The sequence below is a fragment of the Peromyscus leucopus genome, chromosome 22 (assembly GCF_004664715.2).
Source record: "Peromyscus leucopus breed LL Stock chromosome 22, UCI_PerLeu_2.1, whole genome shotgun sequence".
NCBI classification, from domain to species: Eukaryota; Metazoa; Chordata; class Mammalia; order Rodentia; family Cricetidae; genus Peromyscus; species Peromyscus leucopus.
Genome location: NC_051081.1, coordinates 7,946,906 through 8,018,994, shown reverse-complemented (window position 1 = coordinate 8,018,994; position 72,089 = coordinate 7,946,906). Strand labels below are relative to the sequence as shown.

At 44.1% G+C, this 72,089-nt stretch overlaps 1 protein-coding gene across 1 annotated transcript; it reads left to right on the top strand.

Moving 5' to 3' along the window:
- Positions 1–43,054: 43,054 nt before the first annotated feature.
- On the top strand, positions 43,055–44,005 carry LOC114680875 (olfactory receptor 10H2-like). Its single transcript, XM_028854049.2, has one exon. The coding sequence runs from the start codon at positions 43,055–43,057 to the stop codon at positions 44,003–44,005; it is 951 nt and encodes a 316-aa protein (XP_028709882.1).
- The last annotated feature ends 28,084 nt before the right edge of the window (positions 44,006–72,089 follow it).

Genomic DNA, 72,089 nt, shown 5'->3' with positions numbered 1-72,089 from the left:
AGCCACTAAACTAGATATAGAGGGCAGGCAGCAGTGGCAGACACCTTTAATCCTACCACTTAGGAGGCAGAGATCTGTCTGGATCTCTGTGAGTTCAAGGCCATACTGGGCTACATGAGAGAAACAGAACCAGGCAATGGTGACACATACCTTTAATCCCAGGAAGTAATATGGCAGGACACAGAAAGGTATATAAGGCATGAGGAAACAGGAACTTACTCTCTGGAGACTAAGGATTTCCTAGGGGTAAGAACTTGTGGTTGGTTTGCTCTACTTTTCTGATCTTTCAGCTTTCACCCCAAAATCTTGCTCTGGTTTTTTATTAAAAGATCATCTAAGATTTGAATAAGTTACCATTCTCCAGTTTTCAAATTTCTTTTTAATAACAAATACAAGAGAGTTCCAAGGGCTGGTTGGTTCTTCAATATGCTGAGCATTTAGCTGCTCTTGTACCAGCTGTTCTAAGGCCTGTAATTTTTTTGTTGTTAAAGGCCATTGCTCAACTCATACAGGTTTGTCCATTAACCATTTTAAAGGTAGGGCCACTGGTGCCTTTGAAAGATCAGCAGCTGTTGTGCCTTGTTTTTGTACAACCTGAATGATCAGCGTTTGTTCTTTATAATATCTTCTAATATTTTTCCAGAAACATATGTTAATTTATGGTTTGATTCTGAGATTGAAGAAATGTTAATCTGAGTATTCCATTGCTGTAACAAATCACATCCCCATAAATTCATTGCTATGTTAGCCACATTTGGCTTTAATTTTCCTCCCTGTCCTTCTGGCCTTATACATTTGACCCATCTCATGTTCTGTTTTACCTGAGATAACATTCCAGTCCCTAAAAACTGAACATTTACCTCCTGAAGAGACCAATTTGGATGCCAAGATTCTGGTGCAATTATTGTTATAGCCTACCTGTGTCTGCAACAGCAATGTCATTTCTTTATATTTTTAACTTTGGTCTTTGATCATTTATAGAAGTTTGTAAAATATTTGCTTTATGGTTTCTCCTGAAATTTGTGTTTTATCTTCTAAAATTGTTCTATCACCCAGAGAAGTAAGGTTTTTTGTTTCTTGTTTGTTTTTTGTTTTAATAGGCATTAAGTTCTTTAATTGCTCTGGGAAGGAGTTTCCTCTACAATATCAGGAAACTACTGAACTGAATTTGACATAGGGGCCTTTGAGAGGCCCCCTCAAGGTGTTTCCTGATGGCAAAACATTACTGTGACTGACCCTTATTGATCTACATTCTTTAGTCCAATGTCTTTTACATACTCCAGACAGGAAGGGCATTCTGTTTGGATTATTCTTAGAAAACATTGTTTCTAGAAATTCCCTGTTTATAATTCCTTTTTAGGTGACCTTGTTTACTGCAATTGAAACACCTGAAATTTCCACTTTTCTTCAAACCTCTGGAAATCACCTCTCCTATCTAAGCACCATTATGGTTATGACATTCAATGTTGACTGTATTTGAGATCCATTTCTCTAAGGGTGCTGATCTTGCCTTTAGTGGCTTAATTACACTTTTTGCATCAAGCACTAGCATTTTCTAGCACCAGAGATTCAATTATTATTTGTCTAGCTTCTGAATTTAGTATTCTTTTATTTACTGCTGAAGTCAATCTTTGTAAAAAATCAGTGGTCTCTTTTGGGTCCTGTATAACTTTTGTAAATGACTCAATTTTCTTTCCTACTTCTTCACTCTGTCCCAAGCATTCAAGGCTGAAATGCAGCATAAAGCCAGGATATGGTAATCATATAAAGATTGTCTTTGTATATCAGCATAATCGCCTTCTCCAAGAAGTTGATCGTGGGAAATTTCTACACCTCTAGCTCTACTTCATTGTCCAATGGTCTTAGCCTCATCCTTCCATTGTAATTGGGCACTATCCTCTAAGATTGCTGTAACCAAATCTCACCAGTCTTGAGGAATAATTCTATAACAAGTTGACCACAATTTTAACATCTGCTTCATGAAAGATGAGTTTATTCTATATGAGACTATTATTTCTTTGAATCTCCTCAAATCTAACATTTGCACAGAAGTCCAGTCAGCTCTTATATAGCCTTGAGGATATCTATCACTGGGTAGTTCCTGTAAGGTTCCTGGATAGATTAAGGTTGGCTACTTGAAAGCCTTAGGCTGTTTCTCTGTAACCTTATAATGAAATGTTGAGATTGGTTCTCCTTTAAATTCTTCTCTCTGGGTCTGATTATCTCTATGATCTGTTTTTGCCCCACCTGCAGGGCTTCAACGGGTTCTCGACCACCCTAAGGAAGGAATGTAGGGACAGGAGATACAAAGGAAAGACACCAAGTCTAGATTCTGATCAAGGTGCAACTTTATTTCTCTTCCACAAAGGTTTATATAGTTCCACAGGGTGGGGGGAGCAAGAAACTGTCATCTGCATAAGGTGGGGCAAGCTAACAGGATATTTGCATAGGATGTTTACAGGGTGAGAGAGTCAAGGGCTCTGACTCAATGTCCTGTTGCTAGGCAACCTGACTGTAAGATGATCTAGTTCCCCGTCTTTTGGGGGGTCTGTATTTTTCCACTAACTAGAGATTCTGTCCTTGTCCCTGACATGTTTTAACAAGTTTTTCTAAAACTTTATCTTGGCACTCATATTAACCAACCTTTTCAATGATAAAATAAAAATGATAAATAAATAATATATATAATTAGCTTTACATCTATCCCATCAACATTAATTATCCTCTCATTTAATTGTTCCATTTTCAAACCATCCTATGTATTATCTATCATACAGAGACCGAACTCCCTCCATTGTAGTAATGTTTCCCATTTTTTTTAATGCTGGGGGGATGTTCTCTGTGTCTTTTTAAAAAATTAATCCCCCCCTTTAAGAAATCCCAATTAACTCACCAAATCTGCTGACCATAAATGACGGTAAAGTGTGAGGCTGACTGCTCCTGTGTAGAACAGTAGAAGCTTGAGTGGGTGTCAGGGCAGCTACCTAGTTTGGCAGCAGCCCAAGGAGGGGGTCCAGGAAAATCCACAATCCATTTGGAGAGGGAACCCGCTGTGTGAAAAGTGCACATAGAGGATCATGGGGAAGAAACAGATGCGGCAGGAACTGCCTAAAAGCAGAGCTGGCTGGTGGGGAAGGCTAACTCCTGCAGCATATTGAGCCCACACACCTATGGAGTTTGTTGCAGGGAGGCTACAACAGAAAAAAAAAATCCCAAACTCACACAGGGGCTTGAGGAAAAGAAAGAAAAACCTTAGCTGGCGGGGTAGTGACTCCAGCTACATGCAGCTCTGGCCTGTGCTGGTGGCTGCAAAGCCACAGGCAAGTGGCTTTTCATGAATTTGTGCCTCAAAGTTGGACACCAGATGTAGTGCAAATTCTAATTGGTCTTAATAACAAAACCCAGAGTCAGATATCTGGGTAAACGCTGAAAGGTCAGAGAAGTAAAGGAGCTGCCACAATCACCAAAAAAAAAAGGGCTGAGCTCCTCTCTCCACCCTCCCTTATCACTTACTCTCTCAGCTTGGTCAGCCTACCAGGTACACACCCTTAAAGAAAAACTGACTCTCCCCGCAGCTATTAGTTGCCAATAGCTCCTCAGCTATGGGCAGCACTTTATGCTGACCTTGCCTCTCCATGCTGGGATTTTTGTCTGGTTGCTTGAGAATGGGCAGGTCTTGTGCATACCGTCCCAACTGCCATGAGTTCATGTATTCCACTGCTCCATTGTGAGTGGAAACACTGTTTCCTTGTAATTATCCTCTGCTTCTGGCTCTTACACTCTTTCCACCCCCTCTTCCACAATGATCTTTTTTGTCTTAATGGAAGTTTTATCAGTGAGAAACTACAGAGAGTGGGAAGGAAAGTAGAAACAGGAGACTCAGCTGCAGATGTGAGGTACTTGCTGTTTTCTAGGTAGTGTTTTGGTTTTGGTATGCACAGAGTTTGGGGGTCAACCTGTATATTAGTTAGTTTTCTGTTGCTGTGATAAAACACCATGACCAAAAGTGATTTATGGAAGGAGTTTAGTTTGGCTTACAGTGCCAGAATGATAAGAGTCTGTCATGGTGGGGAGACATGGTAGCAAGTGGCAGCCATGGAGGCCAGAGTATGAAGCTGATATGTTCACATGAAAGCTTGAAGGCAGAGAGAAAAATAGAAGATGCTTGAGTCTTTAAACTCTCAAAGCTACCTCCAGTGGCTTCTAACAAGGCTGCATCACCTAAACTTCCCCCAAACAGCACCACCAACTAGATACCAAATGTTCAAAATCTGAACCTATGGTGGGGGGCATTCTCTCAAACCACAACAGCCTGTAACTTCTCTACATGAGAGAAAGTCTGTGAAAGTCAGGCTTAGAGAAAGACTCAGGTGAGAATGTCCCTTTAGTAAATATGAAGGTTGGGAAGGCATTTTCACCTCTGGGGTTGGGGGCAGCAGGGAATTACAGGTTCCTTGAGTTCTAGCCAATGTACCCTTGACTATTCAATGGTGGTCCATATGGGAGCTCCATTTTAGCTTGACCCTTGAGCTTGGTAGTGTATGTGACCTTATGAGTGTGGGTTTTCCTTGTGATCCTGTATGCTGATTAGTTTTGATGTGTTGTTTGTTTCTGTATTTATTTTGTCAACTCAACACAAACTAGAGTTATCTGAGACAAGGGAACCCCAGTTGATGAAATGCCACCATCAGATTGACTACAGACAATTCTGTGGGGGCACTTTCTTGATTAATGATTATGTGAGAGGGCCCAAACCACTGAGAGTGGTACCTGCCCTGCCCCCCAACCCCAGGCAGACAGCTAAACCTGAAGAAAAGCAGCTAATGTTAAGCTGGAGTAAGCAGCATTCCTCCATGGTCTCTCCTTCAGTTTTTGCCTCCAGGCCTCTGTCATGAGCTCCTGCCTCAGTTTCCCAGATGAAAGACTATAACCTATAAGCTGACATATAAATAAATCCTTTCCTCAAGTTGCTTTTGATCAATATTTTATCATAGCAACAAAGAAGTGAACCAGGACACCTTGCATTTTTGCAGCTTGTTTATCTGAGTGAGTTTCAATTCCTTTCCTCTCAATTCATTTTTGGAATGCTGGTGATTTATGAGATCACCAGCGGTAGACGACGCTGAAAGGTGGTGACACACAGGCTGAAAATGAATTTTGCCGAAAAGACAAAGGTATTAAATTTATTAGATACACCGTGGTGCAGTCGCAGTGACTCCTGAGAAGGGTCAAAGGACCGGAATTGGCGCAGGACACCCCAAGACCAAGTTCTCAGCACCAAGGAGATTCATTTGCCCCAGAGGGACAAAGGACAGGGAATAAAGAGACAAAGACAGGAGACAGAGGATGAAGGAGAAGGGGACAAGGGAGTGGGGGAGGGATATTTGTCTTGAAGGAACGAAGGACTGCCTCTGGATAGAAAGGAGACAGATGTGGCCCATAGGCAAATGTCAGTTTACAAAGAAAACCCAGAGTTGGGACCAGGTGTTTAATTTTAATTGGGCATGTTAATTAGGGCAGCCAAAGGGGGCTTTTAGTTGCTGGACCTTGGTGGTCAGCCTCAGGTGGAGGAAGTGGCCAAATAAGGAAGTAGACTTTGGCAGCTAGCTCTAGGGTTTAATCTAACAGTTTAGCAAGGGAGAGTAAATGGGAGAGAAGGGCAAGGCCTACCAGAGCCGCATTTGCCATGCTCAGGCCTACTAGAGGCCTTCAAAGGGACCCTATTGAATTGCTGAGAGTTAGTAAATGTCTTTCTCAGCTGTTGAAGTTATTTAGTTTTATCTCATGGACCGTTGCTGTTGGTTCTGTATTTGAGGGGCAGAAGCTAGATTTCAAAACATTTACTGTCTCTCTTGAGAGTAACATGGAGATCAGGGGCCATGTGTCATTTGGAAGGTAGGTTGTAAATCTTTGCATATTGTTAGCATTCAGGCATTATGCTGGCCTGCCCCCAGGGTCCTCAGCTGCAGCCACTAAGAGCACTTCCTGTGCACATGCGCTTGGCCGGCTCAGGCATCTACATGGCCAGCTCAGGGTCCTGACAGAGTATGTCATCAGCAGTGGCTGCTATGTCGCTATGTAGTCCCTGTGTGCATGTGCTACACCCCCTTTTAAAGCAAGCTCCGCCCATTTCTTTTTCCCTTCTCTACACTACTCTTCCCCTTCTCTCTCCTCCCCTTCAATAAACCTCCTACGCGAGTTTTGTTGTATGGTGTTGCTTCTTCCTGCTGCTAAACTACAACACTGGTGCCATGTGATTCAGCAGGCTTTCCTGGTGGTTCTCCTGCCCACTGGCAGTCTGAGGCACACCAGGACCCTGGAACCTGTGACAGCCTGACCTTTCCAGTTAGCTGACTGCTGGGCCCCTCCATCCAACACTAGCACAATCTGTGAATTCACCTTCTCCCGGTCAGCTTAAATGTTTCCCTGGGCCTGTGAGAGTGACCGTTGAGCATCTGGCACCCTTCTTGTGTACTTGGAGGTGGGGAACCCCCAACCACAGCCTTCAATGTCATGGTTGATACCCTTTGCCAACAATCAGCGCTGGCCCTTTCTGACAAGTGGCCATTTCTCTCAGCAGTGGTTTCTCACCTCTCGGTCCCACCAGCAAGACCTGGTACCAGGCAACTCCTTGTCTCTCTGGGTTCAGAACCCCCAGCCCCTGCTCCTGTATGAGGGTACACAGGGCAGTTTGCAAATGAAATACATCAGACTAACACAGCACACCTGGCTGGGGCTGAGGTCCCCAACCAGGACCCCTGATGGGACTATAATACCCCAGGAGGCATTCTAGCTAGGGATCAGTTTACAACCTACCTCCTGACTGGTCTCTGTAAGGCTGCCCTTAAACTGATTAACTATGCAAAACTCTACAAAATCATCCAGGACAAACAGGAAAACCCATTTCAGTTCCTAGAATGCCCCACAAAGGCCCTCTTACAGTAGACTAATCTAAACCCTCAAAAACCCAGAGGGCAGACAACTCCTTATGACCTTTCTTTTGCCAGAGCTTCCCCAACACTAGGGCCAAACTTAAGCATCTGGAGAGAGGGCCTCTAACTCCACAGGCAGAAGTCTTAGCTCTAGCCTTTAGGGTGTCCATGGGAGAGATAAAAAACCTGTAAACAGAAATACCACACATTGACCAAGGCCATCCGACCGACCAGCTTCAGCAATTGCCTGGGCTCCCTCTGTTGGTTTTAATGTGGGGGAGCTGTATTATTCATTAAGTGGCGCTGTTACCATGTGAGAAAGGCCACGAGGCACGACAAAACCCAGTACCAGAGCTTTATTAGGAGAGGGGAGGGACAGAAGAGAGCGGGCCAGGCCTGTGGAAGACATGTGCACAGAGAGAGGGGGGAGGAGAAGAGAGGGAGTGGAGGAGTCTGTGACCCGATTCTTATGAATTCCAATGCACATGTGCATATCGACTTATGGAGCTATGCCACACGTGCACATAGATTGTGTGATCACGCCGCATGCAAATTACATGACCACACAGCGTGGATTACATAGGACATAAAGCCCCATACTTGGCTATTGAACTGTGCATGTGCAACCATATAGTTGGGAGAGTGGCCAGGAATTCCAATGTTTGCCCCTGTTGCTCAAGGACCAGCCACTGGATCCCTGCTTCAAATGTGATCAGGAGAGTCACTGGGTCCAGGCTTGCCCTAATCCCCACAGGCTACCTGGCCATGTCCAAGGTGCCACCAAGAGGGACACTGAGCTCTTTGACTGCCCCTGTGCTCCTTGTGGCATGGGTACATCAGATGCAGAGCACCTTCCTGCCAACATTTTAGGCTTTGACCATGGATGACTGAAGTGACCTGGGCTTCCTTGACCCAACCATTGCCATCTCTGATGGGGAGCCCCAGGCCGTCATCACAGTATCAGAGCAGTCCATCTCCTTCCTCCTGGATTCTGGGGCCACTTACTCAGTCCTGACAGAGTTTTGGGGACCCACCTCTCCTTCTTGTTCCCCTATTCAGGGTAAGGGGACAGCCTTACCTACCTCACCAGACCCCTTCCCTCTCAATTGCATTTTCAGGGGTATTCCTCTCACTTATTCCTTCCTAATGGTGCCAACATGTCCTGTACCCTTACTGGGAGGGACCTTTTAGCCAAAGTGGGAGCCTCTATTTCTTTTGCTCCCCCCCCATTCACCTGACCCTAGACTCACCAGCAGCCCCTCTCCTCCTCCTCCTAGCCACCCACCCTACTGGTTCCAACACATCATTTTCTCTGCCAGCCTCCCAGGTGGACACCCAAGTCTAGGACACCCAAAACCCCTCTGTGCTAGACACCATTCCCCCATCATCATCCAATTACAGGACCATACCTGGTACATTACCCAAGCCCAGTACCCACTCTCACTCCGGAGCATCAGGGGATTTACACCTATCATCTCTGACCTCCTATGCAAAAAACTACTTCATCCCACATCTTTTCCTTTTAACATCCCTATACTTGCAGTTAAGAAGCCCAATGGGACCTACCCCCTGGTTCATGACCTCTGGTTCATTAACTCTGCAGTGATCCCACTCTGCTCTGTGGTGTCTAACCCTTGCACACTCCTTTCCACCATGCCCTCAGGGACCTCCCATTTCTCAGTTCTGGATCTCAAGGATGCTTTCTTTTGCTGGGGATGTCTTTCTGTATGCTCTGAATGTGTTGCTCTGATTGGTTAATAAAGTGCTGATTGGCCAGTAGCCAGGCAGGAAGTATAGGCAGGACAAAGAGAGAGGAGAATTCTGGGAACAGGAAGGCTGAGTTAGGAGTTGCCAGCCAGACACAGAGGAAGTGAGATGTAAAAGTACTGGTAAGCCACAAGCCATGTGGCAACTTACAGATTAATAGAAATGGGTTAATTTAAGATATAAGAACTAGATAACAAGAAGCCTGCCACAGAGAAAAGGGGAAGTGCTGTGGGATGTTCTGTACGGCAAATGTGTTGCTCTGATTGGTTAGTAAATAAAACACTGATTGGCCAGTCGTCAGGAAGGAGGAAGTATAGGCGGGACAAGGAGGAGAAGAATTCTGGGAAGTGGAAGGCTGAGTCAGAGACACTGCCAGCCACCACCATGACAAGCCTCATGTGAAGATGCCGGTAAGCCACGAGCCATGTGGCAAGGTATAGATTTATAGAAATGGGTTAATTTAAGATATAAGAATAGTTAGCAAGAAGTCTGCCACGGCCATACAGTTTGCAAGCAATATAAGTCTCTGTGTTTACTTGGTTGGGTCTGAGCGGCTGTGGGACTGGCGGGTGAGAGAGATTTGTCCTGACTGTGGGCCAGGCAGGAAAACTCTAGCTACACCACAGCCATACAATTTACAATGTAAGTCTCTGTGTGTTTACTTGGGTCCAAGCAGCTGCAGGACTGGCAGGTGAGAGAGATTTGTCCTGAACTCAGGCCCGAGCGGGACTGGAGAAAACTCCAGCTACATTCTTTCCTATTCCTCTTAGTACTCAGGCTCAAAACATCTTTGCTTTCACCTGGACTGACCCTGACACCTACCTCTCCATCCTACCCCAGGGGTTTCAGGACAGTCCACACCTGTTTGGCCAGGCCCTGGCTTCTGATCTACTCTCTTAGTCTCTCCTCATACAGTATATCGATGACCTTCTCTGCAGTCCACCCATACAAATTAGTCAAACTAACACCTCTATTCTTCTGAATTTCTTGTCCAGCCAGGGCTATAGAGTCTCATCTTCCAAGATCCAACTGTCCACTCCTCAGGTTACCGACTTGGTAACTAACCATTACCCCACCCCACAAAACCATTACTTTGGATATAAAACACCTAATCCAATCTCTCACAGTCCCCTCTACTAGCTGGCTTCTTATGTTCCCGAATCTCCTCTTTTTCCCTCCTTGCCTGACCCTCACATGAACTCTTCCTCACTGCCATTACTAAGACCTTTCAGAAGCTCCAGCAGGCCCTCCTTCAGGCCCTAGCACTTCATCTCCCAGACCTAGCCTGTCCCTTCTCCCTTCCCTCTATGTAACAGAAAAAGAGGGATATGCCCTTGGGGTCCTAGGCCACCAGCTGGGACCTTCCTTTGTACCTACAGCATACCTGTCAAAACCACTAGGCCTTACCACCCAGGGATGGGCACCCTGCATACGTAGTTTAGCAGCTGCTGAACTCCTCTTTTGTGAATCAAAAAAAAACTAACCTTTGGGTCACCCACCACCATTTTCTCCTCTACAACCTGACCTGTCTCTTAACTTATGAAGGTTTACAAACTCTACCTCCTTCCGGGTGGCACTGGTAGAAGATGCCACACTTACTTTCCAATCTTGCCCACCCCTCAATGTCTCAAATCTTCTTCCTCAACCAAACACTGACTACTCTCTATCTCATTCTTGCACTGAAACCCTTCACACACACAGCATGGCACATTGCCTCAGGCCATCTATACCCATACACAGACGGCAGCTCTTTTGCACACAAGGGGACCCAAAAAGCAGGCTATGCCATAGTGTCAGATACTGAGTGAGGAACCCAGGCCCTGCCCTGACTATTCTGCAGCCATGACAGGCTGTGGAAAACACCCAACAGAATGTAGGCCCCTGGCACAGCACGATGTGCCCGTGAGTCCCCAACCTTGGGCCTAGTTCTAGTTACAGGAAAACATGAGCAGATGTCCTCATACAGTAAAAGAAGTCAATTAAAAGTTACAGCTATCAGGGTCATGATAAAGAAAAAAAATGTAGCCAAAACAACTTCTGAAAAAGATAATAGTTTTCTTGCAGCTGCAAACTAACCAAGGACAGCACCTCTGGATGGGAGGTCCATCAATCCTGAGTCTGCTTCTATGTAGTCTGTAGACCCCAAAGTCTCCCTTGCTTCACCCCCATGCTTTGCTCCCTATAATACCCTGCCCCCTTGCTACTCAGGGTCTCTCGTGCTCTGTTGTTGTGTCAGATGGACAGAAAGTCCCGAGTTAACTCACAAAAATATAAAGACTCTTTGTTTTTGCATTGGATTTGGTCTCTTGGTGGTCTTTGGGGGACTCTGGGTACAACATTGAGGTGATTTGGGCATAGGCCTTCCCTTCCCACACCTCTAACCCACAGGCTGAACTAATAGCTCCCATCTGTGCCTTCCAATTGGCACAAGGACAATCCCTCAACATTTACACAGACTCTAAATATGCTTTTCATATCCTACTATCCCATGCTGCCATCTGGAAGGAGTGTGGACTACTTATAACAAAAAGGGGATCCATAACTAACTCAGGTCCGATGATGGCCACACTAAAAGCCTCTCATTTCCCCATGGCTTTAGGGATTATTCACTGCCAGTCTCACCAGACTGACAACTCCATCATCTCTAAGGGAAATAACTGAGCTGATGAGGCAGCTGGAGCTTCAGTCTTCCTAGGCCCAGACTCACCTCACCCACCACAGGGAATCCTTGTACTACAACCCACACCCCCACTGTCATCCCCTGACACTTGACAAAGTCTGTCCTATCTACCAGCTCTTTCATCCCAAGAGCCAAGCTCTGTCTCACTTTGTCAAGGTCCACCTGCAGCCCACTATGGTGACATTTTATTTGTGCTGAAATGTGATTTTATTTGTATATTAATAAATAAAGTTGCCTGCGGGTCAGAGCTGATAGCAAGCCATCGCAGAAGTCTGGCAGGGGTAGCACATGCCTTTAATCCCAATCACATGACAGGAAAATCTCTGTGTATTCAAGGACACAGCCAGCATGGAGACACATGCCTTTAATCTCAATACCAACCATAGAAGACCTGGAGGCAATGATGAGGAGGTCATGTGGTTAGGTTTAAACCAATGAGAAAGCAGAACAAAAAGTCTATAAAAAGACAGATACACAGGAAGTAGCATGCTTGCTGAGGGGAAGGACAGCAGCGACAGCGAAGGGTAAGCTCAGCTCTCAGCTACTACTCTGACCTCTTGGGCTTTTAACTCTGCAATTGGCTCTGTGTTTCTTATTTAATAAGACTGTTCATCTACAGCCTACCCCTGAGGACTTGCATTTCTTAAGAACTATTGCTACCTCTTGTAAAAATCTGTCAAATGTCAGACCCCAACTCCCAAAGATGACCAACACCCCTAGTTCAACAGAAAGCAGTCTCGAGAACTTGGTGTCCACATTCTCACCTCCCCTGCTACTCCTTTCTAACTCCTCCTGAATGTTAGCATTCAGGCATTACACTGGCCTGCTCAGGGTCCTGACAGAATATGTCAGCAGTGATGGCTGCTACATACACCCCCTTTAGAAGCAAGCTCTGCCCATTTCTCCTTCCTTTCTCTCCACTGCTTCTCTCCCCTCCTCTACAATAAACCTCCTACATGAGTTTTGTTGTATGGTGTTCCTTTCTGCCACTGCAAAACTACAATGCATATGACCCCACAAGTCATTGAGCCAAGTAGTCAGTATCTAATTGTTAAAGTGAAGGCATTTTTGTTTTAACTTTTGTCTCTACAAGTTCCACTATCTCCATGCTTGGAGTAACTGTATTTGTTTGTTTGTGTTTGTATTTTATTGGTTGAAATGGAGAGATTGAGAAATTATGTGTAAGAAAGCCTTGGGCATCTGCCTCATTTCAAGTTCCTGGAGAGTGAAGCTATCAGTGTTACAGGCACAGACTTGAGTCTGGAGGACAGCCATTGACTTTCCAGATGTTCAAGGCCCTTTTTAATGAGCTGTACAAGAAAAGAGACTGCTTATTTAAGGAGACATTGTGAAACCAAAACAGAAGCCAAGTTGTTGTTAAAGAGCAGCATTATTCATTGTTATTGTCTCCATACTTTACAAAAGTTTGTTTCTTAAGCCTAATGTATACCACAATCTATGATTTTCATGTGGGTGCTGGAAATTGAACCAGGGTCCTCTGAAAGAGCAGCCAGTGCTCTTAACCACTAAGCCACATCCCCAGTCCTGGATATATGATCCATCTCTCCCTAATTCCTACTGTTAGGTTTCAAACCTGGGACAAGTGGCTGAGGAGCCTATTTAACATATCAAAATGGACCTGGCCAGCAGGTTCTCCCTGCATCCCTCAGTCCCTACCTGTTACAGGGCCCTCCTGGCTGGCATACCCTGCCCCCTACCCTGAACATTCCAGCTCATGGGGTTGGACTGCCCTTCCCTATATAATTCAACCATTTTGGTTGCCTGCTCTCTTTGTACCTTTGGGCCTCCTGGCTGCTGCACCTGGTTTCTTTCTCTCTCAGGAAGTTCCCTATTCTCCAGCATCAACCAGCCCTCCCTTCTGTTCCAGTGTGGCCTCACCTGTCCTAGGTGGTCCTTCCTCTCCAATGTCACATTCTATCTCCATGGACACTTGAGTCTGGAATTCCCTGAGCACACCTGTGACACTTCCTGGCAGAAGCGGAAGCAGAAATTGCCCCCTGAGCAAGTGTCAGGTCTGGAAGGCTAGGACCACTTTTGCTTTTGAACTTTTCATCTAGGTAGGGTCAGTGTGGCTCTCGAAGAGGAAGCTGGGTTAGCAGGGAAGTTTGGTAGGGGGTGCATCTCTAGCCACTCAGCTTTTAGGAGGAGGGTCCTTGGATTATTGACCAATAAGGTTTGTTGGAATGTCCAATGAGGAATCCAGGCTTTGGGAAAAGGAAGGTGCACAGCACATGGTGTCTTTGCATCTGTGTCTGCACAAAGGAGAGCCCATGCTTTTCCCACTTGATACCTCACCCCTGCTCCTCCGACTGCAGAGTCACCAAAGGACATCCGGACACTCAGTAACTAGAAACAGGGCATGTGGCTGTGTTTTGGAAGGAGATCTGCTGGAAGCAGAGACAATGGTCTTGTTGTTTGGAACTGGATTAGAACCACTGTCCTGTCACTTGCTGAGCACTCCTCAGGGTCTTCAAGGGCAGCTGGGTGCTGGCCACACTGTGCCTCCACAGCCTGGACAGTAACAGCTAGGGTCATGGCAGGGATTCCAGACTTAGGTTGGAGTTTATGTGCCAGAGGAGCTGTAGAGTGTGGTGCCTGAGGGACTTGAGCCTGTGTTCAGGAACAAATTGGAAAAGAGTGTTCTTGGTGTCACACAAAAGACACACAAGCAAGGCAACTCAGCAAAGCGATTTCTTTTTGTAAAAGAGATGCATCCTGATTTAAATCAGAGTGCAAGCATGGGCAAGGGTGGTGTGGGCAGGAAGTTCACTTCATATTTTATTCTAAAGCAGATGTTGAGTGTGTCTCACTCCATTGGGAGGAGCTCTATCTCACAATCTGCTGAAAGGGGAAACTGTGATGGTCAAGTCTCAGGAGTGGCCAGAGGTGGGGCAAAGAGGCCCAAGAGTTTCACAAGATGACACACACCTGCACTCCCTGCACTGGGGAAGCTAATGCAGGAGAAACAACCTGAAGAGCTCAAGGGAGGGGAGTGAATGAGGACAAAGCATCATGACACATGTATGAAAATGCCATAAAACCATTCCTGGGGGCTGGGCAAATGGCTCAGTGGGTAAGAGAGCTTATTCTGTAGGCATGAGGACTTGAGTTTGAATCCCCATGACCCATGTAAAGGTAGGCATGGCTGCATATGCCCACCGTTTATCCAATACTCCTCATACTGTACTGTACTCTGATTCCATCACTCAAGCTGACAGCTACGTGTTATTGTAGCTGTGTTATCTCCACAGACTGTGAATCTGCGGCTCTCAGGTACTCGTGATCTGAGCACATAAACTTTAGCAGTGGTTCCGGTGGGTGTCAACTCTGACATTAAAAATAGTGTACCCAATTCTCCCATGAGACAATGTGTCCTTTGCCCCTGATGTCAAGAGTATATTAACTCTTTTATGGAGTCACTTTAATTTCTAGTTTTATCTATGGTTATTCATATTTCATGACTTAAACCATTTTCTTCCCACACAGATTTTCCTCTCCCTCAGTATAATTAATTCAAGTTACTGGGTTAGCTTGAGGAGACAGTACTCAAATGACAAAGATGTATGGCAAGATGGTTCAGCTCCCACTTTCATGTGAGTGTCTCTTGGAGAATTCAGAACCCTTCAGTTCCAGTGAGTTCCCCCTGTAGAACTTGGAAAGGTTCTGTAATTAATAGTGTTGCAAATTAGGCTGATGTCATTACCAGCTGCTGCCAGATAGAGCACATTTTCACTGTCGCTATGAGTTGCATAGCGTGTATATAGACACACTTACCCTTTAAAAGGTCCCTCTGGACATCATGGCACTCCCTCCCCCCCCATCTCCCCACTCTGAGATGTCCTTTCACTCTTCTTCGCCCTCTCCCAATAAACCTCCTGTATTAGATCTGTTTGTGAGGATTCTGTGTGAGACCAAAATGAGCCATCTTAGAAATAAGACCAAAATGCTTTCACCCTAAAATTAAGGCCTAAGATTTCTCCTTTTGGGAAGAGGCCATTAGTTACTGAAACCAGTCAGTTCAGATTCCAGAAACCAGGAAGTGTAAAAGTACAGAGTCACAAGATAGTCATGAGGTAATGCCTGCCAGACTATGGAATGTCCTCTCCCTGGTTTCCAGGGTAACTGACCACAGAAATGCCCCCACCTGAGGGCAGCCAATGAGAAATGGTGTCGGGCAACCACTCCTTTAGAAGTAATTTCTAGAAGTCCCTAGAAGTGAGCCAATCAGAATTGTACCCATACTAGCACCCCTAAATGATGTAACCTTGTGATTTTTCCTTTAAAAGCTGAGCTTGCAGATAGGTGGGCACTTCCTCCAGCCTCCACTTCGTTGGATGTATTGGACGAAGTCCCTGCCTAGGCTTATATATCCAGAATTAAACCTTGCTTTTGCATTCTGGCATGCTCGTCTTTGGTGGTCTCTCTGGGGGTCACGATCTGGGCACAACATTCTGTATATGTGCAGCTTGGGGGTCTTGTCTGGCGACTGCATCCCAGCCTAAAAGCCAGACATGCACCACCATGCTCTCTCTCTGCCTCTCTCTCTCTCCCTCTCTCTTTCTCTCTCCTAATAAAGCTCTAAAAGGTACCACTGAGTTCTGACCTTTCCTCGCAGTAACCAGCGCCAACCACCAGCGCCATATACCTTTTCACTGTTGGCCTGGCATGATATCTTATGGGCACACCTTGGCCCCAACTGGCTAAAGGAACCTTTCACCGCCTTGTTCTAGCAAAGAGTTTCTCAACTATCTCAAAAATCTAATGTTCACATAAACAAAACCATTTGTCACTTCTCAACTTCAGATTGAACAAATATGTGCATGTGACTATATATACTATGTGTTTGTTATGGATTAAACAACATTGAGTGGAAGTTTTCTTGTGTATATGTGTGTGTGTGTATATATATATATATATATACATATATATATACATATATATGTATATATATACACATATGTGTGTGTGTGAGAATGTGTATGTATTGTGGCAAGCCACAAGAATATATTATAGAGATTCAGCTGTATATTAAAGCTATACTTTGGCCAAGGGTTTGTCAAAGGGCAAGCCATTATTATGAATATTTGGTGCTCTCCAGCTTTTAATATTTCAGCTGTCTTCTGCTATGAAATTCTTGCATGCCCAAATATTTACAGACCATTTGGCTAACAATTCAGCTCCTCAGACCTGCTGAACTTCTTTTTTTTTTTTAAAAAAGATTTATTTATTCATTATGTATACAGTGATCTGCCTGCATGTATGTCTGCAGGCCAGAAGAAGGCACCAGATCTCATTACAGATGGTTGTGAGCCACCATGTGGTTGCTGGGAATTGAACTCAGGACCTCTGGAAGAACAGCCAGTGCTCTTAACCTGTGAGCCATTTCTCCAGCCCCTGGACTTCTAAGTAACTAATCCCCCAGCCTTGGAGACAAGCTGGCAGGAGATGCACAGCTTTGTTTCTTGTGCTAATGAAGCTCAGACCATCCCCCTGCCTTGAGGCTTAGCGGCTCTCCAAAGCAGTTGACTGAGTTACATATCAAAGTGGAAGGTAGAACAACATTCTTGAGGAAACAGAGAACCGCATAGCCAGGGAAAGAACAGACAGGCATTTTCTGTAGAGCAGACAGAACAGCATGACCAGTGAGAAGAGAAGAACACAGAGGTAATGTAGATGGTAAGGCAAAACTCTTAAGCCAGGAGTAGAGAGTAGTAGAGATGGAGAATGAAGAAACAGAAGACAAAAATGAGGCTGGAAGCATAAGAGCTTAGTTGTTAGCAGAATTATAAGAGGAAAACAGATGGAATTGAAGCTATGTAGACAGGATTTCATCCCAGAGAAAAAGTAGATGGATAAGGAGCTTGGTGCATCTAGAGTTATCCCTGCCTTGAATGCCTGACAGAGCTATAGCTGTATTGACAGAATGTTGTCCTAGAAGAATAAAGTTAACAGACATAAGAGCATAGTATATGTTGATTTTTTCCCTCATATATCCCACGCCAGATGTAGCAAAATCCCCAGGACCCCTGGGTATTCAACAGTGTGTGTGTGTGTGTGTGTGTGTGTGTGTATTTCTAGGATAGAACCAAGGACAATATAAATGGCCATCACAAAGGTTGAACCACTGAGTTATATCCAGAATAGTACATTTTTTTTATTAAAAGAAGGCACACTTGGGCTAAAGTGATGTCTTAGCTGTTAAGAGCACTTGTTACATTTGCAGAGGACCTGTGTTCAGTTCCTAGCACCCACAGTGCAGCTAACAACCATCTGTAATTCCAGGTCCAAATTATTTGATGCCCTCTTTTGGCCACTGTAGGACTGCTCATGCATGGTAAACAATATGTAGGCAAAACACCCTTACACATAAAACAAAAATAAATAAATCTAAAAAAGTCTGGGTGGTGGTTGAAAGTTTTTTTGCACCCTGATAAGCCTCTCTGCTGACACAGCAATTCAAATAAAAGCAAATTAGAAAAAGCCCTAGTTTAATGAGCAAAGTGTTCCTGGGTGATTCTCCAGTCCCCCAGAGAGGAGATGGGGATGAAAGACCAGAAAACCACGTGTCTGGTTTGTGGGATGCAGCTTAAATACCCTGTGGGAGTGGTCTTGAGCCTCTCGGGGGGAGGAGCTATGTTTGGCAGGCTTTGAAGGGGTGGGTTTGGGAAAGAGATGGGGGAGGGGAGTTGAGGTGGATCTTCCACCAGAACATTCCAGACTCTTTGGGTATATGGATGCCAGGGTGCCAGGGGCTGAGGTGGAGCTTCACCAGAACAATCCAGACTCTTTGTGTATAGGGGTACCAGTACAAGTCTGGCTACTTCCTGCGAGCATGGGGTGATGTGGGGAAGTGGGGGCCAGAAGTTGGTGGGCTCACATTCAGCAGGAGGTGTGAGTGGAGGAGCATCCAGTTAATTGTCATCCTGGAGACCTCAGGTATCTGTTTCTTGAGGAAGCAGAGAAGGCAAGTTTCTAGGAAAAAATAGATTATTAACATCTACCCTAGCTGTACTGCAAATATGAATGCATACAGCAGAGGAGAAGATAGGCTCTTCATTGGGACATCTTGGAAAGCCAGAGGGTGGAGGGTCCCAGCTGCTGGACAGACCATGTATCCTGAATAGGTGCCCACTTGAGCCTGGAGAGATGGTACTAGTGTTGATGTCCCAGGAATTTGACAGCTGAGGGGGTGGTGAGTATCACAGTATAAGGGCCTGTCCATTGGGGCTCAAGAGATTTAGGAGCTAGCTGTTTGAGGAATACTCTGTCACTTAGGGAGAGTGGAGCAGGCTCAGGAGCAGTTGGGTCCATTGGTGCTGGAGCAGGGAGATAGCTGTTAGTATGTGAATGGAAAAGGGACCTTAGAAGGGAGAGGTAGGGGAGGTACCCACCCAGTGGGGGAGTTTGGGCTAGGAGGTGGTGATTGAGGAGGAAGAGCCTTCTGTAATGGAGCTCAAAAGGGCTCAAGCCTATAGGAGAGAATGTGGTGGCCTGGAGCAGGTAAGGGCAACGGGGGAAAAGGGAGGGTCAAGATAACTTGAGTTCAATGGAGAGCTTGGTGAGCTGTTGTTTAATGAGTTCATTGGCCTTCTCAATTATTCCTGAGCATTGTGAGTGATAGGGAATGTGGAGCTTTCAGGAGATGTTGAGAGCTTCCAATAGGAGCTCCATGACATTGATAATCCTCACCAGGTTGGTGTCCTCAAAGCTGGTGCAGAAGCTGACATATCTGGAGGGCCCCTGTGAATGGACTTGTAAAATACTCAGGAGAGACTGTGGTGGCCAAGGTGAGTGTGGCTCCAAAGTGGCTGAGAATATCATGACCAAGCAGAGGTGCAGGGCAAGCAGGTATGACCAGAAAAGAGCATGGGAAAAAAACTCCATTCAAAAATGCAGGCAAGCGTCAGGGGCTTAAGTGGGAAGGAAGGGATCCCATCCACCCCTATGATGATATTTTATTTGTACAAAAATGTGATTTGTATGTTAATAAATAAAGTTGCCTGGGGGTCAGAGCTAATAGTAAGCCTTAGCAGAAGCTGGGTGATGGTGGTGCACGTCTTTAATCCCAGCTCTTGGGAGGCAGAGCTAAGCAGATCTCTGTGTGTTCAAGGATACAGCCAGCATGGAGACACATGCCTTTAATCTCAATACCAACCATAGAAGACCTGGAGGTCTGTATAGACAGGCAGTGACTAGGAGGTCATATGGTTGGGTTTACAACCAATGAGAAGGCAGAACAGAAAGTCTTTATAAAGACAAACATACAGGAAGTAGCTCTCTTTTCGGAGAGGTAGGACCACCGGGACAGTGAAGGGTAAGGTTTTTAGCTCTTAGCTATTGCTCTGATCTCTTGGCTTTCATCTCTGTATTGGCTCTGTGTTTCTTATTTAATAAGATGGTTGGTTACTTCTACACACCCCCATGACAGAAATTGGCAAAGGAACTGTAGACCCTCAATGAGATGTCAAAGCAGAATAGGTAGCTCCTGTGTCCAAAAGAAAGTCAATGGACTTACCCACTACCTGCAGCATCACCCTAGGCTCAGAGAGGGAAATGGGAGTCACAAGTCTAGGTCACGTCAGTCCTCTGCCAGGCTGAGGAGTTCAAAGGCTGGAAAAATCTCAGTTGCCGATGTTGGTGAGGCTGGACCTCTGCGGCGTGACATAGAGGCTGAGCCTGCATAGGGGCATTCAAATCTCCAGTGTCCAGGCTATCAGCAGACAGGGCATGGCCTCCTAAGTAGCTAGGGGCCAGGGCAATACCATGACCAGTGGTGCTGCTTGCTACATTTGAAGCAGGCTTCTGGTGGAGTAGACAGGCTGAGCTCTGGTGGGATAGAGCCTCATGGTCAACTTCCCCTGCCCCCCTTGTGGGGGCCCTGGTATCCTCAGGGCATCTGCTAAGGACTGGGCTTGGAACATAGCCTTCCGATGTAGCCTTGTCTGTCATGTTGACTTGGCTATTTCTTTTCAAGCATTAAAAACTTCAAAAGCCATTCACCAACTCCTGTAGGGGAGTTTGGGAACCCTCCTCAGCCTTTTTTAAAATTTTTCTAGTATCTGGTGCTGGCTGAGAAGTGAAATGGGTGGCCAGGACCATGGCTCCCACTGGGGAGGCTGTGTCAAGGCAAGTATACTGATCCATGTGCTCTTGTGACCAGTTTAGAAAAATAGCAGGGTTTTCATCAACTAGCTCTGTAATCTCTTAGGGCTTATAACAACTTTGTCAGAGACCATTTCCATACCTTAGAGGAGTCCACAAACCATGAGATCTCTTCTCTGGCAGCCATTTTGACCTGGTTGGTAATCTCAGTAGGGCTCTGTAGATGGCGCCGCCATGCCACCCACAAGGAATGTATTGTTCACTAGGTGTGTTTGGTCTGCATGCTGCCTAGCTGCTGCCTGAACTCGAGTTCATTCCTCAGGACTGAGAGTGGAGGCCTAGGTCACATAAAGGTCATGCTCTTGTACCCATTTTGTGAAGCACCCAGAGACCACGAAGGAGCCAGATTCTGATGCAAGCACATAAGGGGTCCTTTTATTCAGGTTCAACCTGGGCCTCCACCACATTTCCTTCCATCTGCCGTGCGGCAACCCAGGTTGAACCTGAATAAAAGGACCCTTATGTGCTTGCATCAGAATCCGGCTCCTTGGTGGTCTCTGGGGGTTTCACGAAACGGGTACAACATATGGTGCATTGGCCGAGAACCCCCATGCCCCCATGGAACTCCAGACCAGAAGGTTCTTCACTGGCTGGTAAGCATGTCTCTAAGTGTCCATCTGTGTTCAGTTTTGTCTCTGCAGTATGCCTAGGTCAGTGATTGTGATCAGGAACAATAAATGGGTGGATGAACCACAGACTGTGATCACAAGGAGCTAAAAGATGTTTCAGACCCTGTTAGACCCTGCTAGTGGGTTTAGTGGGGGCAGAGAACCCCACATCTCTAGTAGAACCCCACATCTGTAGTGCAGAGGTCATGGGTCGCTCCCATGGACCAGCATGAAGCTGGAGTCTTTTTTTTTTTTTTTTTTTTTTTTTTTTGGTTTTTCGAGACAGGGTTTCTCTGTGTAGCTTTGCGCCTTTCCTGGAACTCACTTGGTAGCCCAGGCTGGCCTCGAACTCACAGAGATCCGCCTGGCTCTGCCTCCCGAGTGCTGGGATTAAAGGCGTGCGCCACCACCGCCCGGCTGAAGCTGGAGTCTTTTTGATTTTTGTCTCCAGGTGCAGGAGAGCTGTTTAGTTGTGTTGTCTCACGTTGTAAAAAGTTTTGTTTGCATTTCTGTTGGAATGTCCTACCTATATGAATGTGTAAGTGTGTGAGAAATGTGTGTGAGAAATGTGGCCACATGTAAGTGTGTTTTGTGCTGTTTGATACCTGAGCTTGTGTGTGCATTGTGACTTGTGGGCCAGATGGCCAGCAGAAGGGACTGAGGTCCCTTTGGTTGAACTGGGTCTGACTAACAGAACTGCCCCATTGCTGCCTTGCTTTTTGACCAGAGCACAGGCAATGGGCAGGGAAAGATGCTGCAAGGAGTCCAGTGGGCAGTGGCTGTATAGCCCAGGGGCTACTGCAGGGACCCCTGGGTGCTGCTGAGTGGGCTAGGTGGGCAGTGAGCACCATCGGGTCCAGACCAGAGCTCACATCCATGGGGCCATCTATAAAGAGAGAGGGCTACTAACTGCTGAGGGAAAGACTATCAAAAATAAAGAGGAAATTCAGAATTGCCTTAAGGCCTTATGGGGGTCCCTGAAACTGGCCATGATTTACTGTCCAGGGCATCAAAAGGACAGTGGGCCAATATCAAGAGGTAACAATTTGGCTGACCAAGCTGCCCAGGAAGTGGCCATGGCATCCACCCTAGCACTAGTCCTGCTAGATCTAGGCCCACCTGTGCTGCCAGAAACCCCTGATTATACCAAGGAAGACATGGCCTGGATTAGGACTCTTCCCATGACTCAGTACCTCAAGGGGTGATGGAGGGCTGCTGACAATAAGGTAATTTTGCCAAAGCAGTTAGGGCTTAACCTCCTATATCAAATACATCATGCCTCTCACATGGGCATCTGATGGATGCAGGACTTAATAAGACATTCAGAAGTGAAAATACAAAGTGGGAATCAAGTCATAGAGGATCTGGTCAACAGTTGTAAGGCTTGTCTACTAACCAATGCTACTACCCACTCCAGAAACCCTGGGACACAACTAAGGGGTAAGAAGCCAGGTACATACTGGGAGGTTGATTTCACAGAGACCAAGCCCAGTAAGTTCAGCTACAGGTGCCTCCTAGTGTTCATTGACACATTCTCAGAATGGACTGAAACATACCCCACCAAACATGAGATGGCCCAAGCTGTGGCAAAGAGGTTATTAGAAGACATCTTGCCAAGGTATGGGTTCTAGTAATGACAGGGTCAGATAATGGACCAGCATTCATGTCCCAGGTGAGTCGGAGCCTAGCCACCATCCTGGGGATTGATTGGAAGTTACATTATGTTTACAGACCCCAGAGTTCAGGACGGGTAGAAAGAATAAGCCAAACCCTAAAAGAGACCTTAGCAAAATTAGCCTTAGAGTCAGACACAGAATAGATTACTCTCCTTCCCTTTGCCCTCTATTGTGTAAGAAATTCTCCTTACCAGATGGGTCTGACCCCTTTTGAGATCATGTTTGGTATGCCTCCCCTATTATCCCTAACCTCCAATCTGAACTCATAGCTGAGATGGACGATTGAGATGTGCTTGATTCTCTCGAGTGACTCCAACATGCATACAAACATGTCTGGACTAAACTTAGGGCCCTCTATGAATCTGGCAACCCCCCTTTGCTCCACAGGTTCCAGCCCAGAGACTGAGTCTTCATCTGCCATTATTAACAGGGGACCCTCAAGTCACGATGAAAGGGAACCTTTGTCATCTTGATGACTACATCAACAGCCCTAAAGGTGGATAGAGTCACCTCACCATCTGGGTGCTCTACAGTCATGCACAGCCCACCAACCCATTCGCCCAGAAGGAAGACGACCCAGGAGAAGAATAGGAGGCAGTCAAGCACCTGACCAACTCGCTCAAGGTCAGACTCCAATGATGAGGCCCAACTCAACTCGAGACCACATCCTGATGACCCTGATGATGATCCTTCTCCTGCCCATGGTTTCTGAAAACCCACATACACCCCAGAGACAAACTTGGGTGGTCACTTCTAAGAATGGTGACCAAATCCAAGTGACCTCAGCAGAGGCACCTCAAGACACTTGGTGGCCGGATCTTAGAGTAGACTTGTGTGACCTGGCAGCCAGCTCTTAGGATGTACTAGACCAAGACCTGGGGAAGGGCCTTCCTGAATGTGAGGGTCAGGAGCAATGTAGTCCCATACCCTACCCCTCCTCGGGAATAGGAAAGACAGAGGAATTAGGCAGAAATTGGAAATAGTCACCCATCACTCCGGCGATACTGAGAGACATCCCTATCTATATATGTCCTGGAGGTGGGTGGGACAGGTTAGAGGCCAACAGATGTAGGGGACTGGCTGACTTCCTCCATAAAGAATGGAGATATGAAATATTGGGCAATGCCTATTGGGGACCCAGCTCCTCTTGGGACCTCATAAAGGTAACCAGAAATCACTCTGGGCTGGGGCTCACGCAAAATTATTGTAGAAGCTACTCAGCAGTCTACATGGGAGTTAGCTCAAACCCCACTGGGCAATGGATAGGGTGGGGAGAATGTATTAAATATCAGGTTTGTAATCATCAGGATTACAAAAAAGGGACATGAATTCACACATTGGCTGAGGGGAAGGACATGGGGATTAAGACTTTATAAGGCTGGTTATAATCATGGGCTGACTTTTCACCTCAAACTAAAGATCAAGCCTGTCCACCAACAGCCCTTGGGCCCTAACACCATCCTAGCCCCTTCCCATATGCCTAAGCCAACCTCGGACCCTCAGATGTCTGTCATAATCAACACACCGATGCAGCCAAACACCCATGCACAACAATCTTGGATGATTACCACCCTATATAACCCTATGGCAAGCTGCCCCACAACACCTGTTGCCCACTGGTCAGATAACCTGCTCCTGGGCATCATAGCTCAGTTGTTTTCAGTCCTTAATGATTCAAAGCCCGATTTGACCATGGCTTGGTGGCTTTGCTATGACACAGCCCCTACTTACTATGAGAGTGTTGCCACAGTGGGAACATTTAGTCAAACCTTAGACTCCACTCAGTGTTGATGCAGGTCTACTGCACAGTAAACTCTCCAACAAATCGCTGGAGCTGGGATCTGTATCAGAGATGCCCTATTAACTGACATTCCTTATGTAATTCCTCCCATACCATTCCTACAGGGGCCTTTTACCTAATTCCCTACAATGATACCAGGTGAGCATGTTCCACTGGCCTTACCCGCTGTTTCCACACTATGACTCTCAATACTGAGGGATTCTGTGTGCTGATATGCCTGGTCCCTAGACTCATTTATCATGTGGAAGATGAGTTCCTTGACAAAATCAGGAATCTGCATGTCAGAACCAAAAGAGAACCCATGACTGCTTTAACTCTTAGTGTCTTATTGGCAGCCAGCCTTGTTGGGATGGGGACTGGGACAGCCTCCCTGACTACCCAGAATCAGCACTATTCCAACCTCTGAGCAGTCATTGATCAGATATAGAGAGATTAGAAACCTCCATCTCTCATTTAGCAGAAGTAGTCATGCAAAACAGGAGAGGTTTAGACCTCATCTTTTTACGACAAGGGGGACTCTGTGCAGCCCTGGGAGAGGAATGCTGTTTTTATGTAGATCACTCTGGGCTGGTTAAGGACTCTATGGCCAAATTAAGAGAAGACCTCAATAAACAGAAAAGGGACAGGGAAGCTGGCCAGGGAGGGTTTGAATCTTGGTATAACAGTTCCCCTGGCTGACAACTCTAATCTCCACCTTCTTGGGACCCCTACTGCTACTAGTCCTCATACTAACCTTTGAGTCTTGCCTCTTAAACAAGCTCATGCAATTCATCAGAGAGAGAGAGAGAGAGATTGGGAACCATCCAGTTAATGGCGCAAAGGACTCAAACTCAATATGAGATCCTCAACCAAGATATAGAAGAGGGCCATCTGGCTCAGAGTAGGCACTCAGCCTATCAAATCAGGCATCGACAACCCATGATTGGGTGTCCTCAAGTCACTAGGAGAGGAGGGGATGAAGAAAAAAATCAGTAGCCCTCTTGAGCATTGGCCCCCATCTCAAGGCATCTGTTGACCAGTGACTGAACTCAGAGCTGACCTGAGACTGAACTCAGAGTTGACCAGAGACTGAACTCATACGGAAATAGGGCTGGAACAATAAATCTAAATGTATACCCTGGACCCAGTAAAACAGGATATAGGGAGTAAAAAATTTATGTCTCTATAGATGCCCTGCATCCTTTCAGCCATTAGTAATTTCACGCTTATAGTTCAGACAATAACTTCAAAGAACTACCTCACTCCTAGCTCCCTCATCCAATCCTAAGACACTAAGATACGTAACCCACTGCTTCTGAACTTTTTCTTATATAAACCCCTTGTAATAAGTGCTCTGGGCTTCCTCCTTCACTCACTGTATCTGAGTGCCGAATGAAGTCCCTGCCCAGGCTTGAATAAAGAAACCTTTTGTCTTTGCATCGGAAGTTGGCTCCTTGGTGGTCTTCTTGGGGGACTCATGATGCAGGTATAACATGCCTGTTTCACAAGTTTGTGTCCCAGACCTGAAGCCTAGCTCAGCGCATCCACTGTGGTAGGCCTTGGGTCAAAAATGAGGGGTAAGGTGGGAAATTCCCTTCAACAGAATGTCTTCAGGAGAAGGGGTCCCACAGAACAAAAGCAGCCCCTTGTTCCAGAATGGGCTGGGGCCTGGCATGGCCATGTCTTTGGCAGGACACGCTGAAAATCGAAGGAGGCCCTATGCAAGGACTTGGAAAGGGCAACTCACCCAGCCGAAAGCCGATCTTAGTCTGGTGGAGAGCAGGTGTAGGGGCAAGGGGTGTTTTCCCACCACACAGCCCGGCCAGTGGTGGAAAATCCCCTCAGTGGGATCTCCAGATGAAAAGTTTTTTGCACCCCAATAAGCCTCTCTGCTGACACAGCAAACCAAATCAGACCGAATTAGAAAAAGCCCCAGTTTAATGGGTAAAGTGTTCCCGGGTGATTCTTCGGCCCCCCAGAGAGGAGACGGGGATGAGAGACTGGAAACCCATGTGTCTGGTTTGTGGGATGCAGCTTAAATACCCTGTGGGAGTGGTCTTGAGCCTCTCTGGGGGAGGAGCTGTGATTGGTGGGCTTTGAAGGGGTGGGCTTGGGGAAAGAGATGGGAGAGGGGAGGTGGATCTTCCACCAGAACATTCCAGACTCTTTGGGTATAGGAATGCCAGGGTGCCAGGGCTGAGGTAGAGCTTCACTAGACCAGTGGTGGCACACACCTTTAATCAGCACTTGGGAGGCAAAGGCAGTCGGATCTCTGAGTTTGAGGCCAATCTGGTCTGTAGAGTAAGTTCCAGGACAACCAGGGCTACACAGAGAAATCCTGCCTTGAAAAACCAAAATAAATAAGTAAGTGTAAAAAGAGAGAGTGTATAGTGCTTCTAAGGTATTAATAAGTAATGGGAAACTTCAGGGACAAAATTGGCAATGTGTCTTGGCTAAACTTAGTGAGGACAAGAGACATCTGTACATATCATTTAGAGTCTAGCCTCCCTCAGAGCACACTGGCAGAAATACTACTACAGGACCCCCAGCCTAACTCCTCAGGGTGGGACTCAGTCACACAACACTGGTGGCTTTTGTCATCTTTAAATTTTTACTGTTTTACACTTCCTTCAGTGGAACATCATCCACCCTCTTTGACCACGGTGGGTTATATTGATGCAGGAGAGATTTGGGGGTCCTTTCTTGGGGTTCTTAGATTTATTAATAAAAATTTGAGAATAGACTTAAATGGAAGCTCAAGGACAATTCTGTTAGAATCTAAAAAAGAAAATCCCTCAGGGAAGAGAAGCTATAAATTTCATCAGTTGCCTGAAAGAAAATAAAGGAGAGGAGAAACACCATATCATTTTGAAAGGGAAAAATCGGTAGCCATCTTGAGAGACACTCTCCCACCTCCTCTAAAGGTAATTGCTGACCAGCAGTTTTAGAACTGACCAGAGGTTGAACTCATGGGAAGATAAGGCTGAAACAATAAATCAATATATCCTGGACTTGGTAAAACAGGATATGGGGAGTAATGGACTCAACTGATCAGAAGTTGACCTCAGAGGAGAGTAGGACTGGAACAATAATCTGAATGTATATATCCTGGGTTCAGCAAGAGCAGGACATAGGGAGTAAAAAATTTATGTCTCCAAGATACCCTGAATCCTATTAGCCATCAGTAACCTCATGCTTATAGTTCAGCCAGTAACTTCAAAGAACTGCCTTACCCCTATCCCCCTCATCCAGTCCCAACTGAAAACCTTTCCGATATAAACCCCTTACGTGAGTGCAGCAGCCATCCTCCTCCACCAGCTGTGTCGAGTGTTTGGAATAGAGACCCTGGGGCTTGCTTTGTTATTAAAAAACCTCTGTGTGCTTGCTTTGGATATTGGCTCTGTGGTGGTCTTGCTTGGGGGTCTTGCGACAATTTAAGATAGCATGGAGATTAGACACACAGTGAGCAAGCAGCCACATGGTGAAAAGGGGAGCTTTCAGAGAAATTGTAAGAAAGCCCAAAATGTAGGGGAACCCGAAGTGTTAAGCAAAGTATGCTTATAAAAGAAATAAAATTAATACAATGTTCTTTTGCCCACTTTTTTTTTTTTTAAATGCTGTTCACCTCAGCTGAAGGGACAGAGAACACAAGAGTTTTTTTGATGTGGACATTTCAGTATGGTATATGGCATGGATGTTTTTTTCCTTATGCCAAAGAGTAGTGGGCGATACTCATCTGGGGCCCTCATTTTCAGGAGGACAATTCTGAAGGGCTTGGCTTCTTATCCTGCTACCTCATTGCAGGAATTGATGGTAGGCCTGTACATGTTTTCATAGTAACTGGTAGGGTTGACACACATATCCCTGTGACTCTGTGTGCATGATGACATATGGCCAGTGCTTCACGACAACGGTGCTGACCTGTATTTGGGTCAGAACTTGTCTGTGTGTAAAGCCACAGACTGCGCTTCCTGTCCTCTCTCTGTCCCAGGCAGAGTCTGTTTGCTGTGCGGTCCCACTCTCAGGTCTCCACTGGACTCATTTTCAGGAAGCTCTACAGGCCAGAACTCCATGTGTCTTTGTCCTTTCTGGACTCTGCTCCACAGAGAAGAATGTGAAATGGGACTGGGGACGGGGTGGACAATGAACTTCTATTAAATAAAGGGTTTAATATAGGAGAATACATAACCCAGTTTAAATAAATGGCAAAGATGGTGAGTGTGGATCCATAGTAATGGTGCTTGCTAAGCACACTCAGGATCCTAGGTCCTATCACACATGGGGGCAGGGGCATGAGGAGAAACACTTCTCAACTAAATGTCTGTTTAAAGAAGAAATCCCTAAGAGAATCCAGCTGAAGTGATGCCATGGCATCCATGTGCCAGGCAGTTACCATGTTTTGTAAGAACCTGCCTTCTCCACCTCTGCTTGGAAACTTTCCATGCCCATCAGTCAAAGCCCCTGGGCTTCTGCCCTGGAGGACACATCAGAAATGAACAAAGTTCAATTGTTTTAACTGGCTTTAAACAGCCAAATGGGACATCTTCTTGCAAACTGCCAAACTTCCCTGCCATAACAGTCCCCAGGAAACCAATTCCAAGTTTTGCCAAAGCTCACTGCAGGGGGATTTTCAGTGACACCTGGGGCCTCATTAAAAGTTGACAGGCAATTCCAGTCTCCACCTGATTTGCACAAATTGCAGAGCCTCTGAGGACCAGCCACAGAGATGCAGGCATCTGAGGCTGATGCATACACAGCCCCAGGCTAAGATGGAGAAGCCACCCTGGAGCAATGATGGTCCCAAGGTGGTTTTTCTGCTTAGTTCAAGCCTAAACTTGAGTGTCTGGTTAGCAAGCAAGACCTAGAGTTAAGAACTGGCGGTGGCCCTCTGTTTCCCCAGGACACAAAAGTCCCAGAGACCCAAGCAGCCAGCTGCTCCAGAAAGCACTGTGACACTCTGCAGAGCATGACCTCCATGAGCAACCAACCCATGCTCCTGGCACACAGGGATGTCCTGCAGGGCTCTGACACCTCTTCCTCCACTGTGGTGCTCAACACCTTATCATGTACATGACTCATTCAGTAATATCCTTCTTACCCCATTAAACCCGCAGTCCTAAGGGGACAGGAACACACTGGGCTTCTTCAAAGATGTGCTCTCTCTGCCTCCATAGATACCGTGCTCAGTAACTATTTGGGGGCAAATAAGCAAAAGGCTGGAGACACAGCCCACTAGGAGAGTTCCTCTCTAGCAGGTACAAGGCTCTGGGTTTAATCCCAGGCATGGTAAAACAGCATATAACAAAGCAAAACAAAAACCCCACCAAGTGGCCGGCCAGAAGACAAAGGAGGTAAAGGCATTTGCTGCCTAATGACATGGGTTCTGTGACCTGAGTTCAATCCCAGGTAACCACCTGGTGGAAGGAGAGACCCAAACCCTGTAAGTTGCCCTCTGACCTTCACACACATTGGCATAGCCACCCACACACACATACACATGTGCATGCACATACTTACAAAATAAGTAAGACAGTAAGTAAGTAAATGTACTACCATTAAAAAAACCAAACACATAAACACACAATAACAAAAAACAGCTAACAGGGCCTGGAAGATGGCTCAGTGACTAAGAGCATATATTGATCTATGTGGGTTCCCAGAACAGGGTTGAATGACAGCAATTTGTTTGCTTTTTTTTAAACAAGAACTTGTTTTTATTTTAAATTATGCGTATGTGCATGTGTCTGTGTTGGGGAGGATGTGTGTGCCTGTGGCACCACCTGTGGAGGTCAGGGGTTTGGGGGTCACCTGAAGCTGGAGTTACAAGCAGTTCTGAGAACCCTGTTCTGGGAACCCACATAGATCAATATATGCTCTTAGTCACTGAGCCATCTTCCAGGCCGTTAATTTTCCTGAGGTGCATTTCTCAGGTGTGAGCCTTCCTATCCTGTGCATCATCAAATCATCATCCTCAGTATCCTGCAGATAGATGATTATGGGCTGGACCTGCTGGGATGATGGGAAAAGTCCTTCCTATGTGGAGACTTGTCTGTCTTCTTAAGCATCTTAAGCCATTGTATATCTTGCTGCCTAAAATGCCTGTCCTAATGACCTTTTCTCTTTCCTTGGATGAGAAATTACTTCTGATCTGAGGTCTTTGTATGTGCGGGTCCCTCTGGTTAGTGAACCCTTTGCTCTCTCCATGTCTATATTAATTATTTTCCTCATTACTGGGACAGAATACCCAAACAAAGCCACTTGAGGGAGGAAGGGATGATTTTGGATCACATTTTGAAGGGAATTCTCTCCCAGTTGGGAAGGCATGATGGCTGGAACTTGAGGCGGCTGGTCACATTGCATTCAAGGTCAGGAATCACAGAACTGTGATTGCCTGTGCTCAGCTTTCTTTCTCATTTGTGTGCAGTCTAGGACCCCAGCCACCCACATTTAGAATGGACCTTCCCACTTCAGTTAACTGAATCAAGATAATCCCTAACTGACAGGCCCAGAGATTTATAATCTTGGTGATTCTAAGTCCTGTCAAGATGATAAGGTTAGCCATCACACCACCACAGGAACAGAATACCTCAAACCACTTCATCCATAACGTCCTTGCTGATCACTCTGCCCTGGTCTCTGAGGATGATGTGTTCCTGCTCTTATAACCATCAAACTCCCTTCCTCACATTCCTTCACTGTTGTCTAAAATTCAAACACTTATCACCTCTCTTTTCTCTGCATCGGTCCACACGAGCAGGTGACCTGTCTGCTCTGCCCACTGCACATTCCCCAGCTCCCAGATCAGCAATGGACTCAGATATTCAGGACCTGTCTGTTAACTCTGGGGTGGCTGGAGCTGAGTGTCCTCTCAGTGATTGTCTAGCTCGTAGCCTTCAGATGCCAGTCTGGTTGTCTTTATCACACGAGACAGCTCCTTCAGCTGTCCCCATTTCTCTCCCCTTTATCAAGAAGCAGGTCACACATGAGGTTTCCCGCCTCTGCTTGTAGTCAGGCAGCTGCTTATCTGAGGAAGAAGATACCCGCAAAGCAAGACATTGACCAAGGACTCTTCAACAACCTGGTGCAACCACCTTCTTGCTTTAGCTGAAGGCTGCTTTCTTGAGTTTCTTTTTTCAACATTTATTAATTATTTGTGTATGGGTCTGCATGTCTGTGAACATGCATCTCCTTTATTGGTTTATGTGATAGTAGGGATTGAACCTACGGCCTTGTGCATGTTAGCAAACCATTCTACCAACTGAGCTAACAGCCCAGCACCTATATGTATTTTTTTTAGACAGCATCTCATTGTGTAGCCCAGACTGCCCTGGAACTCAAGATCCTACTGTCTCAGCCTCCTGAGTGCTAGGATCACAGGAATGAACAACCAGGCCCCATCATCTTTTACTCGTGAAATACCTGCTACATGTTAGTGATAAAAGACATTTGGAACGCATAGCTACCTTTAAAAATCTCCAAACAAGGGAGAGCAATGTCATTCAGATATTTCAAGATAAATGCAATAAGGACTTGAGGGTCTGGGTTGATTGTAACCATTTTTTTCTTCTCTAAAACTTCACCAGGTAAAAAAAGACACATGTGTTTGGAATCAGATTGAAGGGACAAGGGAAACTGTCACACAGTCCCTAACGCAAGGCCGGGGAAATGGGCTGTGACCCACATCTGTTTACAGCACTGAGCACAGGCTCTTTGTACAGCAGGGGCTGAGGAATGTCTGAGAGAAGATGGCTAGGACTTCTATTAACTGGGCATCCTCTGGGTCAGACCAATGGGCAAAAGCAGAATGAAGCCATAGACGGTTGTGCAAAGTGACTTTGCTTTTTTCCTGTTGTTTTTTGCAGTGAAGACACACCGATTGACATACTGTGGTCCTTAGCGTATCTGTAGCCTGAAAGTCAGGACAGATTCCACAGCTCAAGGAAAGTTTGACATCTGGATGGAGAGAGGAGCTCTTTCCAAGAAACCACATGCACTGTGCCAGATTCCTCACACCAATGTGTTTCGTTAAAATTTTCTGGGCCAAGAATTTTCTGGCTCCATTGGTAAAGGTACTTGCCACCAGCCCTGACAGCTCGGGTTGGATCCCAGGAACCCACATGGAAAAGAGAGACATGACTCCTGCAAGTTGTCATCTCATACACAAATGGGGGTGGGGTGGGAGAGAACATGTAAATATACATAATTTTAAAAATTAAAAAAGAAAACCAGGCAGTAGGGGCACATGCCTTTAATCCCAGGACTTGGAAGGCAGAGGCAGGTTGAGTTCAAGGCCAGCCTGGTCTAGAAAGTGAGTTCCAGGACAGTCAAGGCTACACAGAGAAACCCTGTCTTGAAAAACAAAACAAAATTAAAAAGAATAATTTAGGCTTATCTACCAAAGAGAAAATGAAGCTCAGACACACCAGCTCACAGTGCCCCCACCAGGCAGGGTTGCAAAATGCACCTTTACCATGGTCTTGATTCCTCCACTTTATGCATTTGCTCACCACTCCCAGTGACTCCAGACCCTTGCTGGAGTATTTCTGGGCAACCGGAAGCAACCTTAGAGTCCCTTTCTCTAAGTCATGGCTCCATTTCTTGGCCAGTTGTCTCTCTCTTCCCAGTTTGGGCTGGAGTTATGTCAAACAAGTGTTTCATGAGAGAGTATATGGGTGCCCAGACCAATTCCTCCGAATTCTGAGTCTCCTACTCAACCAGGAGGCTGGAGCTTAGAAGAAAATGCTGGCCGGACTCCGGAACCAGGCTGGCACTGACCCAGACTCTTCCTGTCCTCTACCTCCAATGGACCATCCCCCCTCGCCACCAGTCCCAGAGCAATGGTTCTAAGGCATCTCCCAATCCTTCCCAATCTGGCTTAGGCTAATTTTCCAGGCTCCCCTGTCTTAGTTAGGGTTTCTATTGCTGTGAAGAAATGCCATGGCTATGAAAACTCTTACAAAGGAAAACATTTAATTGGGTGGCTTACAGTTGCAGAGGTTTAGTCCATTATTATCATGGTGGGGCACAGTAGCATGCAGGCAGACATGGTGCTGAAGAAGGAGCTGAGAGCTCTATATCTTGATCCACAGGCAACAGGAAGGGTACTAGCTTGAGCATAAGTGACCTCAAAGCCTGCCCCCACAGTGACACTTCAACAAAGTCACACTTCCTAATAGTGCCACTCTTATGGGCTTATTGAAGCCTATTAATTCAAACTATCAAATCCTCCAACCTCAATCAGAACTGCAGATGTCTTTGCTGGGTCCTCTGCCTGGGATACCCTCCCTGGCCTTGTGTGCTCAATATGTCTTGCTTACTCTTCAAGCACCAAATCCATCCTGCCATTCATCCTCCTGACTGACGGGTGGGGCTCAAGGCCAACATTACCTATTCATTATTTTCTTTAATGTGATCTGTATTTATTATGTGCAGAGACCATTGAAGTATTGGGAATACAGCAAGAGACCTCTCAGGAGGCCACAGTTTAGTGGGAGATAGTCTCATGACCAGGTATGATAGCACAATTTGTCAGTAGACTCCATGGGATACTAAGAATTAGGGAGGCCCCTGACCACCAAGAGTGCTAAAATCACGAATGAAAGGCTTCTTGCAACAGTGGCATGCAACCTGAAGGGGTGGATGGGAGTGAGGCATGAGGATGCACAGGAACCTGGGAGCACAAAGAACTGAAATGTTCCAGTCTCATTTTAGTCTAGAGACTATGAAGAGAGCCGAGAGCAGCAATCAAAGAAGCCAACAAGGGCCAGGCTTCACAGAGCCTTGTAGAGAGCAGTGAGGTGTCTGGGTATAAAGGAGCCACAGTTGATTCTAAGCAGAGATGCCATCTGGTTCTTTGTTTAGCCACATGTCTCTGGCATTGTATGTGGGGTGGACTGTAGGAATGAGGAATGGACCAGAAATCCCTAAAAGGGGCTCCAGAGGGTCACATAGGGACCTCTAGAATTTCAGACCCATGTGTAACCTCAGAAGATGACCCCACTTGTAAATACAGGTGTTAGAGTTGTGATTAGTTAAGATATTGAGATGAAACTTCTTCTAGGTTCAGAGTGGGGCCCTGAATGGAAAAGACACACAGACACAGAGCACAATATGACTTGAAAAGAGAGGCAGATACTGGAGTGAGGTGTCACAAACTAAGGAACAGCCCCAAAACAGTTGGAGCCAAATAAACCAGACAAGAATTGTGGGACACATTCTTCCTCAGAAGCCTCCAGAGGCAAGGCAGCACCCCCCTCCATTTTGAACTTTTGGACTTTGAAACACCGAGAATAAATTTCAATTGTTTTAAAAACATCCAATAAATTTCAATTGTTTTAAAAACATGCCTAGGTTGTGTCAATTGTATTATTTTTGTTGTTGGTTTTTTGTTTTGTTTTGTTTTTGAGGCAAGGCTTCTTTGTGTAACAGCCTTGGCTGTCCTGAAACTTACTTTGTAGACCAGGCTGTCCTTGAACTCACAGAGATCCGCCTGCGTCTGCCTCCTGAGTGCTGGGATTAAAGGTGTGCACCACCGTGCCTGGCTTGTTGTATGGACTGTGAAACAGTAACGCAAGTCCAAGGGCTGATGCAGTCTTCTAGGTGGGGTGCTTTCTGCACCAGGCTGGGGGCCTTGGGGTGAAGACACAGAGAACAAGCAAGAGGAGCTGTTCCCTGAGTCCCATCCTGGTCTAAGAACCAGGAAACCCAGGAGCACCTGGAAAGCCCACCCCAAGCCTTAGCGTCAGAAGGGCTGAGGTGGCCTGTTTCTTCCATTTCCCAGTCCTTCCTCCCTGGCTGCCCAGTTCGGTTTGTGAACAGTCTCAGCACCGCCACTGAGATTGTGTCCCCACTTCACCCCTCCGCTCCCGACAGGGCCAGGTATCGGCCAACTCTGACTCCTTACCTGTAGACTACCTAGAGCAGAACACTGGACATTATGACAATGAGACCCACACCTGACTCCAGATCGGAAACTGTCCAAATCTAGAAGAAGCCATTTGGAGGATGTGAGTAGCATGTGTTACATATATGCATGAGGGGAACCCTGGCTGGCCAGGGTATCCCACCCATGCAGGGAAACATGCTGGCATGCTGGGCAGATGCAGCAGTAGGCGGCAGGTGAGACACACCATGCATGCATGGTGGCAGCTGCGGCGGTGGTGGTAGACATTCATTCACAAGCCAGGCACTGCATCACGTGGAAATAGTTTATTATAATAGGGAGATAAAGAGACAGAAAGACAGAAAGAAGAGAGAGGGAGAGAAGTGGAGAGAAGAGAAGAGAAGTGGAGAGAAAAGAAGAGAAGAGAAGAGAAGAGAAGAGAAGAGAAGAGAAGAGAAGAGAAGAGAAGAGAAGAGAAGAGAAGAGAAGAGAAGAGAGGAAAAGCAGAGGTGTGCACACCTCATGGCAGGAAGCGGAAGAGAGAGAGGAAGGGGAGGGGTTTTTCCTTAAAATGAGGCTTATACATCAGGATGCAATAGAGGAATCAGATAGACTTCTCCAGAAGCAGAATTGTTCCTTTAATCAGGGCCACTAAAGGACCACAGTCTCTCCCAGGGAGTAGAGACTGTGATCACGTAATACAGGGGGTTGAGGTTTTATAGACCAGAAAAGGAGATTTTGGGGGTGAAAGTTACTTCTCCTGCAGTCTCAAAGTGGTAGGTGCCTCTCAAAAGAGGTATGTGGATTTTTTTTTTTTATCAGAAGAGTCTGGAATCCTAAAACAGCCCACAGGTGTCATCAGACAATTTTCTGTCCACCTAAGGCTGTGAGGTCGTAAACCCTCCACTAATCCCTTTCAGGAGGTCAAGGAGCCCAGTGTTGGAGGGGAAGGGGAAGAAGGAGCTAGTCTTTTTAATTATTTATTTCTTCTAATTTTTAAATTTACATTTCATGGTGTGTGTGTGTGTGTGTGTGTGTGTGTGTGTGTGTGTGTGTTGTTCGAATCTTAGATGGTTTTTTAATGAAAAAAAAAAAACTCAGAGCTAGATATCAGCGTGAAAGCTGAAAGATCAGAGAATCAGAACAGCCAGCCATTAGTTCTTATCTCTACGAAATCCTCAGCCTAAAGACAGTGGGTTCCTGTTTCCTCACACCTTTTATACCTTTCTCTGCCCTGCCATATCACTTCCTGGGATTAAAGGCATGTGTGCTTCCCAAGGAAAGGCATGATATATCAAGTGCTGGGATTAAAGGTGTGTGCTGCCACTGCCTGACCTCTATGACTAATCTAGTGGCTGGTTCTGTCCTCTGATCCTCAGGCAAATTTATTAGGGTACACAATATATCACCACATTTCTCCTTTTTTTGTCTAAAATAATAAAAGAAGGTTATAACTAATATAAGAAAAACTATATACAATAAGTACAATAAGTATATACAATATATATAGTCAAGAATTACATTAACAATATCCAGTCCATTAACATTTGACAAATTCAGAGAAAATACTTCATTATTTATCCTATTTTGGTGATTCAAAAATGTTGAACCTAATTCACTTTCTATCCTAATTTGTATTACCAACCGAAAACTATCATTTGATGTCTTTCAAACTTATACATGTTACACATCTTCAGTGAGTTTCTTTTCTGAATTTGTTAACAAGGAAAACTATAACTATCTAATCTTCAACTCCTTCAGAGACCAGAGAAGGAAATAATATTACCTAAGTAAGCAGTAAGTGCAAACAAGCAACTTCCAAAAAATGTGAGAAATGACAGAAACAGCTGGCTGCCTGGACAGTCACCCAAAATTTCTCTGCAACTTTGGGACATCCATCTTCAGCCTACAGGCCTAGCATATCTGACAGACTCATCTGTGAAGCAGGATTTTCTAAAGGGCTGTCCTACCTTGTCTTGGCAAGGTGCAGCAGTCCTTTCTTTTGTGTCCTGCTTGTCCAATTTGAACAGTATACTGTCAGAGTCAAGGCAAGGGCATTTTCTTGCCCAGTGGCTAGCTTGTCACCAAGAAAGTAAACTCCACCTGGAGTTTCTTTGATGCCCATCACCTTCTCTGAAGTATATTGGTGCTGCCAGGAGCAGACGAATCTCATTGTCATTAAAAAAAAAAAAAGAATCGAAATACTAACTTGCATTTCTTTATATCCTAATTAGTTGGTAATAATAGCTTTCAAGGATTATCAAATTGCATTACATTGTTAAATGAACTATATAGGTACAATACCTTGAACAAGATTAGAAATATATGTACAGTATTTTCTAACAAAGTCAACCTTAAATTTGTATCAATATATATAATTTGTATACAATATACAAAAATTTCCAATCCAATGTAAAATATTTAAAACTTTCTACCTTTTTATCTTGTCATATGTATATCCTCCCCTTTTTTCTTTTCTTTTCTTCTTTTTTTTTAAACAAGAACCCTGAATCTAATTTCCTTTGTTTAGCCTTTTCCCTGACTGCTAAGCTAACAATTAACAACTTGTAACCAACCATTCTAAATAATGACAATTATCCATAACCCACTGAATGACTAAAAACCACCCACCCCATCTCTTGGTAATGTGGGCATCGTGTTCTTACAATTACTTCCTGCTGTCTGAAGGTGAAGGCATCTTTAAGGGATCCTAAAAAGAAAAAATTTGGGTTAATTGTCAAGTCCTGGGAGAGGTAGCTGTATCTTTTGTTGTCCAGTCTCTGCATAATGGGAAGGTACAGGGCTTGTCTCAAGTCCTGGCTAGAGTAGTCTGTGAGGCTAGATCATTTCAGCTAGCAATCTTGAAATTGTCCTGAGCAGTTTGTAGTCTATAGCCAATCTTTGGGTGATGTTTGTCAGCTTAGTGGTATTACCATCATCCTGATGGAATCATTGTTGTGGGACCCCATCATCTTTTTGGAGACTTCAAAGTCACTGTTAGGTGTGGTCATGGCTCACTGTAGAAAGCTGATAGAGACTCAGACCCAAAATCATGTACAGGAAGCTAGACAAAGCTTTTTTTCCTAGAATTAGTTATTACTGTGTGCGCGCGTGTGTATGTGTGTGTGTGTGTTGTTGTTGTTGTTGTTGTTGTTGTTCATCTTCTTGTTGTTGTCATTGTGCATGTGTGTGTGTGTGTGTGTGTGTGTGTGTGTGTGTGTGTGTGTGTCTACACATAGGTAAGTGAAAGAATGCTATAACAGGCTGCTCAATCTTCTCTCAGGGATCAGGCCTCAATTTCAGTTTCCTGAGACTGAGCAAGCAGTCTCTGGGAGGGCCGTGAACAAAAGACAATCACTGATGTCCCTGCCGGCAGGGACAGAGAAACAAGACGTACCAAGCCTGGGCCACTGAGCCAACCCCCACAGTCAGTACATGCTAGGCCAGCCAGTCTCCACAGCAGCTCAAGGACAAAGCCTGGGACTTGTCCAGGCCTGCCCAAAAATGGATAACTGTAACCCCAACTAACCCAACCCAATTAAAAGTTACTAACATGATTGCCACTCACATAAACCAACCCTGAGTCTGTTCCTATGAAGTCTGTAGACCCCAAGACCCCTTGCTTTACTCCCTATAAAAACCCTGCCCTGTTACTACTCAGGGTCTCTTGTGCTCTGCTACTGCATCAGATGGACAGAAAGGCCCAGGGTTCACAACGGTTAAAAAGACTCTTTGCTTTTGTATCAGATTTGGTTTCTTGGTGGTCTTTGGGGGGGCTCTGGGTACAACAGTAGGTACCATGGCACATCTGTGATGTCAGAGGACGTCTTTGCTAAGTCAATAATCCCCTTCCAGCTTGTGGGTCCTAGGGACCAAACTCAAGACTTCAGGATTGGCCCAAATCACCTGCTGTGGTCTCTCTCTCTCTCTCTCTCTCTCTCTCTCTCTCTCTCTCTCTCTCTCTCCCCTCCCTCCCTCCTTTTCACTCCCCCTCTCTCACACAGCACTTTATCACCAATTAACATTAGTTTAGGACTTAGTACTTTGAACTAGGCCTCAATTTAGGAACTGCATTTTCTTTTAAAACAATTTTGAAATGTATTCTTTAACAACTTCACACACTTGTAATGTATCCTCTTTGTCCACAATCCTTCTTTCTCCTGTTCTCTTCCAACTCACTCAGAACTCTTTCTTCCAAATCCATCCCCCTCCTATTTTCAAGTCTTTTATGGTTTTAAAATAACCGACTGAGTGTAATTTAGGCCTCTTGCATGTGAATGGGTGTAGGGTTACTTACTGCAGTGAAAGCTGACTTCCCTTTCCAAGGCCCCCTCCCATTTCTGTTTCTTCTGTGGTCCAGACCACCCACCAGCATCATCGCTCTGTCCCCAAGGTAACCTGTCATCTTTGTGGGGTCTGACCTGGCACCAAGGGCCTTCAGGTGTGGTTCCAGGGCCGTTTGTGTTGCTGTGATCTGATCCTAGCAAAGCCTGGCACCAAGAAGGCTCCAGAGACCTCTGATCACCTCCAGAGTACCCAGGAAGGCCCAGAGGGCCTTCTGCCCCGGGATCTCCAGAGAGTGTTTTGTGAGAAATTTCTGGAGAGTACAAAGATAAAGCCAGGACTCCGCCTTCGATCGGCTGGGGTAGCATCTCCTCTGCTACCCCTCAATGCTGCTCCTGCTATCGCCAGCAGAGGTCAGTGTGTGATTTCCAGGCTGCCTTCCTGCAAGAGCCGAAGCAAGAAGGGTGCGGGTTGGGGAGACAGGGACTGTTGGGTGTAAGCCTTGGACCCAGTAGGAAGCTGAGGTCCGTCCAAAGGTGTGGTTCCTCATTCCAGGATCCTGCACCCTGGATAGCGTTGAGCTTCTCGTCGCGAGTGGCAGCGTAACCCTTGCACGAGAGGACTTTAAGCTACCATCCGCTGTGTTGCACCCAGAGTGCGCGTGCCTATGTGCAGCGCCAAGTGCGTGAGGGGGCCTGGCACTGTGCAGGTGTGCGTGTATCTCGGCGGGCGAGATCTTGCCCTTTGTGTAAGAGCTCGGGTTTGAACGTAGCTCCTGTGCACGCGAGCCCTGTGAGCGTACTCAGTTTACTAACATAGTCTACAGCCCCAGTCTGGGTGCCGGTGTGTGGGGGAGAGAGCCTTGCTCCTGAGGCTGCACAACTCTGAAAAGTGCTTCCTGAGAGTCCTCCCACCGCGACCACCCACCGAGACTGGGTCCAGGGTCTCCGCTCTTTTTCTCTCCTCTTCTCTGTTTAATCCTCCCCCTTCATTCTCTCTCCATCTCTCTTACTCTGTTTCTCTCCTATTTTTGCCTCCATGTCTTTCATTCTCCCTATTCTCTCGCTCATTTTTTCTATCTCTAGCTCTCTTATCCTCTCTATCTCTCTGGTTCTCTCCCATTTCTCTCCTTAAAAGCTGCCTACTCCCCCACCTTTCCAAACTATGTAGTCTAGGAAGGACTTGAATTTCCTATCCTCCTGCCTCCACCCTCCCAAGCTGAGTGCTGAAATTTCAGGTATAAAAGCCAGATTCCCACTTTGCTTTTGTAAAAAGTGAAGTAAAAGTCACACAATGTACAGTTCACCTTTCTAAACGCAACCGCCCCGAGGTATGTACTGGACTCACCGTGTTTGGTGACCATCATCTCCATCTGGTTTTAAAACCTTTGCATCACCCCTGAGGTGCCAGCAGGAGTCTCTTCCCCTTCCTCTGTCCCTGCAGCCATGGGATCTGCTTTCCATCTCTGCACTGCCCATGAAGGACATGTCCAAGGGACAGAGCCAGAACTCACGCGGCCTCTTTTCTGTCACTTAACATCAGATTTTCCAGCTTGGTCACGTTGTACCGTGTATTCTAGTCTTGGATTCATTATTCCATAAGTCATTCACTTAGTATACAATGAAGCATTTGATATGAATGAAATAATTAAGCATTTAATTGGCATTCGCAATGATATCTAACTATGAAATTTACTATTCCCAAGATTGTTTTTTGCTAATACAAAAGAAAATGTCATATTCAAAACAAAAAGAGCCATAAAACAACAGAAATTTTAAAGATTCAATTCTGACAGTCTAAACCCATGAACAATCACTCCTCATTCTACTTTACCCCTATTTCCTGGCACTAATCTGTCTTCTGTCCCTGTGGACTTACCTAGTGAGAATACTCCAAACAAATAGAGCACACACTATGTGCCCCCGCCCCGTCTGGCTTCTCTCACTCAGTCACCATTTTCTAGGGTCCTCACGTTGCTGCAGGGTCTGTACTGTATTCCGTTATTGGACTACCCTGTTCAGATGGGCCACCGTTTCTAGCCCGTTCACCTGCTGCTTCGTTTTGCAATTTAAAACAACTGTGCTTTGTGTCAGGACTGTTAGCAGCATGGAGAGCCAGCCTGGGGAGCACCACAGCAGAGACCTAGGATCCTGTTAGGACACAGAGAAAGAGAGCCCCACCTCCACCCCCTGAAAACTGCGGCAGATGTGACCAGCTGCCACTCGGGGACAGAGAAGAGAGAACCTCTGCTGCCAGCATCCTCCTCTTCTGCACCAAGCAGGTTGGTGATGGGGGGATCCTGGTAGGGATCAGGGAGAAGGGGGAGAAGCAGAGACTAGCTTGGCTGTAGGGTGGTGATGGACATCTGTGAGAGCGATCAGGAGTTTCGAGTCTGCGTGGGCTAGATGCCAAATTCCATGTATGGTGAGACTCCGTCCCTGAAAGCATGAGGAAACAGAAGCCACAGACAGAGGGAACAGCACTGACAAGAAGCCAGAGGCTGAGCTCGTGTCAGAGGATACAGCTCCATGGTGCTGCTGTCACTGAGTGTCCTGAGTGTCACGCCACACCACAGTCCAGTACTTAGTGCTCGTCACCTCCATCACACACCCCACAACACCTGGCACACAGGTTATTGCTCATTGCTATGCGCCTCAGAGATGGGAGCAGTCAGCCCTGCGACACAGAGCTGGGGAAGTGGTGCAACCACGCAGAGGCTGCACCCCCTTTCCATGTCTCAGTGAAGGGTGACTTCCCAGCAAAGCTGCCAGTCAGAAGGAGCTGGCCCTTAGGCCTTGAAGGATTTGAATGTGTGAAAATGGGGAGAAGAATGGAGAGCCTGATATGAGTGAAGGCAGAAAAGCCTGGAGGGGATGGAGCGGTGTGGGACTGATAATAGTAACACCAGAAGTAGTGTAAAATAATAATTATTCACATTGTTTATTTAAATTCTCAGTGTGCCAGGATCTATCTGCCCTGATCATTTAAACTGTGTGATGTTATTTAAATCAGAAGACATTAATTATTTATTTTATATTCCAGGGTCTTGTTACGCAGCTTAGGCTACCGTTGAACTTATGAGTTTACAGCCTCCACCTCCCAAGTTCTGAGAGTATAGACATGTACATGCAGCAACCCATCCTTTTAACTGATCACTTGGACAGGTATGTCACTTTCTCCAGGAAACCTGCCCAGACAGCGCTTGGGAATGACATGCTCCTAAACATCTGGCTCAATTCCTCCTCTATCAGGTGCAGCCAAGATGCTAAGACCAAACTACACCTCGGTGTCTGAATTCATCTTCATTGGCTTCTCCAACTTCCCACAGCAGCTCATGCCCATCTTCTTTGTGGTGATCCTGCTCATGTACCTCTTCACACTGCTGGGCAATCTGCTCATCATGGCCACAATCTGGAGTGAACGGAGCCTCCACACACCGATGTACCTCTTCCTGTGTGCTCTCTCCATCTCTGAGATCCTCTATACCTTGTCCTTCATCCCACGCATGTTGGCTGACCTGCTCTCCACCCATCGTTCCATTGCCTTCCTGGCCTGTGCCAACCAGATGTTCTTCTCCTTCATGTTTGGCTTCACCCACTCCTTGCTGCTCACCATCATGGGCTACGACCGCTATGTGGCTATCTGTCACCCACTACACTACAATGTGCTCATGAGCCCCCGGGGCTGTGCCTTCTTGGTGGCTGGGTCCTGGGCTGGAGGCTCAGCTGTTGGGCTGGTAGTGACAACCTCCATTTTCCACCTCCCTTTCTGTGGACCCAATCAGATCCAACATTTCTTATGTCATGTGCCCCCTATGTTGAAGCTGGCCTGTGGAAGTAATGTGCCAGCTGTGGCCCTGGGTGTAGGGATGGTGTGCATCACAGCCCTCCTGGGATGCTTTCTCCTCATCCTCCTCTCCTATGCCTTCATTGTGGCTGCCATCTTGAAGATACCATCAGCTGAGGGTCGGCACAAAGCCTTCTCTACCTGTGCCTCTCATCTTATCGTGGTGATTGTGCACTATGGCTTTGCATCTGTCATTTACCTCAAGCCCAAGGGCCCCCACCTTGAGGAAGGTGATACTCTCATGGCCACCACCTACACGGTCCTCACCCCTTTCCTCAGCCCCATCATTTTCAGTCTCAGGAACAAGGAGCTGAAGAATGCCATAAATAAGGCCTTCTTCAGGAAATTCTGTTCTTCAAACACCTAAGTGGTCAGTATAGAATGATTGGCAGGTGTGGAACATCACTTTATAGATTCCCAGTAAATGTATAGAACTTCTCTTTGATTTATGGGTTCTCATTAAGTGTTTACTGGGAGGTAAGATGTTCATTGGGATATAGTTCATATACTGTGTAGTTTACCCATCACTGTTTTAGTATGCTTGGAACTAGGCAACCATCAATACAATTAATTTGAGGAAAATGTTCATCACTTAAAAAGAAAATTGGGATGGAGAGATGGCCCAGTGGTTAGGAGCACTTGCTGCCCTTCCAGAGTAACCTGAGCTGTGTTCCCACTGTCAAATGGTCCACAACTGTTGGTACTCCAGACTCTTCTGGCCTCCTTAGGCACTGGTATATATTCATATAGACACACATGCATACATACAACTATAAATAAAAATAAAAAATAAATATTTTTAAAAGAAAGATAATTATATGGTTAACAGTTGTTTCTCAGTTCTTTTTCTATGTGTATATGTTCATTTGTTTTATGTGTGCACATATTTGTATGTGGATATACATGCAGTTATATAAGTATCTGTGAGAGCCAGTGGTTAAAATGGTATCTATCCCAGCATGGTAGTACATGCCTTTAATCCCAGCACTCAGGAAGCAGAGGCAGGCAGATCTCTGAAAGTTTGAGGCCAGCTTGGTTTACAAAGTGAGTTCCAGGACAGCCAGAGCTGTTACACAGAGAAATCCTGTCTTGAACATCCCCCAAAACAAAACAAAAAACTGGGTTTCTATCTCAATCTGACTTCACTTTATTTTAAACAATAACAAGAACAAAAAATGTTGTTAATGTTTTTAAGACAGGCGCTTTCTGTTATGTACCTCTAGTTGTCCTGGAACTCTCTCTGTGGACCAGGCTGGCCTCAAACTCATAGAGATCCACCTGCCTCTGCCTCCCGAATGCTGTGACTAAAGGTATATGCCATCATGCCTAGCTTAAACAAAAATTTTAACTTAATTTTTTTTTTTTTTGTGTGTGTGTGTGTGTGTGTGTGCCCATGTGAAAGCCATGGGAAAGTTATGTGTCTACTCTCCCCACCTTTTGGGTTCTGGGATCCAACTGAGGTCATCAGGCTTAGTAGAAATGCCTGTTACTTGCTCAGACATTTTTTGGTCACTTCCATCTTATTTTAGAGATGAAAGTTACTCTCTTGTGAAGACTGGAGATGATCAAATCAGCTAGGTTGTCTGCTGGCAGACTCCTGAGGTCTACACTTCTCTGCCCACCCACAGCACTGGGGTTACAAAAGAGTACCATTGCACCCAGTTTTTTACATGGGTGCTTGTACAACAAGGGCTTTACTGACTGATCCATCTCTCAAGATTCCCATCTTTTTCTTCATTCTCTATTTCTTCCAACTCCCTTACCTTCCAATTGTGCATATCAAGAACACACTCTCTATATAACTCTCTTGGGCATTTCACACACGTGAGACCATACAAGGAATCATAGTCTTTCCAATCTGCTTATTTCCCAGCATACTGTTTCAAGGTTCTCCTGTGTCAGCTCTTTGCCCTGTTAATGGCTAACTCATATTCTGTTGCACTGCTATAGTATATTTTATTCATTCATTAACTATTTTTTTTATTAATTTTTCATTTAGTTTACATACCAACCACAGTTTCTCCTCCCTCCTCTATTCCTGTTCCCTCCCTCTACCTCCTGTCTACCCCCAGTATCCTCTCCTCCTCCTCCATTCAGAAAGTCATCCATTAACTATTGATGAACATTTCAGCATCTCTATTTTTTTTTCTGCTTTGATTAATGTTGCTGTGTATGGCCATGTGCAAGTGGTTATGTTTTTTTGTTTTGTTTTTGAAAGTTGAACGGCGCTGGTTACCAGTAGAAAAGTCGCCAGCCACGGCCATGATTATTAGAGTTACAGAAGACTTTATTAGAAGGAAGGAGGGGATGGGGGGGAGGAGAGCCAGGCCTGGGGGGAAGGAGCAAAGAGCAGAGAGCAAAGAGAGAGGTGGGGGTCCGAGTCCTGCTTTTTAAGGCAGGTACATAGTCGTCAGCGCCACGCCACGCCCCCCTGCCTGTCGGGTCTTTGTAACAGCCCTGAAAGAGGAGGTTGAGAGGGTGGAGGAGGCGTGTGCAGCCTGATCTATGAAACAGCAGTCAATCTCTCTCCTCCTCCTTCCTCCTATTTTTCCCACTCTTCGTCCCCTCCCACTATCTCCCCACCTAACATGAGGTAAGACTCTGTCACTTTTTTCTCCCCTTCACTGTGGTCTTGGAATCCAAAGAGCCAAAGACTATGAATTGAAACCTTTGTAGCCAATCAAGACTCAATCTCTCCTCCTTTTAAGATTTTCTGCCAGGAATTTTGTCACAGTTAGCACCTTGCCCTTCGTGGAGAAAGCAGACTTTCCCTTAAATCTCAGGAGGCTTTTGGGAGCCTGTGGGGTACTGGGATACCAGGGCGTGAACTCAATGCTCTTTCAAACTGGCTGAGAGCAAAGCAGTCCATTAACCACCCTTTGAATAGTAGCAACAGACCACTTCTGTTTCTTCTTATTTTCCTTTTTTAAAACTCTTTTTTTAAATGTTGCCTTAATGGCACACACCTTTAATCCCAGCAGTCAGATGCCGAGGCAGGGGAATCTCTGTGAGTTTAAAGCCTGCTCTACATAGAGAGTTTCAGGCCAGCCAGAACTACACATTAAGACACACACACACACACACACATACACACACACACACACACACACACACACACACACACACACACACACACACACAATCTTTCTCTCCTTCTTGGTGCTATGCAGTAGGCACAAGTAAGCTGACAGCAGGCACCTTAGTGTAGCCTGCTTATTAACTCATTACGTCTGCTGCCTCACACTGAGGGTTATCCCCTCCTCAGAAACCTTTGAGAAGAGATGCCTTGCTCTCTGGTGGGACTGAAGCCTTTCTTTGGAACCGTGCTGTGCCTGTTAACAACCTTAATATAGCTCAAGGACAACTATCATCTATGTATCTATCGTGTATGTATGTATGTATGTATGTATATATGTATGTATGTATGTGTCTATCTATCACCTGTCACCTACCTATGTATCTATCATTTATCTATGTATCTACCTATCTATCATCTATGTATCTATTATCTATCTATCCATCATCTGTCTATGTATCTATCATCTATCTATCACCTATCTATGTATCTATCTATGTATCTATCATCTGTGTATTTATCATCTATCTATCTATCTATCTATCTATCTATCTATCTATCTATCATCTATCTATGGATCTATCATCTATCTATCTACCTTTCTTTCTGTGTTCCTCTGTTATGTTTTAGAGATGAAGAAGAGAGGAAAGAGACCTGGGGAAAGATAAATATACTAGCCCCCACCTCCAACCACACACAGGTGCAGCCTCCCCCAAGTGAAGGGGTCTGTGTAGGGCATCTCTTGTCAGGAAATTTCAACCCTGGAGTCCTGCATATCAAAGCAGTGGTAATGAACCTAGATCTGCCTGGCTGGCAGGTCTGTTATTTGGCTTCAAATGAACGAGTGAGCCAGGAAAGTGCCCATGGCCCAAAGGCAAGGACCAGGAGGAGGCCTACAACAGGTCCTAGGAGGGAGGAAAGAAGGGTCGTTAGCCAAGGGGAGTTTGGAAAACTAATTCTAGAACCACCCAAGCTCTTGTTCTCCTTTTCTTTTTCTCTTTTTCTAGTCCTTTTCTAACCTTTACCACACTATCCCTGACTACCCTGGTGTGGTCTGTAAAGAAGCAATATTCCTCTTTGAGCACAGTACAAAGGCCACCCTGTTGTAAAAAGATGAGATCCAGGCCTCTCCTGTTCTGTAAAACTATCTCAGCTAGGGAGGAAAGGGATGACTTGAGGGCAGAAATTCCCTGTTCAAATTGGGCAATATCCTCATCTATGGACAGTTGAAGCTCAGAGTAATGTTGGTTGAACAGGACCAGAGAGGCAATTTCTGTGCCTGTTTCTGCTGCTCCAACCCCCAAAAGGACTGCTAAGGTGATGGCAGTAACAGGCTCCCATCAAGGCAGTCATCTCAGCGCAGCTTCTCTTCCTAGAGATCTAGGAATTGATCTGAGGAATAATAGGTTAGTCTAGGTGGAAGGGACCTAAGTGCCCTGAGTGGCATCTCTGGTGCTACCCTGTTTGCTGTGCTACCTGCCAGCCACAGGATGTGTCAAGCTGGCCCAACATGGCTATGACCACCTATGACACCAAGGCCAGCAAGTCTGACAAGCCTTTCTGACACTTTGGATGAAAATTCAGCACTGCCCTTGGAAATATGACCCCTGCTTTCAGACTGGATTTGTTGACAAGCAGTGTCCCTGCTCAGCCCAGAACATGATTGACTATGGGACTTGTATGTGCTGTGTGAAAGGTCTTAAATACAGTTTGCTGTAAAGTTCCCACTGTCCCCCCACAGGAACTCTGAGCAGAGTGATAACAGAGCTAAAGGGCTGGTGGGTGTTGCTGTGAATGAGGACAATAGCCTGGATTGCTTGCCGGAGGGACAGCATTTAAAACAGAAGAAGTTTCCTCAGAAGAGGGGTTATCTCTCCTGGGCAGATCAGGTATATTTACAGCTCTAACCAGGTGTTCTGGTAACAATCTGGGAACAGAGTGTATCTGGTCAAGAATGCAGGCCGAACAAGAATGCAGGCCGAACCTCGTTCCCATATAAGGACTGGGTCAGGGCCCTTCCAACGCCCCGTGAGGGGATCTCGCCACATGGCTAGTGGCTGGGGGGCATCTAGAGAAGGGTGCCAGTGCCTGTCAGCAGCAGAGTGCCCTGCAGCATCTAAGGTGAAGAAGTTGACAACAAACAGAGCATGGCTCAATTGATCTCTGGAGGAGGTAAAATGAAGGTTAGAAGACTTGAGGCAAGCCAACCAGGTCTTTAGGGTCTGGTGGGCTCGTTCTATTATGCCCTGTCCCTGGGGGTTGTAAGGTATCCCTGTGGTATGAATAATTTGTAGACTATCACAAAAATTTTTAAAGCCTATGCTGGTATAAGCAGGGCCATTGTCTGCCTTTATCTTGGCTGGTTTTCCCAAGGCAGAAAAGGCAAGAATCAGGTGAGAAAGAACATCCTTTGTTGCTTCCCCAGCATGAGGAGAGGCGAAGATAAAGCCACTAAAGGTATCTATAGAGACATGGATAAATTTTTGTCTGCCAAATTCAGGGCAATGAGTAACATCCGTCTGCCAAATTTGGTTGGGAAGGAGGCCTCGAGGGTTGACTCCCAAGTGTGGGGCAGGGTGAGAAACAACACAAGAGGGACATTGTTTGACAATTTCTCGGGCCTTTTGTTTAGAGATCTTAAAAAGAAGATGGAGGGTCTGAGAATTTAAATGGTGGATCTTATGGGCAGCTTGGGCCTGTAGGACTGAGCCAACCATGACAGGGAAAGTTAACCTGGTGGTAGCATCGGCCTGTGCATTGCCATCGGTTAACGGTCCAGGAAGCTCACTATGGGCTCTAATATGGCCTATAAAAAATGGGTGTTGGTGAGTCAGGACAAGCTGTTGAATCTGGGAGAAAAATGGGGTGGCGATGGAGGCAGGGGCTGGAGAGGTTTCTAACAAGGGGATGGAAAAGGCAATATAGGCACTATCTGTATAGATATTAATAGGTTGATCAGAATAGGTCTGAAAAACCTTTAAATTGCTGAAAGTTCAACCAACTGCACTGACCGGAAAGGCATTAGGAAGGAGGTAGGGTGGCCTTGGGCCACAAAGGCTGCAACACCATTAGCGGAACCATCAGTAAAGACTGTAAGTGCACGAGAAATGGGGCCGGGTTTTGTAATTTTTGGACAGATGAAGGGATGTAGCCAGGTAACATGGAGCAAAGGGTCACCTGGGAGGTGATTATCCAAGGTCCCCATAAACCCTGCCAAGGCAACCCCCCACTTATCTAAGGTTTGGAACAAAAACTGGGCTTGATCCTTGGGATAGGGTGTGAGTATGATATCAGGGTCCTTACCAAAATATTAGCGAGAGGTCTGTTGTCCTTTCATAATGAGTGAGGCCACCTGTTCAGGGTAGACAGAAATGACTCTCGAAAGGGCAGCAGGGATGTGGACCCAGAGGAGTATCTTGCCTTTAAGTTTTGGTTCCTGAGCATGTTGTCAAAAGATTCCTGTGGGGGTGTGTGGTGTGGGCAGAACTATAAAATATAGAGGCATGGCATAGGAAATCTGAAAACAAGACCGTTGGTTAATGGCAATGGCTATCTGAATCAAAGCCTCGTTGGCTGCAGGGGAAAGCACACCGGGTGTTGTGGGGTCAGGGTTGCCCTGGAGGACCTCATAGAGGGGAAGGAGAGAGTCTGTAGGAAGTTTAAGATAAGGCCTAAGTGTAGCTAGAGTTTTCCTGCCTTGCCCACAGTCAGGACAAATCTTTGTCATCCGCCAGTCCCACAGCCGCTCAGACCCAACCAAGTAAACACAGAGACTTATATTGCTTACAAACTGTATGGCCATGGCAGGCTTCTTGCTAACTGTTCTTATAGCTTAAATTGACCATTTCCATAAATCTATACCTTGCCACATGGCTGGTGGCTTACCGGCGTCTTCACATGCTGCTGATCATGGCGGTGGCTGTAGTGTCTCTCCCTGTCAGCCTTCCACTTCCCAGAATTCTCCTCTCTCATTGTCCCACCTACTTCCTGCCTGGCCACTGGCCAACCAGTGTTTGATTTATTGACCAAGCAGAGCAATTTGACATACAGACCATCCCACAGCACCTAAGCCATTGAATATGGCCGAGCAATTGTTGGAAATCATTTAGGGTATGGAGATTGTCAGTGCGTAACTGGACACAAGGAATGAGGACCCGGTTTGAATGGAGTTCCAAACCCAGGTAATTGAAAGGGTCCTGGGTTTGGACCTTATCTGGAGCAATCTGTAGTCTCAATCCATTAAGGGCTCTACTGAGTTTTGAAAAACATCGCTCAAGGGAGATGGGGTCAGGTGCAGCTAGGAGAAGGTCATCCATGTAACGTAAGATATATATCTGGGGCCAATTAAGTCTAACAGGGTCCACAGCCTGAGACACAAATTTCTGGCAGAGAGTAGGGCTGTTGGCCATGCCCTGGGGTAATACCTTCCATTGGTAGCGAAGCATGGGTCCCTGAAAATTGGGGGGGGGGCTGAATGCAAAATAGGTTCTGTCCTCAGGGTGCAAGGGAATAGTAAAGAAACAATCTTTGAGGTCAATGACCATCTTGTAAAATTTAGCAGGAATGGCCACAGGCGAAGGCAATCCAGGCTGAAGTGCCCCCATAAGCCTCACTACCTTATTTACTGCCCTTAAGTCTTGAAGGAGCCTCCATTTTCCTGACTTCTTTTTAATAACAAATATAGGTGTATTCCAAGGGGAGTTGGAGGGCTCAATGTGGCCAGCCATAAGCTGCTCCTATACAAGCATAGTGGCAGTCTGTAGCTTTTCTTGAGTAAGGGGTCACTGATCCACCCAGACAGGGGTCTGGGTCATCCAGGTAATTTTGTCTGCATGGGGTACAGGAGGGTCAGTGGCCACTACTAAAAACCCGAATATCCCAGCCCATGTCTATCCTCCTTGGGAATGGGATGAATTGGTTGGACTCTCCCCTGAGCTGCCTTGCCCAAGCCTGTGCCAGGGACATAATCCATCCGTAGCATTTGTTGTGTGACTGTAGAGTTTGGGCTATATAAGATTACTTGCATTTGTGAAAGTACGTCCCTTCCCCAAAGATTAACAGGCAGGCCCGGAACCACAAAAGGAGTGACAGTCCCCTGGTTTCCTTCCTCGTCCTTCCAGGAAAGTGTCCTTGAACTAATTAAAGGATTATTAGACTGACCGATTCCTTTTAAATCGGTGAGGGATGGAACCAGTGGCCAGGCAAATGGCCAGTGAGACTGAGAAATGACTGTGGTATCTGCCCCTGTATCCAAGATCCCCTGAAACTTCTTTCCCTCTATAGTAAGGGTGAGAGTAGGGCGATCCTGAGTAACAGGCTGGACCCAGTAGGCGTCCAAGGAGCCCAATCCAGCTGACCCCTGAGGGGTGTCTGTAATTGAGGGATTATCACAGACAGACAAGGGTAGAGGAACCAGCTGTGCCAGGCGCATAACTTGAGGAATCGTGACCATGCCGTTTACAGCAGTGGCCAGAATCTTAATTTCACCTGTGAAATCACTATCTATTATGCCAGGGTAGACCTGGACCCCTCGGAGGGCTGCAGAAGCACGGCCAAGGACAAGCGCATAAGAGGTAAGGGTCCTGTCACCCCTGTAGGGATGACCTGAGCCCCTTCAAGGGAGTTTAATACTGTTTTGGTGGTGGCACACAAGTCCAATCCGGCACTGCCTGGAGTTGCTCTCTGGAGGGAAGAGAAGGGAACTGGGGCGGGAGAATTTGTTGAGGCTGGGGAGGCAGGAGGTGAGCGGACCTCAAGGCCCCAGGGTGTGCTCTTGGAGGCATTGGTGCCAGGGGCTGGCCCCTTTGGAAGTTTCCCAGCACCCACAGAGGAAGGGGCTGGCCAAGATAATTGGTTTTTGACCTGCATTGTGTAGCCCAGTGGCGGCCTTTGTAGCAGTGGGGGCAGAGAGTGGAAGGCAGGGGCCTCATAGAGGCGGTCTCCTGAGCCGGCTGGGCTAAGGGCGCAAGGCTGTGACCTTTCTGGGGGCATTCCCTAGCGAAATGACAGGGTTGTTAACAGAAATAACAGGTGGGGGCCCCAGGCTGTTGTGAAGACCTCAGGGCAGCACCTATGGCTAATCCCCCATGGCATGGGCGGGGCCAACACCTGAACAGAGTCTGACATATTCAGACAGGTCCGCTCTGTTTTTATGAGGGCGGAGGAGTTCCTGGCAGGCAGGGTTTGCATTTTCAAAGGCCAAGTGTTAACAAAGGTGCTTTCGTGTTCGTTTGGCCCAAAAAGTCTCTTAGCTGCATCATTTAAGCGAGAAACAAAGTCACTAAAAGATTCATCAGGGCCTTGACGAATCTTTGCTAATGAGGTGGTAGCCAAACCCTTTTGGGGCAGGTGTTTCCTGCCAGGACCCCTGCATTTTGAATCTGGGCCAGGAGGCCAGGAGGGAATTTTGCCTGTGCTGCATTTGTATCATAAGGGGGGTTGCCGAGGAGTTTCTTTAGGGACCAAGTTTTTGATGATGGCTGTTCAATATTTTTTTGAGCAACTTCTCAACAATTTTCTGTAAATTCTGTTTTCCAGTGGACAAAGTCACCCCCAGAAAGAGCCGCACGGGCAAGGAAATACCAATCATTAGGAGTTAACCAATGTTCGCTCTGGTTTTCCACCAAGGCCAGTGTAAAAGGAGCCGTAGGGCCATACTGAGCACAGGTGAATTTCAGCTTTTCAACAAGGCAGAAATTTAATTTGTGATAAGTCTGTCCTGGCGGGGGATCCTCGGAAGATGGCTCCAGCTCCTCCTCCTCTTCCTCTCCTCCCCTCATCATTTTGATCTTCCAAATCCCCTGAGGGGCCGCTCTGGGCGGCTGTCTTAGATGAGTCCCCAGAGGTCTGGCTCCGGGTAATAGGAAATGCCAGGACAGGCTGAGGCTTACTTTTTTTTTTTTTTTTTTTTTTTTTTTTTTTTTTTTTTTTTTTTTTTTTTTTTTGGTTTTTCGAGACAGGGTTTCTCTGTGTAGCTTTGCGCCTTTCCTGGAGCTCACTTGGTAGCCCAGGCTGGCCTCGAACTCACAAAGATCCGCCTGCCTCTGCCTCCCGAGTGCTGGGATTAAAGGCGTGCACCACCACCGCCCGGCTTGAGGCTTACTTTTTAATTTACTAGATTTTTGAGATGGTTTTAGCAGGCTGGAGCCACCACTTCAAGGGCAAGATCTTTAAGTTCTTTGTCAAGAGTTTTCAATTCCCTTAAAAGCTGAACATATTCCCTGCAAGCCTGGAGGGCCCTTCTCAGTTAGCCGGAGATCTGGGACAGGGGGAGCCAACTCATCAAGTACGGCCCGCAAAACTGGGAAGACGAAACATAGGGAGGGGGCACTGCCAGAGATTTTTGAGGTGGTAAAAAAAGGGCCCAAGGACTCCTCTTTTAAGGGGAGATTTTTGCAGGGAGGCCAGTCTGGATTATGGTAATAGGCCACCCCTTTCTCTAGGGAAGCCTCCTCGGTGGGGTCTGGAGGGGAGTTATAGGTAAAATTATTAGCAGAGGGATAAAGATGGGCAGGAGTGGACTCCTGGGGATTGTTAGGTTTAAAAGTCATGAGTGTCCCCTCTTCCATAGAGCTCAGGTCGTGATCCAAGGGACAGACCGAAGGAGATCGAGAAAGCACTTGGGGGGCAGAAAGGGTCTTAGGGCAGGTAGAGGGGAAGTGAAAAGCTTTTTTTAAAGATTTTTTTCCTATATTAATAACCTCTTGCATGTCAGGGGAATGTTTATAGACCCTAAGAATGTCATTAATAAAAAAAGGCTTTCAGGTCTTTTTTGTTTATCCTAGTTCCTTGTATCTTGAGGGGCTCATTTAGGCCAGAAATGAATAAATCTTGTGACAACATTGCCTGTTCCACGGCACGTCACTTTCTTACCTGGGCCATCTCCGCTCTCCTCCAGGATCATGTCCTGAACCAGGCGATTTCAGGGGGATCCAACAACTTCACCAAGGCCTTGGTCTTCCTCCAGGAGACAATGTTCCGAATCCTCAAGGGGCAGTTTCATCCACGTTGGGTGCCAGTTGCTCCACCTGCAGGGCTACAACGGGTTCTTGACCACCCTAAGGAGGGAATGAAGGGACAGGAGATACAAAGGAAAATACATCAAGTCTAGATTCTGATCAAGGTGCAACTTTATTTCCTTCCAGAAAGGTTTATATAGTTCCTGCAGGGTAGGGGGAGCAAGAAGCTGTCATCTGCATAAGGTGGGGCAAGCTAACAGGATGTTTGAATAGGATGTTTACAGGGTGAGAGGGTCAAGGGCTCTGACTCAATGTCCTGTTGCTAGGCAACCTGACTGTAAGCTGATCTAGTTCCCTGTCTTATGGGGGGGGGTCTGTATTATTCCACTAACTAGAGATTCTGTCCTTGTCCCTGACACTTTTGTTTATGCTCTGGAGCATTTTTTTAAAGATGCAAAGATGTATTACATTTGTTTGATTAAATGAAATTAACCTGCAGTCAGGAGGCTAAGTAAGCAACTAGCTGACAAGAAGTGGTAGGGAGGAACCAGATAGAAAAGGGCTTTTAAGTGGGGGCTGGGAGGACAAATGTCTTTTTGGGAGACTCAAGCAAGGAGGGGAGGGGAGCTACTTGATACACAGCCTCCCTGAGGAGCAGAATTCCCCCTTGACCTTTGAATCTTGAGTTCTTTAGAGGGAAGGAGATTTAGATAAGTTCCCTTTGTAGTTTTCAAAGACTCAGTGCCTGAGCGATTAGAATCCCCTCAGGCTGTGGGCCTTGTAGCCCAACAGGTCCTGGTAGCAGACAGAGTCATGGTTGATTAGGACAGCCAGTACTTAAAAGGCAGCAACAGTTTTAAAGAAAGGCAGTTGCCGCTCCAACAGTTGGTAGAACCACTCGGAAGGAGGGGTCAGGCCAGTCGGCACTGCTGCACTGCCATCTGGGGTTCTCAACCCCTGGATCTGCTGTCTAGACATCTCTACACTAGCAGTCAGCTATTGATTGCTCAGAGAAGTCAACAGAATTGGCAAGAGACTTGGGAAATCCTTTAGGACAGTAAGAGAGAAATAATATTGAAAAGAAATGTCTTTTCTACATTAAGAATGGGAAATATAACAATGCAGGGTACTAGGAACTTAAAAGGCTTGAAGTTAGAATCAGAATATGGAAAGATTTATGATTTAACTGAAACTGATAAAATATTGATAATACATAGTACCAGTATGGTAATTAATATCTTATCAATAATAGCCTTGGTTTTTTTTTTTTTGTGTGTGTGTGTGTGTGTGTGTGTGTGCTAAATGTGACAAGTGGATTAATAGGATGCAGGCCTTAGAAAGATATACTAATGAAAAAAATAAAAATGCTCAGACACAGGCAGAGGAATTTGGAGCAGAATTTGCCATACCATTGCATTTTGAAACTGGAGAGAAATAGCCTAAGGCTATTAGAACACCAACTTTAATAATCCAGTTGCTGTTTAGCAACAATCACCAGATAATGGGCATCCCCAAGGCTATGCAGAAGTTAATTGGAATCATGTAGATTTGTTAGACTTAAAGAGATTTAAGGACGTAGTAGTTTCATATGGTATGTATTCACCTTTTGTAAGACAGATGTTAAATTCATGGGCAACTAGAAATAGAATTATTCCACAAGAGTGGAAGGATTAGAAGCCAATGGTATTAGAAGTCAGTGGTATTAGAAGCCAATTCTCAACTATGATAGAGAACTTGGTGGAGAGAGGAAGCCAGGGCCCTGGAACAATGAGGAAGGGCTAGAGGTCATGAGATTTCCCAAGACAAAATTCTTGAAGAGGTTCAGTATGCTGGGAAAGGGTTGAAGAATCATGAAAGAGAACTGAATCATTTACTAAAATTATACCAAGCCCAAAAGAAGCTTTCACTGATTTTTTCTACAATTAATATCAACTGTGAAGAGAATGATATCTGATCCATGCACTAGACAAATATTAATTGAATCTTTGGCTTTTGAAAATGCTAATACAGAATACAAAAGGGTGATTTTACCTTTTAAGGTAAGATCAGTACCCATAGAAGAATGAATCAGAAATACAGTTGACATTGGCTCCCATACTTTTAATGATGCTAATTGGATAGGAGCACCGCTTTCTAAAAATTTGAAAAAAAAAAAAACCCAAAGTATTACATGTTTTAATTGTGGTAGACAAGATCATCTGAAAAGTAAGTGTAGGCAAACTCCTCCTAGAAACAATGTTTATTATAGAAATAATATAGAGAAGGTGTGGCAAAGGCTAGCATTGAAATAATAAATGTAGATCAACAGGGGACAGGAAAGGTAACCCTTTGCCATTGGGAAACACCCTGTAGGGCAAATGCAGTTCAATCATATGGTGATATTTTAATTGTACTGAAATGTGATTTTATTTGTATGTTAATAAATAAAGTTGCCTGGGGGTCAGAGCTAATAGCAAGCCATAGCAGAGCTGGGTGTTCATGGCGCACACCTTTAATCCCAGCACTTGGTAGGCAGAGCTAGGTATAATCTCTGTGTGGTCAAGGATACAGCCAGCATTGGAGACACACGCCTTTAATCTCAATACCATAGAAGACCTGGAGGGCTGTACAGACAGGCAGTGACTAGGCAGTCATGTGGTTGGGTTTACAACCAATGAGAAGGCAGAACAGAAAGTCTATATAAAGACAAACAGACAGGAAGTAGGTCTCTTTCGGAGAGGTCTCTTGGCTTAAGAGGCTAGCTGCAACAGGCAAGTAAGGCTCTTAGCTCTGATCTCTTGGCTTTCTTCTTTGCATTGGTTCTGTGTTTCTTATTTAATAAGACAGTTGGTTACATCTACACAATCATTCCCTGCCAGCATTGGGGAAAACCCTCCACAAAATGATTACATGATATAACACCTGTTGTTAAAAACAATATGGTCTGGATGCCAGAGCAGCTTTAGAAAATAAGACAAAAATTTCAGGAGAAACAATTAAGCAAATATTTTGGCAAACTTCTATAAATGATCAAAGACCAAAGTTAAAAATACAAATAAGTTGCATAGAACTTGAAGGTTTGGTAGACACAGGTGCAGATGTAACAAAAGTTGCACCAAAATCATGGCATCCCAGTTGGCCTTTTCAGGTAGCAAATGTTCAGCTTTTGGAGATTAGCAGTTTGTCTCAAATAAAACAAAGTACAAGATGGGTTGAATGCATAGGGCCAGAAGGATGGATAGGAAAATTGAAACCATATGTGGCTAACATAACATAATGAATTTTTGGGGATGTGATTTATTGCAGCAATGGAAAGCACAGATTAACATTCCCCCAATCTCAGAAACAAACTATAAAATAAGGAATGCTTCTGAGAGAAATATCAAAAGATACTATCAAGGACAGTAACAGACCATTCAAGCTGTACATAAACAGGGCACAAAAGCTGTTGGTCTTTTAAAGATACCAACAGCCCTACTTTTAAAATGGTTGACTGACAAACCCATTTGGGTGGAACAGTAGCCTTTGACATCAGAAAAATTACAGGCCTTAGAACAACTGGTACAGAAGCAGTTAAATGCTCAACATATTGAAGAATCAACCAGTCCTTAGAATTCTCCTGTATTTGTTATTAAAAAGAAATCTGGAAAAGGGAGAATGTTAACAGATCTAAGAACCATAAATAAGGTAATTCAGCCAACGGACTCTTTACATCCTGGAATTCCCTTGCCTTCTTTATTACCTAAGGGATAGTCTATTATAGTGATTGATTTGAAGGACTGCTTTTTTATTATATCATTCCAACAACAAGATAGAGAAAAATTTGCCTTCACAGTGCCTACTTATAATAATTCTCAGTAAGTTAAGAGATGTTAATGGAAGATTCTCCCACAAGGAATGTTGAAATCACCATCCTGTATGTATGCTTATCATTTTGTATGATAAGCAATTTCCTCAATATGTAGTTTTCCATTATATGGACAATATCTTATTAGCTGATTCAAATGTAGATACTTCAGAAAAAAAAACTTGAAGAAGCAAAGAAAATTTTGCCTTGCTGGGGATTATAAATTGCTTCTGAAAAAATACAAAGAGGAGATTCTATTAATTACTTAGGATATAAAATAGGTTTACAAAAAATTCAACTCCTAAAGGTACAAATCAGGAGGGATCAATTGCAGACTCTTAATGGCTTTCAAAAATTGCTGGGAGACATTGCCTGTCTACAGCACACTATTGGAGTAACAACTCAAGAGCTGAGAAATTTGTTTCAAATCTTAGAGGGTGACAAGGATGTAAATAGTTCAAGAGAAATAATTATCAGCTGAAGCTGAGAGAGAATTGGCTTTGGTGGAAAAGAAATTACAGGTTTGGATCTCTATCCAAACAGATTTTAGATCCAAACAGAAATTACATCATTTGGATCTGGAGCTTGATTGCATTATGGTTATTTTGCCCTCCATGTAATCCCCTATATTTTATGCAGAGGGAAGATATTATCTTAGAGTGGTTATTTTTACCACACAAACAGAGTAAAAAATTAAAGATATATGTGGAAAAGTTTTCTGAGTTTATTCTAAAAGGAAAATCAAGAGTTCGTCAATTGACAGTAATGGACTCAGCAGAAATTGTAGTACCTTTTACTAATGCTGAAATTGTTTCACTGTGGACAGAAAATGAACATTGACAAAGAGCTTGCAGTAATTTTTTTGGGAGAGGTAAGTAACAATTACCCAAAAAGCAAGACATTTCAGTGTATAAAAAAACTAATTAGATTTTAACTCATATAGTAAAAGTACTCCAAATTCTGGAGCCCCTAAACTCTATACTGATACACATAAATCAGGAAAGGCAGGTTATAAGTCAGGAAAAATAAGTAACGTGTCTCAAAGCCCTTATGATTCAGTTCAGAAATCAGAATTATATGCTATTCTCATGGTATTCTTAGATTTTTCAGAACCTCTTAATATAATTATTGACTCTCAATATGCAGAAAGAGTTGTCTTACATATTGAAACCACTGAACTTATTCCTGGTAAATTAGAATTAACTTTGTTATTTACACAATTACAGGAAATAGTGAGGAATAAAAATCATCCCATATATAAAATACATATCAGATCCCATACAAGTCTACTATGCCCTCTAGTACAAGGTAATGATGAAATTTGATCAGTTATTAATAGGAAATGTGCTGGAGGCCTCAATGTTTCATTAAAAAACACCATGTCAATAGCAAAAGTTTAAAAAAGGATTTTTCCATCACTTGGCAACAAGCCAAGGAAATTCTAAGACAATGTCTTGCTTGTCCCTCATATAACCAAACTCCATTACCTGCAGGAAGTGACCCAAAGGGTACTCACAGAAATGAAATTTGGCAAATGGATGTGTTTCATTTTGTAGAATTTAGAAAATTAAAATACATACACCATACCATAGATACATATTCAGGATTTCAATGGGCAACTGGAGTTCTGAAAAGGCTGATTCTGTAATTACACATCTATTAGAAGTTATGGTCATTATGGGGATACCTGTACAAATTAAGACTGACAATGTTCCACCATATGTATCTATTAAAATAAAGAATTTTTGCATATTATAACATAAAGCATATTACAGGTATACCACACAGTCCTACAGGACAAGCAGTTATAGAAAGGTCTAATTGAACTTTAAAAGAAATGATTAGTCAACAGAAGGGAGTAATAAAGACACTCAGAGATAGATTACATAATGCTTCATTGAATTTAAATTTCTAAAATGCCGACGAAAAAGGAACAACAGCTACAGAGACACATTGCATAATAGAAAAAAAACAACTGAATTAAATCAACCTATGTATTTTAAAGCTGTATTAAACTCAGAATTGAAAGCAGGATGTGTGTTATACTGGAGGAGAGGTTTGGCTTTTGTTTCCAAAAGAGAAGGAAAACTATGGATACCATCAAGATTGATAAAGATTAGATTTGAACAGGAGAACTTTCCTGATTAGAGGAGATAGTTAAGAGTCAAATTGGCCTAATGATATAGTCATACTTCCAACAGAATAAAATTTCATGTTTTCCTAAATATTTGTTTTTTGCTGTCCTTTACAACTATAAAAGGCAAATGGTCTTGTGTAGTCCCAATTTAATTAAGATTTAAAGCTGGCTTTAGGGATGGAGCATGGCTCTCTCCTTTGCTAAACCCAAGCGTGTTTGTTAAAGGAAAATCCAAAATCTCTGTCTCATGTCAGAAGAGCCACCTGATGTGGAACAGAAAACCAAAATTTAGGGACTTTTCTATTGCCAATAATTTCTTAATCTTTTGGTTTTATTTTAACTATTTAAAACATTTCATAGACATAAATATTAGTTCTAAATTTATGATTAGTCTGTATATGATATTTAAAATGTTTATGTTTTCAGCAATGAATCAAAACCAGTTGTAACAGTGATCTTTGATGTCTCTAATAAAAGATGGGGCCCCATAACAATGATTGTATAGGGACTGTGGTAATGCCATTAAGGGGACAAGCACCACCCAAAGATCAGTATAGGACTACAAACTGCTCAGGACAACCCTAAAGTTGTTTGCTGAGAGGGTCCAGCCTCATAGGATACTTTAGCTAGAATTTCAGATAAGCTTTGCACAAAGACTGGACAATGAATGTTGCAGCTGGTTTTCTCAGGACTTGGCCAACATTTCAGTTTTTAAGGGTATCATCACCCCCAGGCAACAGGAAGTAATTTTGGGGACACAACATCCTAAGAGGTGGGGAGAGTGATATTTGGTCATTTGGTGGGTTGTGGATGCTTGTCATCATTTATCGGGGTTGTTCATTAATTGTTACTGGTATTGGCAAGGGAGGAAATTATGCAAATAAAATTAAATTCAGGAATCTCTTTGAAAAAAGAAAAAAGGGGAAGAAAAAGAAAGGGGGAATATAGGAATGATAAAATGGAAAGGTAGATTGTTGAATCTACTTTAAATAATAGGGTAAACTATTGAATCTACTATAAACTAAGGGATAACTATTGATCTCAAATATTTTGTATTTGTTAGGATGTTGGAATATTGATACAAATTTAAGGTAATTTTTTATAATACAATGCATATATAGTTCTACTTTTGTTTAAAGGATTTTTTCCTATTTTATTTAAAAAAATTTTTATTCATTTTACATATCAACCACAGATCCCCCTCTCATCCCTCCTCCCACTCCCTCCCTCATTTCCACTCCCCACTCCTTTCTCTCTTATCCAACTCCCATCCCCTCCCCCAAAAGAGTAAGACATTCCATGGGGGGACAGCAAAGCCTAGTACATTCAGTTGAGGTAGGACCAAGCCCCTCCCTTGCATCAAGGGTGAGCAAGGTGTCCAACCATAGGTAATGAGCTCCAGAAAACAAGCTCATGCACTGGGTACAGATCCTGATCACACTGCCAGGGGCCCCTCAAACAGACCCAGCTACACAACTGTCTCCCATATGCAGAGGGTCTAGTCCTGTCCCATGCAGGTTCCATTGCTGTCAGTCTAAATTTGTGAGTTTCTATGAGTTTGGTTCAGTTGTCTCTGAAGATTTCTCCATCATGATCTTGATGCCCCTTGCTCATACAATCCCTCTTCCCTCTCTTTGACTGGAATCCCGGGGCTCTTCTGATAACAGTTAGGGTATTCACCAATCTGATTACTGGGGTAGGCCAATTCAGGCACCCTCACCACTATTGCCAGTAGGGGGTCATCCTTGTGGGTTCCTGGGAATTTCCCTAGCACCAGGTTTCTCCCTTACCCCATAATATCTCCTTCTATCAAGATATCTCTTTTATTGCTCTCTCACTCCATTCCTCACCCAGCTTGACCATCCTGTTCCCTCATGTTCTCATCCCACATCCTATCCCTTCTTGTCCCCCAACCCTAGTTTACTCATGGAGATCTCCTCTGTTTCCTCTTTCCAAGATGATCCATGTGTCCCTCTTAGAGTCCTAGCTGCTCTGGAGCTGTGGATTGTAGTCTGATTATACTCTGGTTTACATTTAGTATCCACTTATGAGTGAGTACATATGATCTTTGTCTTTCTGAGTCTGAGTTACCTCACTCAGGATGATATTTTCCAGTTCCATCCATTTGCTTGCAAATTTCATGATGTCATTGTTTTTTGTTTTTGTTTTTTTTTTTTTTTTTTTTTTTTTTTTTTTTTTTTTTTTTTTTTTTTTTTTTTTTTTTTACAGCTGAGTAATACTCCATTGTGTATATGTACCACATTTTCTTTATTCATTCTTCAGTTGAGGGGCATCTAGGTCATTTCCAGATTCTGGCTATTATGAATAATGCTGCTATGAACATAGATGAGCCCTTGTGGTATAATTGAGTATCCCTTAGGTATATGTCCAAGTGTGGTATCATTGGGTCTTGAGGTAGATTGAGTCCCAATTTTCTGTGAAGTCGCTGTACTGATTTGCAAAGTGGCTGTACCAGTTTGCATTCCTACCAACAGTGGAGAAGTGTTCTCCTTGCTCCATATCCTTTCCAACATAAACTGTCATCAGTGTTTATGATCTTTACCATTCTGACAGGTGTAAGATGGTATCTCAGAGTCATTTTGATTGGCATTTCCCTGATGGCTAAGGATGTTGAGCAATTCCTTAAATGTATTTCAGCCATTTGAGATTCTTCTGTTGAGAATTCTCTGTTTAGATCTGTAGCTCACTTTTTAATTGGATCATATGGTATTTTGCTGTTTAGTTTATTGAGTTCTTTATATATTTTGGAGATCAGCCCTCTGTCAGATGTGCGTTCGGTGAAGATCTTTTCCCATTCTGTAGGCTGTTGTTTTGTCTTATTTACTGTGTCCTTCACCTTACAGAAGCTTCTCAATTGTTGCTCTCAGTGTCTGTGCTACTGGTGTTATATTTAGAAAGTGGTCTCCTGTCTAGGCTATTTCCTACTTCTCCTCTATCAGATTTAGTGTAGCTGGATTAATGTTGAGGTCTTTGATCCACTTGGAATTGAGTTTTGTGCATGGTGATAGATATAAATCTATTCAAAATCTTCTACATGTTGGCATCCAGTTATGCCAGCACCATTTGTTGAAGATGCTTTATTTTTTCCACTGCACAGTTTTGGCTTCTTTGTCAAAAATCAGGTGTTCATAAGTGTGGATTAATGTCCGGACCTTCAGTTTGAGTCCACTAGTCCACAAGTTGGTTTTTATACCAATACCAAGCTGCTTTTTATTACTATAGCTCTATAATAGAACTTGAAGTCAGGGATGGTGATGCTTCCAGAAGTTCATTGTTTTAGATATTCTAGGTTTTTGTTTTTCCATATGAAGTTGAGTATTGTTCTTTTGAGGTCTGTGAATAATTGTGTTGGGATTTTGATGGGGATTACATTGAATCTGTAGATTGCTTTTAGTAACATTGCCATTTTTATTATGTTAATTCTACCTATCCATGAGCATGGGAGATCTTTCCATTTTCTGATATCTTCTTCAATTTCTTTCTTCAGTGTCTTAAAGTTCTTGTCATACAGGTCCTTCACTATTTGGTTAGAGTTACCCCAAAGTATTTTATATTATTTGTGGCTATTGTAAAGGATAATGTTTCTCTGATTTTTTTTCTCAGCCTGTTTATAATTTGTATGTAAGAGGGCAACTGATTTTTTCAGCTAATCTCATGTCTTGCCACATTACTGAAGGAGTTTATCAGCTGTAGGAGTTCTCTGGTAGAATTTTTGGGTCACTTGTGTATACTATCATATCATCTGCAAATAGTGAAAGTTTGACTTCTTCTTTTCCAATTTGTATTCCCTTGATCTCCTTTTGTTGTTTTATTGCTCTAGCTAGAACTTCAAGTACTATATTGAATAGGTATGGGGAAACTGGACAGACTTGTCTTGTTCCTGATTTTAGTGCAATCACTTTGAGTTTCTCTCCATTTAATTTGATGTCGGCTATCAGCTTACTGTAAATAGCCTTTATTATGTTTAGATATGTTCATTGTATTTCTGATCTTTCCAAGACCTTTATCATGAAGGAGTGTTGGGTTTTGTTGAAAGCTTTTTCAGCATCTAATGAGATGATCATATGATTTTTTTCTTTCAGTTTAATTATATGATGGATTACATTGACAGATTTTTCATATATTGAACCATCCCTGCATTTCTGGCTACTTGATCATGGTGGATAATTTGTGTGTGTGTGTGTGTTCTTGGATTCATTTGCCAGTATTTTATTGAGTATTTTTGCATTGGTGTCCATGAGGAAGATTGGTCTGTAATTCTCTTTCTTTGTTGTATCTTTGTGTGGCTTGGCTATCAGGGTAACTGTAGCTTCATAAAAAGAGTGTGGCAATGTTCCTTCTGTTTCTATTGTGTGGAACAATTTGAAAAGTATTGGTATTAGTTCTTCTTTGAAATTCTAGTAGAATTCTGCAGCAAAACCATCTGGCCCTGGGCTTTTTTTGGTTGGGAGACTTTTAATGACTGCTTCTATTTCCATAGGAGTTATAGGTCTATTTAAATTGTTTATCTGGTCTTGATTTAACTTTGGTATGTGGCATCTATCCAGAAAATTGTCCATTTCTTTTAGATTTCCCAATTTTGTGGAGTACAGGTTTTTGAAGTATGACCTGATGTTATATCTCCCTTTTCATTTCTGATTTTGTTAATTTGTATATTCTCTCTCTGCCTTTTGGTTACTTTGGATAAGGGCTTGTCTATCTTGTTGATTTTCTTAAAGAACCAGCTCTTTGTTTCATTAATTCTTTGTACTGTTCTCTTTGTTTCTATTTTGTTGATTTCGGCCTTCAATTTCTTAATTTCCTGGCATCTATTCCTCTTGGGTGACTTTGCTTCTTCTTGTTCTAGAGCTTTCAGGTGTGCCGTTAAGACACTAGTGTGAGATTTCTCCAACTTCTTTATGTAGGCATTTAAAGCTATGCACTTTCCTCTTAGTACTGCTTTCATAGTGTCCCATAAGTTTGGGTATGTTGTGGATTCATTTTCATTGAGTTCTAGGAAGTCATTAATTTCTTTATTTCTTCCTTGACCTGGTGATGATTCAGCTGAGCATTATTCAGTTTCCATGAGTTTTTTGACTTTCTGTAATTTTTGTTGTTGTTGAATTTTAACTTTAAGCCATAGTGGTCTGATAAAATACAAGAGGTTATTCCAATTTTTTGTACGTGTTGAGATTTGTTTTGTGACTGAGTATGTGGTCAATTTTAGAGAAGGTTCCATGGGGTGCTGAGAAGAAGGTATATTCTTTTGAGTTTGGGTGGAATGTTCTGTAGATGTCTATTAAGTCCATTTGATTCATAATGTCTATTAGTTCCCTTATTTCTCTGATAAGTTTCTGTTTGGAAGACCTGTCCATTAGTGAGAGTGGAATGTTGAAGTCTCCCACTATTAATGTGTGGGGCTTGATGTGTGAATTAAAGCTTTAGTAATGTTTCTTTTACAAACATTGGTGCCTTGTATTTGGGGCATAAATGTTCAGAATTGAGACTTCATCTTGATGGATTTTTCCTGTCATGAATATGTAATGTTCTTGATCTTCTTTGATTAATTTTAGTTTGAAGTCTATTTTGTTAGATATTAGGATAGCTACACCAGCTTGTTTCTTAAGTCCATTTGATTGGAAAGACTTTTCCTAGCTCTTTACTCTGAGGTAGTGTCTGTCTTTGAAGTTGAGGTGTGTTTCTTGTATGCAACAGAAGGATGGATCCTGTTTTCATATCCATTCTGTTAGCCTGTGTCTTTTTATAGGCAAATTGAGTCCATTGGTATTAAGGGATATTAATGGCCAGTAATTGTTAATTACTGTTATTTTTGGTGATAGTGTTGTATGTTTCCCTTCTTTGGGTTTTGTTGGTGTGGGATTATCTATTGCCTGTGTTTTTATGAGTGAATCTAACTTGCTTTGGTTGGATTTTTCCTTTTAGTCCTTTCTGTAGGGTTTGATTTATGGATTGATAGTGTTTAAATCTGACTTTATCATAAAGTATCTTGTTTACTCTGTCTATGGTGATTGAGAGTTTTGCTGGGTATAATTGTCTGGGCTGGCATCCATAGTCTATTAGTGTCTGCATAACATCTGTTCAGGACCTTCTGGCTTTCAGAGTCTCCTTTGAGATTTCGGGTGTTATTCTAATGTTCTGCCTTTATATGTTACTTGGCCTTTTCCCTTTTCAGCTCTTAATATTTTTTCTTTATTCTGTATGTTTAGTGGTTTGATTATTATGTAGTGAGGGGACTTTTTTGGGGTCCATTCTATTTGGTGTTCTGTAAGCTTCTTATATCTTCATAAGTATTTTTTAGGTTGGGAAAGTTTTCTTCTATTATTTTGTTGAATATATTCTCTGTGCCTTTGAGCTAGTATTCTTCTCCTTCTTCTATCCCTATTATTTTTAGGTTTGTTCTTTTCATGTTGTCCCAGAGTTCCTGAACATTTTGTGATGTGACTTTGTTGGTTTGAATGTTTTCTTTGATCAACTAATCTATTTCTTCTACCATATCTTCAAAATTAGAGATCCTCTCTTCCATCTCTTGCATTCTATTAGTTATGCTTGTGTCTGTAGTTCCTGTTCATTTAGTCAGATTTTCCATTTGCAGCATTTCCTCAGTTTGTGTCTTCTTTATTGCCTCTATTTTGGCTTTCAAGTCTTGAACTGTTTCCTTCACCCATTTGATTGCCTTTCCTTGGTTTTCTTGACTTTAAGGGATTTATTGATTTCTTCCAATTTTTGTTTGTCTTTTCAAAGACATTTCCTTAAGAGAATTTTTCATTTTCTCCTTAAAGACCTTTATCATCTTAATAACGTCATTTTAAAGGTCATTTTCTTCTGCTTCTTCTACATTGGGATGTTCAGGTCTTGCTGTAGTAGAACCATTAGGTTCCGTAGTGCCATATTAGTCTTCATGTTATTCTTACACTGGCATCTACTCATTTCTTCCTCTATTCAGTACAGTGCATGTGTATCAGGGAGCCACTTTTGGTCAAATTGGCACTGGCAATATTTGTGTCTCAGGAAGCTGCTGGGGTGGATGGGTGAGTTTGGGGGACAGAGTGGGGCTTGTAGATTGCAGGGTCCAATGGGGGTGGTGTGAGAAGGCCTGCCCTCAGGATTCTTGCCCACTGGCCTTCGACTGGGGCTGCAGTGGGTGGAGGTATGGAGGAATGTGTTGTGCCCCTGAGCCTAAGGCCTAGAGGCTGGGGTGATTGGTTAGGAGAATAGTAACTCACCTTTTGATCCAATCAGAGTTTGTAGAGTCTGTGTCGTCTGTGTCTCAGGAAGATTCTGTGGTCTCAGTGGATGAGTGGAGTTGGGGGGTAGAGTCAGACTTGTAGGTTACAGGGTCCAATGGGTGGGTAGTTATCAGGCCTGGGTGAAGGAGTCTTACAGGTTGTGCCCCTAAGCTTAAAGCCTAGAGGATGGGGTGTGGGGATAGTCAGACCTGCCTGCAAGAGTCTTGCCTGCTAGCCTACAACTGGGGCTCTTGGTCCAATCAGAGCTGGCAGAGCCTGTCTCAGGGACAGTGGTCTCAGAGGATGGATGGATTTGGGGAGTAGAGTGGGGCTTTTAGGTTACAGGGACTGATGCAGGTTGATAGTTAGGCCTGCCTGCAGCAATGTTTAAAGGACTTTTGTATATTGATATAAATTAAAATTCTTTTTCTTGTATTATATATATGCTCCTAGTCTTGTCTAAAGGGTTTTTGTATATTGATACAAATTTAAGATTGCTTTTGTTACCACAAATTGTATATATGCTTCTACTCTTGTTTAGAATATTGTACTTATGCAGTTCATTTAAAAATATAAGGGAACATTTTAGTTTTTGAAAGCTATTATTATAAATTATATAGGACAATCAAGAAACATAGGTCAGTAGTTAGTCATTTAAAACAATCAAATTTGTAGATAGGTATGTTTTCTAGGTTAAATAGATATATTTTAGATATATGGTCTTCAAATACTTCAAAGACCTATAGAATATGGCATTTAAAATGTTTTATTAACTTAAAGTTTTTCCATGATAATGAGATACCAATTTATTTCAGAGAAGATGATGGGCATTGAAGAAACTCTTTATGAAATTTGCTTTTATAATGGTAAGGTTATCCACTGGGCAAAGAAACTGTTCTTGCCTTTGACTGCTGACAATAGGCTGTGCAGACGGGACACGCAGGACACACAGGGAAAAACTGTTGAACTTTGCCAAAACAAGGCAGGACAGTCCTTCAAAATTCCTGCTAGACAGGAGAGTCTATCAGATATTCTGCAGGACACAGGGGAAAATGACTGATAAACTTTGCCAATACAAGGCAAGACAGTCCTTCAAAGATCCTGTTTCACTGAGAAGTCTGCCTGATACTCTAGGCCTGTAAGCTGAAGATGGATGCCTCAATGTTGCAGAAGGAACTTTGGGCGACTGTTCGGGCAGTCAGATGTCTCTGTCATTATCAGAATTTTGGAAGTTGTTTGCAATGCACTTTTTGTTTACTCCAATAATATTATCCTTCTGGGGTCTTTGATGGAGTTGAAGACTAGATAGCTACAGTTGCAGTTGTCCTTAGTTACAATGGAGAGTAAATTAGGTATAAAACTTTAGGTTCACTATGATAGGATAGATAATGGAGTGTTTGCTTTTAATTTGCCAGACACAAATGAACTGAAATTCATTACATTGTGAATGTAATCTTTACTTGATAATTGTTTTTATTGTAGACAGTCTTATGTTAAAGTTAAAATCTTTCATTTTTTTGTTTAGTCAAAAAAAATGAAAGGTGGTAGAATATTGTTTTAAGGTGTGTTACTTTGTTTATGCTCTGGAAATTTTGATGCAAACATGTATTATATTTGTTTGATTAAATAAAATTAACCTGCAGTCAGGAGACTGAGTCAGCAACTAGCTGACAAGAAATGATAGGGTGGAGCCAGATGGAAAAGGGCTTTTAAGTGGGGCTGGGAGAAGGATGAATGGCTTTTTGGGAGACTCAAGTGAGGAGAGGAGGGGAGTCACTTGCTATTCACCCTCTCTGAGGAACAGAATTCCCCCTCAACCTTTGAATCTTGAGTTCTTTAGAGGGACAGAGATTTAGTAAATTCCCTTTGTAGCTTTGAAAGAGCCAGTGTCTGCGGGAGCAGAATCCCCTCAGGCTGTGAGCCTTGCAGCTAATAGTGAGCAGAATTATGGTTGATTAGGACAGCCACTACTTAAAAAAAGGCAGCAACAGTTTTAAAGAAAGACAACATTCTTAACCATGGTCCCTGACTTCAGTGTGTTAGTCATTTATATATTTATGAATTTATTCTGTCATCAATTAAGCTATTAAATAATTTTTTTACTGTGAGGTACATATTTTTCTTGCAATACTGGCAACCACACTCCACATATTAGGACAGTGTCCTGTCCCTAAGCACATTTTGGTTATTATTTGAAGTTTAAGGTTTCTCTGTTTTGTAATTTTATTTTTGTATTTTAATCAACAGATAATTACACATATTTCTGGGGTGCTGTGTGGTATTTCAGTATGTGTATACTTTGCATATGATCAAATCAGGACAATTAATACATCTCTGATTATTAGCATTGTTGACTGTTTTCTCATAAGCCTGCTGTCCATTTGTATGTCCTTTTTTGAGAACTGTCAATTCATTCACTCATCAGAAAATTGAATTATTTTCAATTTTTCTTTCTATAGTTTAATTTTTTAAAGATTTAATTTACTTATTTATTTATCTATTATTTATAATTTATTTTATGTACATTGGTGTTTTGCTTGCACATGAGTATGTGTGAGGGTATTAGGTCCCCTGGAACTAGAGTTAATAGACAGTTGTGAGCTGCCATGTGGGTGCTCAGAATTGAACCTGGGTCTTCTAGAAGAATAGTCAGTGCTCTTAACCACTGAGACATCTCTCAAGCCCTGATTTACTTTATTTTTACTTACATGTGTATGCAATGATTAGTCTGTGACCATTCATGTCATGGTGTACATGTGGAGCTCAGAGGACAGCTTTGAGGAGTTGGATCTCTCCTTCCACCTTTACATGGGTTCTGCGTATCCAACTCAGGTGCAACAAGTACCTTTAACAAAGGAGTCATCTGACTGTCCAGTCCCCCCCCCTTTTTTTTGAGACATGGTGACATATAGCCCAGGCTGACCTCAAAGTCATTATGTAGCCAAGGATAACCTTGAACAGCTAATCTCCTTCCTCCATCTACCAAGTGCAGGGATTACAGGTTTACATGGCTACACTCAGTTTATGTGGTATTGGGAATTGAACCCAGGGCTCTGTACATGTTAGACAAGCACTCTACCAGTTGAAATAGATCCCCAGACAAAAATAAAAATTGGCAATAAGGCACCCCCAAAACATAAAAAGACAACACATTGCTGTGGGATGGTCTGTATGTCAAATTGTTTTGACTGGTCAATAAATAAAACACTGTTTGGCCAGTGGCCAGGCAGGAAGTAGGTGGGACAAGGAGAGAGGAGAATTCTGGGATGCGGAAGGTGGAGGCAGAGAGACACTGCCAGACGCCGCCATGACCAGCAGCATGTGAAGACACCGGTAAGCCACCAGCCACGTGACAAGGTATAGAATTATGGAAATGGATTAATTTAAGCTATAAGAACAGCTAGCAAGAAGCCTGCCACGGCCATACAGTTTGTAAGCAATATAAGTCTCTGTGTTTACTTGGTTGGGTCTGAGCGGTTGTGGGACTGGCGGGTGACAAAGATTTGTCCTGACTGTGGGCCAGGCAGGAAAACTCTAGCTACAAATGGTGCCCAACGAGTTGGCAAGAGTTTCTACCTAAAACCTGAGAAAAGATTCTAAAATGGAGCTAAAAACAGCTTCCTAATTGTCTCTCTCAAATGAGCAGCAGCTGCCGGTTTGAGTTACTGGTGGGTTCCTGGCGTGTGTGCTTGACCTCCAATATGGCGGGAATGAGGCCTCTGCAAGTGGCCCATTAAGCTGCGTGGTAGATTTAGCCTTTGCTAGTACAAAACAAAAAGAGGTTTCTGGGCTACATGCTGCTTTGATAAGAAGCATAGACCCACTATTTCTGAGAATTGATGGCTCCCAAAGCTGGTGGAAAATGAACCACCGCCATGTTGAGAAGCTGAAGTGGGTGGAATCAGCAGGCTTAAAAGGCTGCAGTTTAAAACAATAGGCTCAAGGTAATATAAAAAATAGGCCATGTAAAGATGGCTACCACACAGAGAATCTGGATTATGTTCTCTTTGATATTCGTAACTGAAGAAAAACATTTGATTATAAAAGCTTTTGAGTTATGCCAAAATGTGTATTTTAAAGGTACCTTGACTTCAAAATTTGGCTATAAGGATATGTTGCTTTGGAAAAGAGGCTCTGCTTTTGTTTCTTCAGAAAGCTAGAGGCTATGGATTTGTTCCAGATTAAGATACATCAGGTTTGACCAGCC

Excerpts from the sequence above, each read along its gene's own strand:
- LOC114680875 (XM_028854049.2), top strand. The coding sequence starts at position 43,055 with ATGCTAAGACCAAACTACACCTCGGTGTCTGAATTCATCTTCATTGGC.